The following is a 72,089-nucleotide window of genomic DNA, read 5'->3' as shown; positions in this document are numbered from 1 at the left end:
CTGTGGTTTTTAGATGATATTTTTAATAAATATTTCTTAATTGATCTGGCCTAATGTGACATTTTTAAGCCCACTATTTACTTATTAATATTCTATCTGGATGATCAATCCATTGTGTTACTGTGAAAGTTTGGCCTTTATGTTCCTTAATATTTGATTTATGTATTTAGATGCTCCTATGTTGGGTGTGTAGGTATTTATGATTGTTATATCCTGTTCTTGCATTGACCCCTTTACAATTATATAATATCCTTTGTTTTTTTTTACATTTTTTGTTCTAAAGCTTACTTTGTCTGATATGAGTATTGTTATCCCAGCTTTATTTTCGTTTCTATTTTCATGGAATATCTTTAACCATCCCTTCACTTTCAGTTTGTATGTGTGTCTCAATTTGAAATGAGTCTCTTGTAAGCAATGTATAGATTGATTATGTGTTTTAATGAATTCAGCCACCCTGTTGTTGTTTTTTTAAATTGGGGCATTGAATCCACTTATGTTTAAGGTAATTATTGATATGTCATGAACGCCACTTTTTGGCATTTTTTGGTTGTTTTTGTAGTTTCTCTGTTACATTCTTTTCTCTTAATCTCTGTCTTAGTGGTTTGCTGTTTTTCTTTAGCGTTTTGTTTGGGTCCCTTTCTCTTTACTTTTTCTCGATTTTTTGTAGGTTTTTGCTGTGTGGTTACCTTGGAGTTTATGTATTTTATTCTGTGTCTATAGTAATCTATATTAAGCTCACAGGTGTTTACATTCAAATATGTTCTAAAAGGACAACATTTTGATCTCTTCTCCATGTTTTATGTTTCAGATGTCGTATTTTAGATCTTTTTGTTTTGTATATCTTCAAACTACTTATTGTAGTTTGAGTTGAGCTTGGTACTTTTCTCTTTTGAACTTCATAGTAGCTTTAAAAATGTTTCATTCATTGTGTTTGTTAAATATTTGGTTTACCTGTGAGATATTTTTTCTTTCCCATATTTTCTTATTTCTGGTTATGGCTTTTCCTTTCTCTCTTAAATAGGACCCTCTAACATTTCTTATAAAGCTGGTTAAATGGTTATGAACTTCTTTTATTTTTACTTGTCTGGGAAAATCTTTATGACTCCTTTAATTCAAAATGATAACCTTGCAGGGTAAATTATTCTAGGTTTTAGGTCCTTTCTTTCAGTACTTTAAAGGATGTCCTGCCAACTCCCTTCTGGCCTCCAAAGTTGCTGCTGACAAATCAGCTCATATTCTTACGGAGTTTCCTTTGTATGTAATTAGTTGTTTTCCTGTTACTTCCATCAAAAATGTGTCTTTATGTTAAAATTTGCACTTTTAATTACAGTATGTCTCAGTGTGGGTCTTTTTGCTTCATCTTGTTTGGAAATCTTTGTGTTTCCTGGAACTGGATGTCTGGTTTTCTTCCCAGGCTGAGAACATTTTCAGACATTATTTCTTCAGATACCATTTTTTTAATATGTGTGTTCCTTTCTTTCTCTTCCTTCTGGGATCCTTATAATGTGAATATTTGTATGCTTGTGTCCTAGAGGTCCTGTAACCTATCATCACTTTTTAATTCTTTTTGTTCGTCTGATTGGTTAATTTCCACTCTTCCATTTTCCAGGTCACTGATTAGTTTTTCTGTATTAGCTAATCTGCTGTTGTTTATTTTTCTAGTGTATTTTTTATCTTACTTTTTGTGTTCTGTGCTTTGCTTGGTTCTTTATTATACTTATTTGTTGAAGTTTCCTTTAGTTACTCTATTCCATTCTCAAGTTTGGTTTGCACCCTTATGACCATTTTTAAAAATTTCTTTATCAGGGAAATTACTTATTTCTGTTTAATTAGTGTTTTCCCACCTCACCCCCCGGGGGGATTTTTCTTTTTCCTTTATTTGAGACATAGTCTTATGTCTTTTCATTTTTTTTTACTTTCTATTTTTGCTTATATGAATTACACAAAATAGTCATATTTCCCAGTGTTGAAAATGTGGCCTTGTGTAGAAGTGAACTCTGTGTAGGTTGCATTCACTGGGTTGTTTTGGCAGGCTGGTTGCAGGCAAGCAAGTACCTATGACATCTTGGACACTCAGCTGGAGCAGCTGGAGCAGCTACAGGTTGGGAGGCCAGGTTGTACAGTAAAGCTCTATTGATCCACTTTTTCCCTTTGTTAGGAGCCAAAATTGGCTTGGGTGAAGAGTTTGTAAATGTGTTATAACGACCTTGCTGCTAGGTCAGATCACTTGGATAAGGCTCCCGACCACCCTATCAAGGTGAAAAGGAATGTAAACAATGTAAACAAAAGGAATGTAATCAGCACCTCTGATACTAGAGAGTTCCCACAATTTCAGGAGAGATCCCACAGTTTTCTAGCCTTCTCTATAGTGTTTCTCTCTTACTTGTTGTACAGAATTTAGTCTTGTGTAGAAGTGACCTCTGTGTAGGCTGTGTGCCAGGTAGTTTTGGCAGGCCTGTTAGAGCATGGTGGGTACTTATTACATCTGGGCCATTGGCTTGCTAGGCAGGAGCAGCTCTGGGCAGGGAGGCCAGGTGTGTGTGGATATATCCTATTGATCCTGCTTTCTCCCTCTATACAGAGAAAAGTAGACTCTGGACATTGTGGCTGGAATGTGCTTTGGTGATCTTCCAGGTAAGCCAGAGCACATGGGTTGAACTCCTGCCCACTCTATCGAGGTGAAGGGTGATTTAAACAATGACTCTCACAAGCACCTCTGATCCTGGAGAATTTCTGCAATCCCCACAGAGCTTCCATGGTTTCCCAGCCTTCCTTATTCAATCACTTTCTCCTGTTTTGTTGTTCTGAAGCTCTTCAATCAGCCCCCAGTAGTCTTTCAAGGATAATTTCTTTCTATATATATGAACATTTTAGTTTGAAATAAGGAGGGTGTGAGTTCAGCGTCCACCTATGCCACTATGATCTTTAACTTCCATAAAAGCTTTTATTTTAGAGTTCTAACATTGCATGTTCTCAATAATGTAACCAGAACATTATGTTTTATCTAATTTTGAGTTCACTTCTTATGATGATGTTTGTGTCCTGTAAGTAAACCATTTGTAGAAAAAGGTTCTATCCCATAATCATAGTTATACTTTTGAAGGAGCCATATGGTTAAGATATTTGACTTAGTCTGCATAATGTTGAACTATATATTTTGTGGTTGGCAGAATTCTAACATGAGTCCTAATGACCCATGCCTTTGCATAATCTCTGGCCCTTGGGTTGTGTATGAAACCTGTTAATATGATGCACAATGTCAGTTTCCTTTTTAAATTTAATTTTTATATTTTTTTCAATTATAGTTTACATTCAATAATATTTTGTATTAGTTTTAGGTGTACACCTTAGTGGTTAGTCAATCATTTGCTTTACATGTTCTCCCTTTTATTTCAATATCTAGCTGGCACCATATATGTTTATTACAATATCATTGACTATATTCACTGTGCTGTACTTTGCATCCCCATGTCTGTTTCATATCTACTCATTTGTGCTTCTTAATCCCTTCACCTTTTTCACACCGACCCCAAACTCTTCCCCTCTGGCTACTCTCAGTCTGTTTTCTGTATCTATGAATTTGTTTCAGCTTTGTTTGTTCTGTTCTTTAGATTCCACATATAAGTGAAATCAGATCGCATTTGTCTTTCTCTGACTGACTTATTTCACTTAGCATAAAATTCTGTAGATCTATCCATGCTGTTGCAAATGATAAGATTTCATTCTTTTTATGACTGAGTAATATTTTATATATGTACCATAGCTTTTTTATCCACTTGTCCACTGATGAGCACTTGGTTGCTTCCATATCAGTTGCCTTTTAAAGAATGGATACTCTCCTAGATGTGTCTGGCATAATCAGATGAGCCCTTTACTATAAGGTAAAACATAGAGATTATCCAGCTAGTCTTGAGAGAGAAAACTGCCATATTATGGAGACATGATCAGCCTATGGAAGCTGAGAATTTCTCCCAGTTGACAGCCAGCAAGAAAGTGAAGAACTCAGTCCTACAACTATAAGAAATAGAATTCTGCCAAAAAACAGTGATCTGGAAAAAGGACCCTGAGCCTTAGATGATACTGCATCCTTGGCAAACAACTTGATTTCAGCTTCATGAAACCCTTAGCAGGAATTCATCAGCTACACTATGTCCAGAGTTCTGAACTACAGAAGCTGCAAAATAATAAATGGTTATTTTTTAAGCTCCTAAGTTTATGGTAATTTGTTATGAAATAATAGAAGACTAATAATATAGCTTTCAACCATTTTTTTCTGATTACAATCCTATAGTGTCATAAATTTTTATCACTTAGATCCATAGACCCAATGAAATTACGGTTAAAAAAAATAAGAGAGGATGGAAGGCTTTCAAAGTGATGTATCAAGAAAGCAATACTTGCTATGGACTGAAAAATTATACTTTTGCTCTTTTTTTGTCTGCATACTGGGAGAAATTTCTGCCATTTAAATTTTCAGGGCTCCAGAATATCTAGGGTATTTCTAAAAGTTTTCAAACCATTGGAAGTCTTCCAAAAGATAATTCAGTAGTTTCCTTTATATTCTATATCCATATATTGGTCTAGGGGATCAAGATTAATCAGAAGCATCTATGTACACATGATGGGGAATCATTAATTAATAGACTAGCAGTATTTTAGATTGTTTCTCTTACATACATTGTCAAAATCTAATGTCACATTTTCCAAATAAAAATTATGGCCTTTTGGCCTCAAAATTCTACAATATAGTTGGGGTGATAAAACTTGAAATACAAAGAGTTAAAGTTAAATAATCAATGTATAATGTCTACAGAGAGTGTGAATGTGAAGTGCCAGTTAAGTTGTAATAACCACAAGTTTCCACAGAAGGGAGAGATTATTTTAAACTATACTTTTCAGGCAGAGCTTTGTAGCATAGTCAGGATTTTAAATATGCGTATAATCAAATAGAAGGAGAGAAGGAGGAATGATGTTCTGGTGAAGGCAAATGACATGTAATGTGTGCTTGACATCAATGAATAAATAAACCTGCTTTCCTGGAATGGGAGGGTTTGTGTTTGTGAATGACAAGGTTGTAAAGAAAATGTGCTGCCAGATTGTGGAAGAATTCAAATGTCAACTTAAAGAGTCCAGTTTATAAACATTATGTATCCTGTCATCTTGAGGAGGACACTAATTAGAAATTTTTTCCAATATTTCTCTATCAAATTGAAGATAATCATTATACTTCTCTTCCTTTATAGCAAGAGAAATAGAAGCACTAGGCTTTATCACTAGAAAGAAAGAGTCCTGATTACAGAGTTAATAGATCTACTGCTATACCCTGAGAGGACAATGTCTATGGTATTATGTTTACTCCTTGATACTATATTTTAGAGAGGGCAGTAACAAAATGAAGCAGGTCCAGAGCAGAGCTTAATACTTTATATATCTTTTGGGCTTTTAGGGGTGCATTGGCAGATTTTGGCTTAGGGGATGATCATTGCCCATCATATTGTTGATGGGCCCTTAGAAATGAGGCCTTGAACTTAAGTTTCATTGTTGTGTGTTGACTCTGAAACCTCTACAACAATAACTGTTAAACTGCTTGCATTTTTCCTCAGGCATAAGCAAGCAGCTTGTATATATAGAAGCTGTCTAATTCATGTTGAACAACAAACTTTTCTAGGCTTGTGGCAGCAGCTGCTCTTGGTGTGTGTGTATGATTGCTTGAGCTCCCACAATCTCGGGCCTGAACGTTACACACATTATCAAAATCTAACGTCATGCTTCTTTCCACAAATAGGACAGAAGGGGCATACTTTGATTATTTCACTTGCTAGATCTATAAGAACACTGACAAAAATCTGCATTCATTTCTGTCCTAGTCTTGAGCCACATTTTGCTACATGATTGAGATTTCTTTGAAAAAATTAAAAACATGTTTTCAAATTTAAATGGGATATCACTGGAATAGAAACTTAGCAAAATGAAAGGAGTGCCAAAATGTAAGCAAGAAATCTTGATACTTGTTCTGCCTCTGCTACTTTTCTTTTTATTTTTTTCAAGTCACTTAAATTTAGTTTCCTTTATGTATATAATGGATATTAAACTTTCTGTTTCGCTTACCTTCAGGATTGTTTAAAGAAGGAAATAAGATGTTTGTTAAAATGCTTTAAAAACTATAAGCCTTATAAAAATGTTAACAGGTTATTTTACTTTGTGGTTATTATTCTAAAACTAAAATCATCATTATCTTCATTATTATGTGAATAAACTGTTCTTACCAAGCTTAAAATCAGAACACATCTGGTGTCTTTTTTATTAGGCTCATCCAATGAAAGTCCAAAACTAAGAAAGTGCAAGAAAGGAACTACAGTTTCTAGCAGGCATGGCATAGTTTCTGTAATTCAATATCTAATATATCTTAAGGGTTGTCTCCATCTTAGTTGCTTGCCACTTAATCTATTACTTTTTCCCTAGGTAAACACATCTCCAGTTTTCTCATGAAATCTGTTTGCAAAATAAGATCCACTTTACATGAATTGTCCTTATAAACAAATATCTTATTATGCAGTCTATGACATAAAGTAAGAATACCTATAGTGCACAATGCTTGAGTATATGCCTGAACACATGAACTTTTAAGTCTTTAAAATGAAGTGTTATATAACCACATGATTAATATTTAGGTTTTACCATAATGAGGTATCACTTCACACCTGTCAGAATGGCTGCCATCAACAAATCAACAAACAACATGTGCTGGCAAGGGTGTGGAGAAAGGGGAACCCTAATACACTGCTGGTGGGAATGCAGACTGGTGCAACCACTATGGAAAACAGTATGGAGGTTCCTCAAAAAATTAAAAATGGAGCTGCCTTTTGACCCAGTGATTCCACTCCTAGGAATGTATCCTAAGAATCCTGAAACATTCATTAGAAAGGATATATGTTCCCCGATGTTCATAGCAGCACAGTTTACAATAGCTAAGATCTGGAAACAGCCCAAGTGCCCATCAGTAGATGAGTGGATAAAAAAGCTGTGGGACATTTACACCATGGAATACTATGCAGCTGTAAAGAAGAAGAATCTCGTACCCTTTGGGACAGTATGGATGGACCTGGAGAATACTATGCTAAGTGAAATAAGCCAGGCAGCGAAAGACAAGTATCACATTATCTCGCTTATACGTGGATTCTAAAGAACTTAATAAACTGATGAACAGAATAGATTCAATGACATGGAAGCATAGATGAGACAGATGAATGTCAGAGGGATGGAGGAGGGCGGGTGGGTGGAGGGGGAGAGAGTAACCAAAGAATTTATATGCATATATACACAACCCAAGGACATGGACAATGGTGGGGAGAGGGACTGGGGTGGGGGAAGGAATGGGGTGGAACAGGTCATTGGGGAGAAAAAGGGACATCTGTAATATTTTAAACAATAATAAAATTTAAAAAAAGAAAATATATATATTTAGGTTTTATTCTTTCAATATAAAAATAGACAGTTCTAGCCCTGAGAAAAATTGAGAAGCAGGAAGTTTGTCTGATATATTTATCACCTCTTTAAAGGTTAACCTTTATGTGATATTCTTACCTTTGCTCTGTTTCCATAGGGCCTTCATTTGGGCAATTTGCATTGTTGGAAAGTAATATGACCAAATAGGATTCTTATAATATTCCTCCTTTTCTGGAGGTATTTATTATTCAAATAGGAATTCTTAAAAATGTGTTTTATGATCTAAAGCATCCAATGAAAATGCAGCATTTCACTTAACATTATATGATATATAGGTGTGTGGTATGATGTTTTAAGTCTCCTTTAAATAGCACCTCTGAGGAAGCTTTCTACTTCCCTCATGCATGAATGGTGACCCTTTATATTAGATTTCCAATGGTTTCAATAAATGCTTTGATTCAGAGATTCCCCACTTGTTGGTTTCACTGATGTTAACTTCTCATATGAAGGAAAACACACACAAAAGTCAAAATTCATAAAGCCTCAGAGACCTGAGGAACACAATAAAAATAACAACTTCCAGATAATGAGGTCTTCTCGAGTACACCAGTATACACATAATGAGAGACAGAGAAGGAACCAAAAGAGAAAAAACTGCATCAACTGATGAAGCCAAGAATCAAATAAGCAATTTGGAGATAAGGAGCCAGGAAATACCCAGTCAGAAGAACAAAAAGAAAAAAAAGAATGCAAAAAAAAAAAAAAAAAGAATAGGAACCTCTGGGACAACTTTAAGCGTATCAACAGTCACATCATGAGGGTGCTGGAAGGAGAAGAGAGAAAGCAAGGAATTGAAAACCTATTTGAAAAAATAATGACATAAAAATTCTCTAACTTGGTAAAGGAAATGGACATATAAGTCCAGGAAGTGCAGACAGTCCCAAACAAGAGGAACCCAAAGAAGGCCACACCAAGATACATCATAATTAAAATGCAAAAAGGTTAAAGACAAAGAAAGAATCTTAAAAGCAGCAAGAGAAAAGCAGTTAGTTACCTACAAGGGAGATCCCACAAGACTGTCAGCTGATTTCTCAACAGAAACTTTGCAGGCCAGAAGGGAGTGGCAAGAAATATTCAAAGTGATGAAAAGCAAGGTCCTACATCCAAGATTGCTCTACCCAGCAAAGCTATCATTTAGAATCAAAGGACAGTTAAAAAGTTTCTCAGACAAAAGATAAAGGAGCTCATCACCACCAAGTCTGTATTATAAGAAATGTGGAAGGGTCTACTTTAAGAAGAAAAAAGAAAAAAAAATCAATAATATGAATAATAAAATGGCAATAAATACATATCTATCAGCAATTATTTTAAATGCAAATGGATTAAACATTGCAGTCAAAATACATATGGTGGCTGAATGGATAGCAAAATAAGACACATATATGCTTTTTACAAGAAACTTACTTCAGATTGAAAGATACACACAGACTGAAAGTAAAGGGATAAAAAAAGATATTTCAGCCCGGCTGGGCGTGGCTTAGCGGTTGAGCATCGACCCAGGATCCAGGCGATCAGGGTTCGATTCCCGGTCAGGGCACATGCCCGGGTTGCAGGCTAGGCAGCTGATCAATGACTCGCTCATCGTTGATGTTTCTATCTCTCTGTCTCCCTCTCCTTTCCTCTCTTTGAAATCAATAAAGATATGTTTAAAAAAAAAAAAAGATATTTCATGAAAATCGAAATGAGTTAATTTTTGTTCATGGGGTCACACTGTAATCCAGTTTCATTCTTTTGCATGTGGCTTTCCAGTTTTTCCAGCACCATTTAATGAGGCTATCTATACTACATTGTGTGTTTCTGGCTCCTTCGTTGAAAATTATCTGCCCATGTACATCTGGTTTTATATCTGGGCTCTCTATTCTGTTCCACTGATCTATGTGTCTCTTTCTGTGCCAGTACCATGCTGTTTTGATTATGGTAGCTCTGTAGTATAACTTGAAGTCAAGTAATGTGACTCCTCCAGCTTCATTCTTTTTTCTCAAGATTGCTTTGGCCATTCAAGGTGTTTGGTGGTTGTATACAAATCTGATGAATTCTTACTCTATTTCATTAAAAAGGGGCATTGGTATTTTGATGGGGATTGCATTAAATCTGTATATTGCTTTGGTAATATGGCCATTGTAACTATGTTGATTCTTCCAATCCATGAACATGGGATATTTTTCCATTTTGTTGTGTCCTTTTCAATCTCTCTTAACCCTTTGTGGTTGTTTGTCTACTCTCAGCCACCAAAGCTTTTTTACCGTTCCGGTCGTATGTCTGCTGTCAGCCACCACAGCAAGGAACCGTATGAATCTTAACTCTATTCATTCATGTATCAGTTCATAATTTCTCTGAAAGCTCTTAATTCTGACCAGTACGACACCCATGTCCAAATTTAATACGACCGCAAAGGGTTAATAATGCTTTGTAATTTTCAGTATATATGTTTTTCACGTTCTTTTAAAGTTTATTCCTAGGTATTTTATTCTTTTGGTTGCATGTGAGACCCAAAACAATAAGTTACATAGAAGTAAACATAGGTACCAAACTTATAAACCTTGGTCATAGAGGACGTTTTATGAGCTTGACCCCAAAGGCAAGGGAAGTAAAGGCAAAAGTAAATGAATGAAACTATATCAAACTCAAAAGCTTCTGCACAATGAAATAAATGGACAACAAAACAAAGAGGCACCCAACCTCATGGGAGATGCTATTTGCAAATAGTAGCTCAGACAAATGTTTAATTTCAAAATATATAAGTAACTCATAAAACTCAACACCAAATAAACAAACAACCCAATCAAAAAGTAGGCGGAGGACCTGAACAGACACCTTTCCCAAGAATACATACGAACAGCCAATAGATATATGAAAAGATGCTCAACCTCACTAGCAGTTAGGGAAGTGCAAATCTAAACTACAATGAGGTCCCTCCTCACACCTGTTAGAGTGGCTATTATCAACAAGACAAGCAATAACAAGTGTTATTGACTTGTGAAAAGTGATGACTTTGTGTGGTGGACACAGAGCAATATATAGATGTTGTAACATAGAAACCCACACATGAGACTTATATGTTCATATTAACTATTGTTACCCCAATAAATTTAATTAAAAAAAAAAGCAAATGGAAATGAAAAAAAAAAAAAAAAGCTGGGGTAGCAATACTTATACCAGAAAAAATAGACTTTAAAACAAAGGCTATAACAGGAGACAAGAAAAGACTCAATAATTTCACTCCTGGGTGTTTATCTGAAGAAACCCAAAAACACTAAATTGAAAAGACATATGCATCCATATGTTCATTGCAGCATTATTTACAATAACCAAGATATGGAAGCAACCTAAGTGTCCATCAATAAATGAATGGATAAAGAAGTGGTGCATATATAAAATGAAAAATGACTAGCAAAAAGCCAATAAATGAAACCTTGCCTTCTGCAACAACATGGATAGACCTAGATGGTATTGTGTTGAGTGAAATAAGTTACAATGAGAAAGATGAACACCATATGATTTTACTTATATGTGTATTAAAAAATAAATAAATGAACAAGCAGACCAGAAACAGACTCATAGATACAGAGAACATTTTGATAGTTACCAGACGGAAGGGGTGTTGGAGGTGATAGGTAAAAATGGTGAAGGGATTAAAAAGTACAAATTGGTAGTTATAGAATAGTCATGGGGATGTAGAGTACAGTATAGGGAATATAGTCAATAATATTGTAATAACTATGTGTAGTGACAGAAGGGACTAGTTTTATCAGGGTGATCACTTCATATGTTATATAAATGTCTAATTACTGAGTTGTACATTGAAACTAATATAATATTGCATGTCAACTGTAATTGAAAAAAAATTTAATAAAATTTTAAAAAATTATATTTCAGGATCAAAAAGAAATAAGCCACTTGGAAGTCAAAAGGATCAAACTGTGAAAGAAATGTTTTAGACCATTTAAATTTTGACATTTTTAGTATTTTATCACTAATGCTAAAGAGAGAAATGCACTGTGCACTTGTTAAAATGACAAGGAAGTCTCTCTTTAAGACTATTTCAAAGGGAAGTAAGATTATTGCAGTAGGGAAGATAAATTGAACTCAACTCTAAATATTACAAAGATAGATGGGGATTTATAGTCAAAAGAATGGATGGAAATTTACTAATAAGTGATTGGCATTTGGCATCAAAGGAAATGGGAAGAAGCTCTTGGTTAGATATCAAGAGTGGGGGGAGTGGAATTCTTAATTAATTGGCTTACCAGGATTCTTTGCTAAAACTTGGCTTAACAGACCAAAGACAAGGATAAAGATAAAGCCTAGTTAGAAGGAAAGCTCAGTCCTGGCTGGAGTGGCTCAGTTGGTTGGGCATCACCCCATGCATGGAAAGGTTGCAGGTTCATTTATCATGAAGTCACCCTTTGTTCGTGAAAGACAAGCTGATCATCTGTTGAAACCTGGTGACAGTATAAGATACTTACTCTATGGTGCCAACAATCAGGCATTTAATGACAGGAATTTCTATGAAAATAAAAAAAGGAAGGTATTAATGTTTGAGGCAGACCCTAAACCCAGTTTGTGGGTCCCAAGGGTAGCCAGTTGTAAAGATTTGTAGTATTGTTTGAAATCAGGGAGTGTGATACCTCTGTTCATAATCTTATGAGGGTTCTCTTGTATGTAACAAGTTGTTTTCCTCTTGCTGTTTTTAAGAATTTTTCCTTGTCTTTAACTTTTGACACTTTAATTTTAATATGTCTTGATGTGGGTCTCTTTTTGTTCATTATATTTGGAACTCTCTGGGCTTTCTGGGTATGGATATCTTTATCCTTTCCCAAGTTAGATAAGTTTTCAGCCATTATTTCTTCAAAGAATTTTACTGGCCCCTTTTCTCTCTCTTCTCCTTTTGAGATCCCTATAATGAAAATGTTGATCTGGTTGATGTTGTCCCGTATGTCCCTTTTACTTTTGACTGTTTGCTACTCTGATTGGGTGGGTTCCAGTGTCCTGTCTTCAAGTTCATTGATTTTTTAAAAAAAATTTCTTCATCTAGTCTTCTCTCAAACCTTTCTACTGTATTTTTACTTCAGTTATTTTTTTTCCTCAGCCCTGTGACTTCTATTTGATATTTTCATATATTTTCTATGTATTTGTTAAACTATTTTTTCATCCATTGTTCTGAGCTCAATGAGCATCTTTATAACCAGTATTATTTTTATATTTTTATCAGGACAAACAACCATTTCCATTTTATTGAGACCTTTTCCTGGCATTGTCTTGTTTTCCCCTTTTTGAATATGTTCCTTTGTTTTTCATTTTCCTTGATACTCTGTGTTGGTTTCTATATGTGTAGGATATTAACCCTATCATTCAGCCCTGCCCTTGTTTTTGGTTGTTTCTCAATCTTTTGTGATTTTTCAAGCAACCAGTTCTGTTTTTTTAACTCCCAGTATCTGAGGATGTGCACCTGTCAGTGTCCTAAGGTAAAGATCTGTTAGCAGCTAGACTAAGGCTTATTGAACGCCAGACTCTCAGGCAACTTCTTTTAAAGTATGCAGGTATACCCCTATCAAAGGAAGACTAGAAGATGAGCATTTTTGTCTGTTCCCTCTGAGTTGAATCTTGGGGTAATAGTTAAGAACTGTTTCTTTCTTTGTTATGGTCCTGTTGAACTTGTGAATATAGCCGTTGCTTTCACCTGAGACAGGTTATCAAGGCATGGTCCTCTGAGTTGTGGACACAAAAGCTGGTGTTCCAGATGTGTACACAAGGTCCTTTCTCAGAGAGACCAAAATCTGGGGTGGTTCAGAGGGAGAGCACAAAGATGTCCAGCAGTCTCCCTGATCTCTGAAGAGGATTGTAGTTGACCCCTCGTGTGATTAATTAGAAACCTACCCACAGGCCACAGATATAAAGATAAGCTAATAGATCACTTTCATAAAAAGTCTGTGAGTATGTTATAATCTGTTGTCACTGTGCTGTGTTGTGGTCATGTGTAGCCAGTTAAGAACTGTTTCTCCATTTGTTATAGTCCTATGGGACCCACGATTCACAGACCCCACTGGCCATTAGAGCTAGATGATCAATGGTCATACCCTGGGTGACAGCCACATAAAACAGGGACACTAGACCTAAAAACCAGGGCACCAGACATGTGTGTAAGCTCCCCTCCAGGAGATATGTATGTTTTTGGGTGTGAATGGAGGAGAATGTGAAGATAGCATCTACCTTCTGAACATTCTGAAGAGACTATAGTCTGCCCTTAGATGTGTGTTTAATCAGAAGGCAGCCCCTCAAGCCACAGCTATGAAGAAAAGCTATTAGGCCTCTTTCACAAAAAGAATGGGTATCCCAGTCTGTTACCTCTCTGTTCTGTCACGGGGGCAGTCTCCAGTTAAGAACTGTTTGTTTGTTTGTTTGTTTGTTCTTCATTTTTTATAGTCCTTTGGGACCCATGAGCATGTGGGACCCATTTGCCCTGGGTGGAATCTACAAATTTTGAGGTGCTAGATGAGTGTATATGATCCTTTCTGGGAGATACCAGTGACCTAGTTTGAAGCAGAGGGAGAGTGCAGAGATGGCACTCACCAGCCTCCTTCTTTGTAGAGTGTTTCAGTAGGCCCCTGGATGTGTGTCAAATTAAATGCTTGCCCCTAAGGCCAATGCTTTAAGATAGACAAATAAGCCCCTTTTGCAGAAATTCTGGTCACTTTTCAGTTAGCTATCTGTTCTGGATCTTCGGATGGGTGAATCCATGCCAACCCTCTAAGACTATTTCTCAGTTTATTATAACATTGTGGATTTCTTGGATGCAAGCCCTATTGGCTTTCAAAGGTAGGTGTTTTGGGGGCTTGTCTCTCTCAATTGTAGGCCTTAAAAGTTGGAATGCTGATGTTGGATTTATACCCTACACTCTTCAGGGAGAAACCTGGAGTTGTGAGTTCCCTCATGATTATGGATTGCCACAGTGGGGTTGGGATTTATGTCAAGATTGTGTCTCAGCCTCTCATATCCACTTTGGGTGTATAGGACTTGCTCAGCTAGTTGTTGTTTTTTTTAAGAGAAAATTGTTGTGTGTGCCAGCTGTAGATTTAGTGTGTCCATGATAGGGGTTGAGTTCAAGATCCTCTTACATTACCATCTTGAAACAGAACTTCTGTGTTTTCTTTTTTAATGTAAACATTTCCCTTTAAGAATCATGTGTACTTCTAGTTTGCAGTGTCCTTTGTTAAGATTTAGTGTTGAGCCCGGCCGGGCATGGCTCAGCGGTTGAGCGTCGACCTAGGATCCAGGCAATCGGGGTTCAATTCCCGGTCAGGGCACATGCTCAGGTTCTGGGCTGGATCCCCAGTAGGGGGCGTGCAGGAAGGAGATCAATGACTCTCTTATCATTGGTGTTTCTATCTCTCTCTCCCTTTCCTTTCTTCTCTCTGAAATCAACAAAGATATATTAAAAAAAAAAAAAAAAAAAAAGATTTAGTGTTGAAATAAGATGATCTATAAACTACTAACATAAATAAATAATTAGGAACACAATTTACCCCATTCAGAGATCTGGAAGGCTTTTGCAGTGTTTGATTCCAAACAGCCCTCCCCAAATAGATGAGATTTGAACCTCATTCATTTTAGAAGGAAATCTATCTAGCATTATCTCACAAAAAATAAAACTACATCAAAAAACTCAATAAACTAAAAGTGAAACTTTTGATAGATACGTTATTACTCATGGTGTGATAGTTGAGCTCCCCCTTCCCATGCCCCTATTCTAGTCTGTGGCACAAATTTAAATTTAATGTTTTCAATCAATAAACAGATACTTATCAAGTACTAATTGTGTACAATGCTTGGTGCTATGGGGGGATACCATGAGGTATATAAATCACAACCCTAGTCACAATGCATATGAGCTGGTAGATAAAACATGAAGAGATGAAAATAAAACTAACTGCTTACAGCTAAAGAAGTATGTGATGAGTGTTAATTACAGTATCAGGAGCTCAGTATTGGAGACAGGCTACTCTCTGCAGAACACAGCTGGCTTACAGGGCACCTCTCCTGTGAATTATATGTTGTCCCATCTGGGCAGCAAATTGAAAAATAAAAAAGCCCTCCTTCTTAGCAGACAGCTTAGGAAACTGTGTCCTTAGACGAAAGAATGGGGACCTTTCCTCCAAAGAGAATACAACTTCACATCAGGGACCATAGCTTTAAAGGCAGAGTGCTGCTGAAATTTAGTCCCCATTTGCTGCCTAAACTGGTCACCTTTGCACAAATCCAAAACCATATGTTGTGACCTCGTGCTTCTTGTGGACTTATGGTGTGGCAAAGATACTTTAGAATTATCTACAAAATTGTTTACTTCATTTCCTATTTATTATTTATAATTTTTAGTTAAGGATTAATGGAAAAAGTGAAAAAATTAAAACAAGAAAAAAGGCCAAGTTATTACATGGTTTCTGGCCCTGACTGGTGAGACTCAGTTGGTTGGTCATCATCCTTTGCACCTAAAGTTTGCCAGTTCGATTCCTAGTCAGGGCACATGCCAGGGTTGCAGGTTTGATCCCCAGTAAGGAGCATTCAGGAGGCAGTCGATTGATGTTTCACTCTCACGTTGATGTTTCTCTCTCTCTCCCTCTCCTCTCTCCCTAAAAATCAATATATATATATTAAATATTATTATGTGGTTTCTTGTTTAGTGAAATAATAGAAACTGTGGGCTAAAATGGTATTAGAGTGCTATCTGTGCCTATGTATTAAAGTCAAGAGTAAATCACACCTGCTTGTTTTTTAGACAGAAATTAAAGACCTTTGGCATGGTATCTGAATTCAAGATACTTTTAAAAGAATGGTTTTCTTATTTTCTCTTGAAAGTGTTTAGAGGCATAGTTTTTTTGTTTTGTTTTGTTTTGTTTTTTTTAAAGTATATACTATTTTAACATTAGAATGAATTTTGGTTGTGAAAAACTATGAACTCATTTTCTGTATGGGGGTATATAAACCTTACAGAACAGAAATTGAGAATAAATTATTAGCATTAATGACATTGAAGCTCACATAATGAAATGTCTTTTCTAGATATGGTGCTTTGTTGGCTGATCAGACTGCCCTTGAGAGCCTGTCAGACTATATTGAGAACATCTTGATAGACATCTCAATTCTTCCTATTGCACTTCAGGCAAATATAGTGGGCAATTTTCTTGCAGAATTCTTGGAGTTTACAGTGACAGCTGAAATAGAAATTATTGATGTAAGTGGCTCATAGCAGAGATAATGTGTAGTGGCAATTTCATACTGCCAGCCTGAGACTAGCAAAACTCACCTCTTTTGAGACACAGTGTTATTTCATTGTAATCCACCTTCATACTGTGAGAAATTTAGTACTTATATACTGACTGGTTCTTGTGTAGCATTTTTCAAAATAGTTTGAGAATTTTTTCTGAGGAAAAAACAAACAGCAAGATGTGTGTGAAAGATGTATATCTCCTGACCTTCAATGAGGTCATAAGATCCCCCTAAGTTTATGGAACAAGTGTCTCAATAATATACAGGGTTACAGAGATCTAGTGTTTACAGATATTTAGTTTGATCTAAGACTTGATATCTGCTGATGTTTTGTTCTTATTGTTAGACTTTGAGTGGGCATGCTATCTTCATTGAAAAAGTTTTCTATTCCTTTGAGATAATCTTCTCTGTCCTTGCATGACTCCTCAGCAGTTAATACAATACTTAACAATATGGTACATGCTGAGTCCATGTATGCTGATTGGTTCATCAATACAGTAATACACACTGAAGGCAAATGTGTAGTATCTCTCCTAGTTCAGACAGGCTTGTGACTTCAGTTGATTTTAAGTTGGACAGTTCGTAGTACTACCAATAATGTCACATATATCTTGGACTTTTCTATGGGTTTTAACCTTTAATTCCTATGTAAATTTACTTTTTAGGACAAAATTACCATACAGATATCCAAGAACATAACCATTGTTTCTCAAGAGGTATGTTATTGATATTTTGGGAGAGATGTGGGTATATTAGGGCCATAATTATTACTTGTGAGGGACTGCTCCAAACAATGCAGGGTGTTTAGCATGCCTGACTTTTGCCCACTAAATATCAGTAGTGCTTTTCAGTTGTAATAACCAATGACACTCCTATAGATTTCTATACTACACCGGGGGAATTGGGAAGTGCCCCTTGTTGAGATCCACTGAGTCAGTGATGCAGTATTAATTTGCATTTGACTTTCATTTATGGGAGTACCTACTGTGTTCTGTAACTCATTTTATGAGCAAAGAAGGGTACGAAAATTCATTCATACTTCATAATTTCTATTACATTTCAGACTAGTAGAGAAACAACATATGCCAGCAAATAAGTACAACATATGGAAGCTATATGTGAAAAGAGTGAGAGAAACACAAAATAAACTGAGATTAACATGTATTTGGGGAAGACAGGATTTTAAGTGAATGGAGATTTGAAAGACTTAGGGTATGAGGCATAGCATATCAAAGGCAGAGACATGAGAAAATATAGGTTGTTTGCAGGAATGTGAATGGTTTGGTTTATTTGAATGGAGGGTTTCTGTATGAGAGTAATTCAAAATGGAGCCAGGTTATGAAATACCTTGAGATCCAATTAATTTTAGGTGTTACTTTGTAGAGTGGAGAGCCATTTAAGGCTTTCAATCAAGGGAGGGGGGCAGTGAGTCAGAACACTGAAGCACTTCATTTAATTTTTTTATCATTGTGCCCTGGTGGGGTAGCTCAGTTGATTAGAGTGTCATCCCAATACTCCAAGGTTGTGGGTTCAATTCTCAGTCAGGACACATACAAGAATAAACCAATGAATACATAATTAAGTGGAACAATAAATTGATGTCTTTCTTCCCCCTTTCTGCTTTCTCTAAAAATTAATTAATTAATTAAATTTAATTTATTTTCATTAAATTTATTGCAGTCACATTGGCTAATGAAATTACATAGGTTTTGAGTGTCCAATTCTATGATACGTCATTTGTATACTGCATTGTGTGCCTACCACCCACAGTCAAATAATTTGTCACCATATATTTGACCCCCTTTACCCTTTACTAAACCACTGCACACCTTACCTCTGGTAACCACCATACTCTTGTCTGTTTCTATGAGTTTTTGTTTGTGTTTCCTGTTTTGCTTTTTTATTTGTTGCTTTCAGTTTTATATCCCACATATGAGTGAAATCATATGGTTCTTAACTTTTCTATCTGACTTATTTTGTTTAGCATGATATTCACAAGACCCATCCATGTTGTCACAAAAGGCAGTATTTCATCTTTTCTTATAGCTGAGTAGTATTCCATTGTATATATGTACCACATCTTCTTTATCCAGTCATCTATTGAAGGACACTTGAGTTGTTTCCGTGTCTTGGCCACTGTGAATAATGCTGCATTGAGCATAGGGGTGCATATATCTTTGAGAATAAATGTTTTAAATTTGTGGGGTAGGTACCCAGAAGAGGGGTTGCTGAGTCATATGGTAACTTTATTCTTAATTTAAAAAAAAAAAAATCTTTATTGATCTCAGAGGGGAAGGGAGAGGGAGAGAGAGACAGAAACATCAATGATGAAAGAGTCATTGATTGGTCGCCTCCCACATGCCCCACACTGGGGATAGAGCTTTATTCTTAATTTTTGAGAAATCTCCATAGTGGCTGTACCAATTTGCATTCCCACCAGCAGTGAATGAGCATTCCTTTTTCTCCACAACCTCTACACTTGTTATTACCTGTCTTGTTGGTAATATTCATTCTAACAAGACTGAGGTGGTATATCATTGCAGTTTTGATTTGTATTTCCCTAATAACTAGCAATTCTTAGTGAAATAGTATTATTATAAGCTAAATATATGGATAAAGACAGTAAATTTATATTTATGTGGTGCAATCATAAAGACAGAGTGAAATGAAATTCTTTTCTGCTTAGGCAGCTGACAAGCCAACTAGATTAGTCTGCAAAAGTAAGGAAAATATATTTTCTTTAGGGAAAGTATAGCAGATAGTTTTAACATGTTAGTGTCCATTGATTGGTTAATGCCTACTGTCTATCTAAAACAGTATGTCAAAAAGGATTCTATGGTTGAATCCTAGTTTAAGAAGAGTGTGGTGATCAATTAATTATATCTGACATGGGAACAGAGTCAAGTAGAATGACAAATGCCATGTATTTGCCATCTCTACTACAGAGCAAAGGTTTTAGACCAAATAGGAGTCTAGAAGGCAGCTATAAGAGAACAGTGAGAGGCACTTCAGATGACTGCTAAAGTTACCAGACAGTGTTATACAGACTTCTTTCATGCTCAGTATGAAAAGACATGTTGACCCTACAATTTTTTCTGTAATACCTGCATATATGGGTTATTATTCATTATCAAGTGGTATTTCTCAGAGGAAAAGAGTATAGCTTATATAGAAAGTATAAAATTATTAGGAATTTCAGACCTGATAAAAGAAAGATATGAGTTTGTAAACATTAGTGGCTACATTGCTGATTTATTAAACTGCTTGGTAATGGTAAAACCTGGTTCAAGTTAATTTGCTCTACTTAAAGATTTATTTCTGTCATTGATTTGAGATCTATTTTATTTATATTTTGTTTTCCGGTTTGTTGAGTGAATTTCTGATGGCAACGGATTCTAAAGTGCTGTTTAATCATATAGTCTAAAAGCTGAAACTTTATATACCTCCCTCAAATGGAAAGTAAAAATTCAAAGTTAAAATCCATGTAACCATTTCTAACTCCTCATGTTTATGCCATGTTTTATGGGTTGGTAAGGGGTTAAATGAGTGGAGGATAGGGTAGATGTTTTGTTTTACTTTTTTTCTGGAATGGGACAGGAACAGGGAACGCAGATCAGGAAAATTTATGTAGGGCATTATCTGTGGATACTTTGAATACGATATTTTCCTTACCTTCATGTTTTCCAATCCACCAGCATCAGTGTCGTCTAACTTTTCAGCCAGACTTCACTGAAAGAAATCTGGGAAGCACTAAGAATTAAAGTGAGGATTCAGTAAAGTAGATTATATTCCAGTCTTATTTTTAAGGGATCTTCTGAAGCTATATTCATGGATTAATTTAGATTGGGTATATCTCCTTGCCACCCATCTTATCATCAACAATCATGGCACTACCAGTTCATTGACTGTTTATTATGTATTATGCACTGTGCTGAGACCACTTTATTATCTTATTTAATACTAAAAACAACTATGGGCACAGTGCTATCATTAATTTTAACTATTACAAAGTTAGGGTTTAAAAAAATGAAGTGATTTTCCTAAAATTTTCTAACTAGTAAATGTCAGAGATTGGATTTGAACTATGGCAGCTTGGTTTAAGTGTTCTAATTTGTAGTTATTGCATATGCCACTTGTATTATGTGTTATTTAGATTATGTATATAAACATGGATTATGCATATAAACATATATGCATAATAATATACATACACATATGTATGGATTATGTTATGATGTACAGCTTTTGTATGTTTCCTTTCATAAGTTTAAAATCTCATTTTCAATTTTTAAATTACTTGCAGCTTATTTGGTATACTTTAAAAATAAAACCCACAGATAATCCATTGAATATTTCAAACAATATAGTACAAGATATATCTGACTGCTGTCCTAGTCTGTAGCAGTTTCCCATGTGTATTCAGGAAGCACAATTTTATTTCAGGTAAGTTGTAGTATTTGAAAAACTGAGTTTTGAGACAATGATATAAATATTTTAACTCTGGACACAATTTTAAATTTACCATTAGGATGTTTCTGGCTTTGTTTTGCATTTTGTTTTTTTGCTGCAGTAATTAAAAAGTTAGAACTGATCTTTTATTTTTTACTTTTTATTATTATTTTTTTAATATTTTTATTTCAGAGCGAGGAAGGGAGAGAGAGATAGAAACATTAATGATGAGAGGGAGTCATTGATCAGCTGCCCCCTGCATTCCCCCTGCTGGGGATTGAGCCAGCATCCTGGGCATGTGCCCTGACCAGGAATTGAACCTCAATCTCCTGGATCATAGGTTGATGCTCAACTACTGAGCCACTGTGGCTGGGGTCATTTTATTATTTTTTAAAACTTTATTGATATGACAGTGGTTAATAATATTATATAGGTTTCAGGTATACAATTCTACAATATATCATCTGTATATTGTATTGTGCATTTACCATCCCAAGTAAAGTCTCCCTCTATCACCATTTATTTCCCCTTTACCCTCTTCTACCTCCCTCCAAGCCCCCTTCCCTCTGGCAATCACCATACTATTGTCTGTGTCCATGAAACTTTCTTTTTTTTTTCGTTGCTTAATCCTTTCACCCTTCTTATCCAGCTTCCAGCCCCCTCCTCTCTGACAGCTGCCAGTCTGTTCTCTGTATCCATGAGTCTTTCTCCACTTTGTTAGCTTATATTGTTCATTAGATTCCACATATAAGTGAAATCATATGGCACTTGTCTTTCTCTGACTTGCTTATTTCCCTTAGCATAATACTCTCCAGGTCCATCCATGTAGTCCCAAAGGGTAAGATATCCTTCTTCTTTACAGCTGCATAGTATTCCATTGTGTAAACATGCCATAGGTTTTTTATTCACTCATCTGCTGATTGGCACTGGGCTGCTTCCAAATCTTGGCTATTGTAAATCATAGGGGTTCATATATCTTTAGAATTAGTGTTTCAAGTTTCTTCAGATATATTCCCAAAAGTGGAATTACTGGGTCATAGGCAGTTCCATTTTAAAATTTTTGAGGAAACTCCATACTGCTTTCCATAGTGGCTGTGTCATATAAATCAACTTGGAAGTCACAAATGTTCAGGTTGATAGCTAAGTATTAAATCATAAAATTCATTACTGGCAGTAATTTGAACATCTTCACTACGTGTGTTAGAAAGGATATCAAAATACAGATGGTTTTAAAATCTGGAAGTTTGTGTTGTTGATATTGAGAATGAGCTGTCTGCCTTTAATCAATGGTCTCACTTTGAAGGGACATGCTGATTTACTGTGGAGCTTTAATTAATTCTTAGACTTGCTAAATGTCTTCTTGGATATTTGCCATGGATTTTATGCATCATTGCATTTAGCCTCCTCAGCCTTTATGTTTCTTTAAAAGAAATTACCATGTCTCTGATTAGCAAAGTTTTCATGCGTATAACCTGATATATATTAATCAGGCCAACATGTTAATTATGTCATTAATGACTCAAAAGCTCACATGTATAAATGAAGGCCAAAGTGAGGTGAATGGACTTTCTCCAAAATCCAGTGATCCAAGGATGCAGTCTATTTGTTGGTGAAGCCAGGGAACGCGTTACAGGCCCTTACCCATTATCTGGTCCATATTCTTTCTGAGGAAGTTTTTTAAAATTTATCTTTATTGTTGAAAGTATTACAGATGTCCCCTCTCTTTTCCCATTGACCCCTTCCACCCCACCCCCACCCCTGCCCAGACCTTCATGACACTGTTGTCTGTCTACATGGGTTATGCATGCATTCATATAAGTTTTTTGGTTAATTACTTCCCACCCACTCCCCAACCCTTGCCTTCCCTCTGAGATTCCTCAGTTCATTCCATGCTTCTATGTCTCTGGATCTATTTTCTTCATCAGTTTATTTTGTTCATTAGATTCTACATATGAGTGAGATCATGCAGTACTCTTCTTTCTCTGACTGGCTTATTTGGCATAGTGTAATACTCTCCAGTTCCATCCATGCTGTCCCAAAGCTTAAGAGATCCTTCTTCTTTACAGCTGCATAGTATTCCATAGTGTAAATGTACCACAATTTTTTTATCCACTCATCTACTGATGGGCACTTGGGCTGTTTCCAGATCTTGGCTATTGTAAATAGTGCTGCTATAAACATAGGGGTACATATATTCTTTCTGATTGGTGTTTTGGAATTCTTAGGATATATTCTTAGAAGTGGGATCACTGGGTCAAATGGCAGTTCAATTTTTAATTTTTTGAGGAAACTCCTTACTGTTTTCCATAGTGATCACACCAGTCTGTATTACCCACCAGCAGTGTACTGCAAAGGACATCTAAGGACATTTTAATAAAAGGGTTTGTAAAAGCAAAGGAAAAGTAACCTAGCAGAGATAACTAGCATTTGTTATATCAGATACTCAGTCATGTGTAGAGCCAGATTGTTTTATTACATGTGTATACATTACAATTCCTTAATTTATTCCTACAATCTTGTTGACAGTATATTACATTCTAGTGCAAGTATCTGCTTCAGTTCGTAAAACAGAATGTGAAACCTGGGATGTGTGAAATATTCAAGGCTTTATAATTCACTCTCCATACATACTTGAAGAGTAAGGGAAAGCTTAAAATCCCCACTGATAAATCATTCAATCAAGTATAGTTACTGAGTTAAGTTTTAAGTACCTATGAGCATCATCCATAAGAATATATATTTCATTCTATTGGACATAAATATATATATATAATTTTCCCCTAGCCAAATGATAACATGAAAACTGACCTATACAAATTTAAGTTTATATTTTTATCATATTTAATCACTATAGTTAAGTAGGTACTGTAAGGTCTTCTGAAAATTTTGCTTTCAAATTTCTTTTGACATAATTGCACCAGACCTCTTGATATTTCTGATTTACATTTAGCCATTCATATACCTAGTAGTCTTCTAAATCAAATAGTTGTATCCCACCAATGAAAGTAAATAATAAACCTGAAAAATAAACTGAGAGAAAGGAAGACACCAAAGTTTAGGTAGGTGCTTTGCAACTTTATGAATAATATTGCTCATTGTTTTCCAGCATGGAGCAGAGTTTTCTCTACTAAAGCTCCAAAGCAGGTGGGGATGGGAAATCTCAAAAAATATATGCACTGATAGAAGGATTATTCTAGGTGGCTTTAATAAATAGATATGAATACAAACATGATTTAATTAGCATATCAGTACAATGAAACATATACTTTTAAATTACTTGACAAGTTTTAAAAAGCAGTTTAAATATTCTTCATGCAATCTTATTTATATTATCTAATCAGTTATCAAATTATCTAAAGATATTGTAAAGGTAAGCATTCTCCTGACTTAATTATTTTTTGAAAGCAAAGTAGTGGACTATGTATCAATCAGTTCATATCATTAATTCCCAGAATATTAACCACACTCACTTTCACAGGGAATTTCAGCATCACATTTCTAACATAAGTTAAGCTGTTCCTATTTCCATATTGTTAATATCAGTAACAAAAGATGAATGATAATTTCATAATTTATTTAGCCTCCTGATGTCTTCAATTATTAATAACTCAGCAACCTTTTATGTCAGGTTATATTGATTTGTTTCTCCATCATACAATACACTGTATTATGTTATTTATTTATTTCTCTCAAAATAGATCTGCAGGTATGGCATAAGCAATTCATTAAAACATACCTGAGAAATTTTGGATTTTTTTTTGTTTTGATTATAGTTATGAAACTGTTGACTTGGTAGATTTTACCTTCCCAAAATAGTTCACACATATTAACTATAGAGATTCTTATTTGATAAAATTCCAAACATAAAGCAGTCAAAAATAAAAAATCACATTTTATCTGTTCAAAAGTCCATCTTAGATATTATTATAACATATTATGAATATGCTCTTAGTTATAATCTCTGACTGTACCTGCATGTTTAAGAGTCACTTTTGTTAATTAAATTTTATGTGTAAGAATTTCTGTAAGAACCTACAAAAATTTGTTCCTCCTAAGCCTTTTTAACTAAAGATTATGAATTTAAGGTGGGCTGTTAGAATTAAAAGTGTGAACAACTCATTAATAATGACAAAAGAGCTACAAGCAATTCTATCCCAGTAGAACTGTATAGTTATCTTTACAAGGAGGTGTATAGTGTTTATTTTCCTTGACATTTACTCTATTTATTTTATGCTTTTTTCAGAGTTGGATTATAGTTTTCTGGTATATGGAGAAAACTTTGAAAGAGCAGAAATCAATGGGGAGAAGCTACTTAACATTACCCAGCAAAAACTTAAGGAACTTGGCGTAATCCAGACTGAACACCAGGATATCATATTAAAAGCAGTAGCAAATATTAATATAAAGGTGAGCATAACACTGTTCTGTATTGCCTGTATTTCTAGTTAACTAAAATGAGTTAAAAGCAAGAAGTGTGCTTTTGTCTGCTATATGGTCTACAGTAAATTGCAATATTTCACCTTTCCAGTTCAAAAGTAATTATGACTGATATGGTCTCTAATTATTCTGCCTTAGAATTCTATGGATGCCTCTCATTTTTATATTTGAATGCTGGCACTCTCTGAAATGGTTGCTAAGTATTGCTCTCCCTTGAGCATATGTGTCCCACTATTCTTAGAAAAAGTTAAGGATATTCTGCCTAAAGTTACTTCCTCTCAGAAATGGAGGTTCTAGGGAATTAACTCACAAATTCTTACAAGATCAAAGGATTGAGAGGACTGCTATATCTACTGAGGCTCAAAATCAATCAAGGGATTAAGAAGTACAAATTGTTTGTTACAGAATAGTTATGGGGATGTAAAGTACAGCATAGGGAACATAGTCAATAATATTCTAATAACTGTGTATAGTGTCAGATGAGTGTGAGATTTATCCCAATGATCACTTACTAAGTTATGTAATGTATAATCACTGGGGTGTACACCTCAAACTAATATAATAATGTATGACAACTGTAATTAAAAAATAAAGATGATTTATAAATGGAAAAAAGCGTAATTGAAATGATAGCAGGAATTTTATGAGAAAGCATATTTTGCTCAATTTAAGAAATAAAATTCTAATAGTAATATGTTCCCTTGGGAAATAGTAAGTTTATTGTCCCTAAAATCAGATGGAGTTGTTGGAGATAGCTTTGCATGAATTTGTGCAGTTGGTGAGATGTTGGACTTACGTAAGCATTAAGGAACCTTCCATTACTGGAATTTTTTTTAAGTTTTGATTCCACAGAAAGTGTTAAAAGAATTTCTGTAGTTTCCTCAGTAGTGTTCTAATTCTGAAGTAAGGAACATAATCAGGCTACTTAATACTATCTATTGACCATGGGTATTTAATGTATGTAGGTATACCTATACCTATATCTATTTGCCCATTCCTCTATGTTTCCTTTAAATAGCTTAAAGCAAATCATCACCCACACATCCACAAAACACCACATTACTCCACAGCCAAAGTAAAAGAAAAAAAAATGCATGAAAGTAGGTGTGCAATTTTTCTATTCTAATAGACAAATGTAATAGAGAAGACAACTAAATCTACATTATGATATATTGATTATTGATTTTAATATAAATGAAATATGCCAAATTCAGAGCTGGTTTGGACTACAAACTAGATTAATATACTATGCTGTGAGTTATTTTTTTCCTAATTACATGGTGAAATTATTAAAAGTGATAGTTTGACTCAAAAATGACATTACAGTCATACACCACATAATGGCACTTCAATCAACGATGGGCCACATATATGACACTGGTCCCATAAGATTATGATGCTGCTGAAATATTCCTATTGCCTAATGATGCCATAGCCATCCTAAGGTCATAAAGCAATGCATTACTCACATGTTTGTGGTGCTGTGGTGTAGACAACTCACTGAGCTGCCAGTCGTAAAAAAGTATAGCACATATAATTATGTACAGTATAAAATACTTGATAATGATAATAAATGACTATGTTACTGATCATGTAAAAAGTAAAGCAATCAATAAATCAATCAAAAATGATGGTTATCAAGGCCAGACACGATATCCAAGACAGATATCTTTGAAACTAGAAATAATGTTGCCATTTCTATAATAGTAAAGTCTACCCAAAACTCAGTAACAAGTACAAAAGGCTAACCTAGAACTATTTAACCAAGATAAAGAAAGCTTGGAGGTTTTTATTATGTCAGGTTTGTGATCGTACTAAAACCCATTCAAAAAATATTTATTGAGGACCATTAATTACTTGAGTAATTCAAATAATGTCATGTCTAATTTTGTCTTATGAATTTCATTTCCCACATTTTCATTTGACAAGCTTAAAAACACTTTATTTTTAAAATTTTTTATTTATTGAGTTTAGAGAGAGGAAGGGAGAGAGAGAAACATCAATTTGTTGTTTCACCCATTTATGCATTAATTGGTTGATTCTTGTATGTGCCCTGACTGAGGATCAAACCCACAACCTTGGATTATTATGATGATGTTCTAACCAACAGAGTGACCCAACCAGGGCCAAAATCACTTTTTCTAGTAGGTTTTAAAATATTCCTATATGTCATATCTCTTGGATGAATTTTGTCCTTCTACTTTGTTTATATGAACACTGCATACTACTTTTTCTTTTTTTGTATAATTTTTTTTATTGTTGAGAGTGTTACAGATATAAAGTCTCTGTGTATCTTCTTCTTCATATTCTAGTTAGTCTTTACAAGAGTAAGACAGTATGTATATTCCATAACACTTTGTGTCCCATTAAGAGAGATAATCCACTGAGACTATTAACTAGCAAACACCATATTTGTTCAGGTAGTATGCAAGGATTGTCATGGTGTTTGCTAGTTATTGAATATAAGATTGTACTCTTGAGGTGTGCCATTATTTCATTTACCACTATGAAAGGAAAGAATCCTACAATTTAAGCTAGTCCAATAGTTTCTTCCCACATGGATAAGCAATTACATTCTGAATTTAGAGATTTTAAAATACAAAAATATCCCCCTCCTCCAATCAATGAAGTATGGCATTATGTAAGTCTATATGGACCCTAAGGCATGAGTTGTAATAATATTTTGGCAAATTAAACTAAAATGTTGCACATGTTCCTAGAGGTCATAAAGAGGTGAGTTTTTAATTTTATTTATTTATTATTAAATTTATTGGGCAGACATTGGGAGAGATGAGTTTTTATAAAACTAGTTGAGCAGTTACTTTTGGTAAGGCTATTTCTGAATCAAATTCTAAAATTTAGTCAAGTATAATATCATATATCATATCTTACCTGGACATTTGGGGCTTCCAAGATAGAACAATAATAACTTCATTAGAAGAAAAATGCTCAAGAGAATTTGAGCAGAAAATAATCAAACAGAAAAAGTGGTCAGGGGACAGGCTCTGAATAACAAATAATTTCTTAGGGAAAAAGTTACTTTATGACCACTACTTGTATTACTGACTATACAAGAAAATTAACTTGTCATCCTTATATCCAAAGTTTCCCAAAAAGAATTAACACATTATTTCAAGTGTATTTGTTAAATACCACAGTGTTATATATATCATTAAAAGACTATTCATTAAATAAAAGCAAATAAAAGCTATCTATGGAGCTCAAAAAAAGAGAGTATATTTGTTTTACTTTTGTTTTTTCATGGAGGGATGAGACTTGAAAAATGAGAGGCGGCATAAACAATCATGGAATATAATTATTGTCCTTGGAATATATTTAATATAAATTCATCATAATTTCTTTATTGTCAACTGGAACGTGGATACATGGACAACATGCATACAGATTTTTAATATACCATAAAAGAAGATACAATTAAAAATGTAGATAAGGGTTATTTCCTCCTGTTGGATTGATCCCTTTAGATGGTCTTTATTTTGAAGTCTATTTTGTCAGAAATAACTATCACTACTCCAGCTTTATTTGTTTGTTTGTTTGTTTCCATTTGCATAGAATATTTTTTTCCATCCCTTCACTTTCAGCCTGTGTAAATCTTTTGCTCTCAGGTGGGTCTCTGTAGACAGCATATATTTGGGTCATGTTTTCTTATCCATTCAGCTACCCTGGGTGTTTTGATTGGAGCATTTATTCTGTTTACATTTAAGGTTACTATTGATATAACTTATTTAAAACCAGTTTTCCCCTTTATGCCAATGTACCTTTCTCTCAATATTCCTTCTTCTTCTTAAAGCAGTCCTTTTAGCATTTTTTGCAATGCTGGTTTGGTGGTTCTTTTGTCTGGGAAGCTCTTTATTTCACCTTCAATTTTAAATGATAGCCTTGCTGAATAAAGCAGTCTTGGTTATAGTTTCTTGCTTTTCGTTACTTTGAGAACTTCATGCCACTCCCTTCTGGCCTGAAGTGTTTCTGTTGAGACATCTTCTGTCAGACTTATGGGGGTTCCCTTGTAGGTCATTGCCTGTTTCTGTCTTCAGCCCTTAATATTCTCTCTTTGTTCTTAACATTTGCCATTTTATTTATGATGTGTCTCAGAGTGGATCTCATGGTTCCTCTTGCTTGGAACCCTCTGTGCTTCCTGAACTTGTGTGGCTTTCTCCGTTACCCAGTGTAGGGAAGTTTTCTTTGATTGTTTCCTCCACCAAATTCTCTATCCCTTGCTGACTTTCCTCCCCCTCTAACACACATACGATGCAAATGTTCTTTCGCTTCATATTGTCCCAAAGCTCCCTTAGTCTGCCCTCATGCTTTTTAAGTGTTTTTTCTTTTTATTTTTCTGATTGAGTGTTTTTTTCTACCTTATCTTCTAGGTCACTTATTCTACCCTCTGCTTCATTGAGCCTGCTTTTAATTTCTTCCAACATTTTCTTGATGTAAGATATAGTATTCTTCATTTCTACCTGCTTCTTATGATATCTAGCACTTTTTTCATGTTTTCACTAAGTTCCTAGACCTTTCCATTATGTGTGTTTTTGTTCTCATTAATTTTCTTGAGCATTTTTATAACCATTACTCTGCACTCTATTTCTGATAACTTGCTTTAACTCCATTTCATCAAGGTCTTTTTCTGGCAATTTTTCCTTTTCTTTAGTTTGGTGGTTGTTTCTTTGTCTCCCCATTTTAGTGGCTCTTAGTGTTTGTATCTGTATAATAGATATATTTACTGTCTCCCAGTCTTGTGGGGTGAAATAAGAAGAAATAATGGTACAAAATAATCATTCTTTTCAGCACATGCTGTATCACAATTTTATAGATTGCAAATATGATTTATGTGTGATAGAAGGTGGGACATCAGGTTGAGATACATCATTTTGAAGACTAACACCATAATGGAAACCTTCACATGTGTTGTTGGAGAATATCAGAAAGTTCAAGTTATAGCTTTTGAAATAATAATAATACCACTTGATTTTATGTAGCAAGGAATAATTTATGAAATACTATCTCATATTCTTGTCTGATTTTAACAACTTGGAGAGATAAGAAAACAACATCAGACATTCTAAAATACACTCATATATACAAATTAAAAAATGATGCAGTAAAAATAAGAAAAGAATATCAGGGATAGATGATACGATGCTCATTTTATAAATGAAGGAACAGAATGTTATAGAGTTTAATTGTGTTAATCCATGATTGCTTGATTAATAAATAATGGCAATGGGTCTAGAATGCAGGTCTTCTGGCTCAGTATTTTCACCACCCAATCAAAGCAGGAAACATAGAAAGGATAAAGATGGGTGAGGACAGAATGAATGAGAAAGATCTAGAGGCTATAAGAAGAGCCAAGAAATCACTACTAGTTAGGGAAGATATGGGCACTGTGGGCAAGGTAAAATGTTTTATATAATTAAAGTTTAAGTTATGTGAAAATAATTACTGACAAGTATGATAAGGTAATATCATTAGAAGTAGAAATTTAGCTCTCAGAGGAGTATGGAAGTTTCTTTTTCTAGAATGAAATAATTTAAATTAATTAAACTACAACTCTCCAATATGTTCTCTTTGTATCACAGAGCTCCATAACTACTGTCAGTGCCATTTAGAGAGTTTGGAGAGTCTTTTCAAGGATTTATAATTGATCATTTATATAAATAGTAGTTGGGAAATAATCAGTTGAATATAATTTTTGCAAAAATAGAAAAAAGGAAGAAGAGTGACAGTCATATTTTCAAAAAGCCCATATTGTAATCTAAAGAAGTTTTTCCATATATTGTATGGAAAATTAATGTATGTCTGTCTTATTTTCTAAGTTTGTCCTCAAAACTAGCTCATGGGTAAATCTGGGGCAGAAGCCATCATTCTATAATAAGAAACTTAAATTGTGTCTTCCTGTCTCCAACTTTTCAGTACAGAAAATGCCATCAAGTGGGGGGTTAGTATTTTATTTTATGGATTATTTTCTTTATGAAAAATTCAGAAAATGATAAAAGAAAACACTTTATTGCTTTCCTCATGCCACTATCACTCAGTTTTGTGCAAAATCCCATATCTTTTAAAGTCTGGAATAGAACACTAGACATTGTGGAAGTTCATTTTCCTGTGACTCCTCTTGAAATATTGAGTAAAATTATATTAAAATGTCTATCTTTATTTTCATGGTGGGATTAATTTTTAAAGTACACTAAAAAATTGCAGTGGAATCAGACTGACAAGCAATGTTTTCAGATACTGAAGCTATTGTTCCCTCCTTCAACTCTGAAATACAGAGATTACTGTGAAGCTCTTTTAAAAATATATCCAGTTGCCCCTTAGTCCCACGTTGCTATAACAAATGGTTATAAGTTGTAACCACTTTAGAAGAACGGAATGTGATTTAAATGGTGGCAAAGCAGATGGTTTGCTGTTCAGTAGTTGGAAGGAAAGATCGTAACTGATTTCTTGGCTTCAAAACTTAACTCATTCAAGTTAATTTTTTTTCAATGAACTTTGGAGATTAAGAACAAAATTTTAAAATCTTCATCTCCCATTCAAGAAACACAAAACTTTCTCAAATGTGCAGACTTTTCATTAAAATGCCCTTTATTCCATCTTCTTTCTTAGTACAATAAAGTTAAGTTTCAATAGCTCTAAACTGGTTGAAGAGAAAAAAATCCCTCAGTGGATTTATTTACTAAGAACATAATAGCAATGTATTAATGGATGGCAAATTTGAGAAACTTGCATTATAATGAAAGATCTTTAAGTGTATTGGAAAAGAGAAATAGCTAGATATCTAAATAAATGTGTCACAGCATAATAATAGGAAAGACAAGTTTTATAATTAGGGACTGCTTATGAATTTAAATTGGACATAGTCTTGTTCTGGCTTCTGTAAAACCATAGTTATGGATAACTAATTGTATGTTCTAAAACATTATCATTTTTTATCTTAATTTCATTCTTTATGTTATAATTATATTGAAGTTGATCTAAACTCAGTGTTCAAATACTTAAACCTTTTTATCCAGAGCTTAATGTGTGCCTCTGTATTGTGAAGGGAACCTATGCAACCCATTTTCATGTGTTAACTTTTACAATTCTTGTTGTGCCTTACTGTCGGAATCTGTTTGCAAATAAATCATCTTCCTGTCTTATTCAGCATTCCATGAGAAAAAAACCTTAAATAATTATAAAACCATGCAATCCAAATAACACTATCTTTTTGGTGATTCTTCTACAGTCTCATTTTTGTAGTCTTATTAATAGAAATTAAAGTTAAATATAAGAACTAAAGATGTGTGTAATACAAATATTAATGTCTGGCCAACTGTTTGACTAGATATCTGATTCAACAGTGGAAGATTGCATGGTAAGCCAGAATTTAAGAAAATTATGTTGCTATCTCACTAGGTAATTTATTACTTACATAGCCTGCAGACCAGGAAGTTCCTCAAGTTCATTCACAGTTATTAAAATTCCAGAATTGGTAGCTGGTTGATTTTTATATTGACACTGAAGTAATTTACAGTTGTGATGGGGGACTTGAACTATTTGGACAGCTGCTGGAAATGTCATTCTATTAATAGCAAGACATGTGTCTGACTATGCCTACCATTCCCTTCCTTCTTTACTACTTACTAACTATAAGATGACATGGTCACTCTTTCCCAAGCCTTCTATGACTTCTTTTTTAGTCAAGATTTGGACCAGAAAAACTGTTCTTATCATGTTTTTTTTTCCTGAGATATGAAATTGCCAAGAGTGCAAGTCTCCAGACTCAGGTGAATTTTATCTCAGGGTATGGGAGTGGAAGTTAAAATATATATATACATACATACATATATATATGTATGTATGTATATATTTCAGAAGGAGGATTAGTAATTTTGAATGAGGAGATGCCAGAAGCTTAAGAGGTACTTTTTTTTTTTTTTACCTTAAAGAGCTGCTTTCCAAACTTTCTCCAAGCATAAATATTTTATAAAATGTAGAAATGTTGGTTAGAGGTCATCAATTTGTAGATGATTAAATAACTGCACTAAAATAATATGATTTACTGCATTTAAACCTAATTGCCACGAAAATGTAATTGAAACTGTGCAAAATTTACCCACCTATTTCATCCTATCTTTGCTTTTATAACAGCTTAACTTCTTGTTTAAAATCCAATTTCCTCTTTATTGACTATTGTTTCTTCATAACTTATTTTGATTTTTTCCCCTTAGGCCAAAGTTGAGGAGCAAGCTATGCATGAAGATCAGGTGAGAAAAAAATACTAACAACAAAAAATATATATCAAAGATAATTAAGTAAAAAGTATTTTGATATAACGCTAAGGACCTAAGTATGATGAGACTGATATATTCAGCTTATTTAATTTTATGGTTCAAAATATAATTACTAAATTGCTTTGGAATTGCTACTATTAAAAGCTGCCTATAATATGGGGGGTGGGGAAGTGAGTCAAATAGGATCTTTTCTCTTCAGTAAAGCAAATATCCAGCTAGAAATATATGGATGACTAATTGGTTCACTTTGCATGGGTACTATTTAATTCTGTTTCAGTAAAAGTTATAGCACCTGATTTGTTTGACTCTGAGCTTTTCAATGTCATGGTAGTTGGATAACTTGTCATCTCCCTTCTTTTCTCTAGTGTTTCAACTGTGTGTGTGGTGTGAAGTGTGGTATAGTGTGTGTGTGTTTGTGTGTAAGATATAGTGTATAATTTTGTCCAAATTATTGCTGGACAATTATAAGTTAGTGTTTTTGATAGTGTGTAAGAGTTTCTAAATAGTGGGAATTCCATGTCTTTGTAGGGGATACATCTGTTTACCAGTGAACTTCTCATAATTAATTTACTATTATACCAAAGAAGTGCAGGTGAGAAGAGTTTGCAAGTGAATACACAGAGGGACTATTAAAGCATGGATATATTTCATCAAAGAGATTATGATTTATCCATTTTAGTCACATAAGTTAACAGAAAAAAATATTGTATATATGATTAAGGCACTGCAGGTATGGAAAGGACACTTAGAGATTCATTGGTAAATTTTCTTGTAGGCGGTCAACTTAGTACAGACTGTTTATGTATAGTTCATAATTTATGGATTTAAAAAAACATGTCATTATCATCCTTGGTGGGATTAAATTGGACATGTAAATGATTAATTAGAAAATCTGATGATCCTTTGTATGAGTGAATAAGATCAATATCTTGAACCTAGCCTAGATTGTTTGTAAAGAGTATCTCTGTTTAATTACTTTTGAGGATCGATAGTTCTGAGTTATGTCCTTAGTTCTGAGATTCTTGAGGATTCCCTTATTTTCTGGTTTTAATCACCTTCAACCTAATGTTACAGCATAATTTTTAGTGTGTATAATAGTCCCCAATAGGAAAAGACAAATACATTTGCAATTGTAAACTGTCATCAAATTTAGAGTTCTTAAGTGAAATTCTGTCAAAATGCTGTTTGAATTAATCTTACCTTGGGCCATCACGTGAATTCATCCACACATACCTCTGGTGGTTGTAGATTGTTTCTTTATTTGTTTTTAATTCAAGGCTATTAGAAATATATTCCCATAGTTGGGTATATTGACAGCCTCAAAGAAATCACGTGTCTAAATTATTCAACAGAGTGGTTTAGAATTTAAGCTCTAGAGTCAGATTCCTTGGGTTTAAATTCCAGATAAAACATACTAATTGTGACCTTGCTCACATTACTTAATGGCTCGGAGTTTTGGTTGTTTTATCTGCAAAATGGAAAAAATAACAATGCTAAATTTTTTTGGTAAATATTACCTGAGATAATCACCTTTATTTTTTATATATAGTGCTTAATAAGTATTAGCTGCAGCTGCTCTTCCCCTCCTTCTCTTCCTTCTACTCCTTTGCTGCTCATCTTTGCTATTATTATTATCATAATTAATTATTCAAGAGCTCTAGCCTATGGCCTTCTGGCTTACTGTCCAATCCATGCTACATAGTTCAGCCAGAACAATTTTTCCTCAGTATTATCCTCAAACACTCCCTTGTGCAAAAACCTAACTGATTAAAATCAGACAGCCATTAAAGGCCTTTCTTGAATTTAATGACTATCTATAATGTTAGCTCTGCAATTAATTTTTCAGCATTCCTAACTTCCCTAGTTTATTTCAGGCAATTAAATCCTCTTTCTGTTACTCGTAAAAAACAACAGGTGGTAAGAATAAAAAGGAAAAGAGGCCAGCCATCTTGAAAAATTATGACAGTAACACCAAAAGCAATAATATTAACAGCTTGCATTTTTAAGTTTTACCATCTATAGAACATTCATATATAAATAAATATAACTACAGCCCTGGCCGGTGTGGCTCGGTTGGTTGGGTGTAGTCCCACGCACCAAAATGTTGCGGGTTTGATTCCTGCTCAGGGCACATGCCCAGGCTGCGGGCTTGATCCCTGGTATGAGGTATGCAGGAGGCAGCCCATTGATGTTTCATTCTCACATTGATGTTTCTCTCTCTCCCTCCCCTTTCCTCCCTCTCTGAAAATCAATTTAAAAATCTTTAAAAAAATAAATAAATATAACTACATATAATTATATATATGTACACATACAATTTCAAGCTTACAAAATGCTTTTGTATTCTTTCCTAAATGATATTCTTCCTTACTCAGACAAGGGGCAAGGATGTCTCTGGTGAGGCCAATATACATAAATAATACATACATTTTGGGGTATTGGAACAGACAACAAAGAGTCTTATTTAAAAAAAAAGAAAAGACTAACTTTAGCCTTCTTAGAACAGACATTAGTGGGTTCATAACTGATGGTCAAGGCCCTAGGGGTCTTCTGGATATAAGACTCTTCAACTAGGAGTTTCTAAAGAAGGAACATCCCAAGTTATAAAAAAAGAGTTTGAGCAAAGAAACAGATTGGAAAGCACAGCATGTGTCTATGAGATAATGAAAGACCATAGTCTTTCCTATAGAGGTGTGAAAGAAGATTCTGCTTTGGATTTCTATGAGTTAAAGGTGTTGAGAAGTCAAATTCTAATATGCGGTCCTAACCCCTTGACTCATAAGGCCCAAAGAGAATACTGTTGGCTTTGTGTACAGTCATTTTATAGATTCCTTTTCCCACATTTTTTGTTATCACCATACTTCATACATCACATCTCAAAACACTCAGGATTCTTATTACCCTTCGATGTTATGTCTTTTTTAGATGGTATGAACTTTGTATTTACTCTTCTGCTTCTATATATTAAAGACTAACATTTTTAGGCACAATGAATAAAAATTAATTAAAAAAATGAAAAGCACTAGTGAAAATTAATGATAAAATGAAATGATAAAGCTGGTAGATGTAACAACTGGCTGTCTTGAAAAAAAAGGGCATGATATATAAATATACATATGATAGAAAACATGCATAATATAGAAATTTTACTGATATTAAAGATATGTAACACACAATTTACAAATAATAATATACAAACTATTCTTTATTGTAAATTCCACATGGCCAGTTGATTTTCAGGGAATGCTTTCATTAATTTTTGATAAATCCTTTTATTGTAGCCAACTGTGTTTGCAATTAACAAATGAATATAATTTTACCATGAATATTAGGTGATATTTTTGTTATTACATAAACAAAAGTGAAACAATGAAGATGTTTATTGAAAGTTCACACTTTCATTAATAACATGAGTTACTTCCTTGTTCAAATTATAATTGTTAAAACTCAAAAATATTTACTCAACTTTTCATGAAATCCACAATACAACAGCTATAGACATGAAAGTCACACTTTTAAATTTAATCTGTATTATATATTTATCCATCACTTTCATAAATTTATTTTTAATAATGGCTGTATTTAATAACTAGCTTGCAAAATTCCTGACAATTTACCAATTGCCTCTAGCAAACTAACCTAGAGCCAACTTTAGTATACCACTGGAAACAGTATCATTAATTTATTAAAAGTCTGTAAGTGCTTCTGGGTATTACCAAGAATAATTTTAAATTGAGTGTTATCCCTTTTTTAAATTTTATTTTTCAATTACAGTTTACATTAATTATTATTTTGTATTAGTTTAAGGTATACATCATATTATTTTGTATTAGTTTAAGGTATACAGCATAGTGGTTAGACAACCATATTTTTCACAAAGTGATTCCACCCAATATTTCAAGTATCTACCTGGCACCATTGACATATTACATTGTGTAAGTTTAAAGTGTACAATATACTAATTTGATACATTTATATATTGCAATATGATCACCACTTTAGCAGTAGCTAACACCTCCATCAATCACACAATTATTTTTGTGTGTGTGTGTGAGAGAGAACATTTAATATTTAGTCTCTTTGGAACCTTGAAATATATAATGCAGTATTAGTGACTGCAATCACAATGCTGTGCATTAGATCTACAGAACTTATTCATCTTCTAACTGCAGGCTTGTAAACTTTGACTAAGATATCTCTAATTTTCCCACCCATGCCCCCATCCCTGGCCCCTGGTAACCAGCATTCTACTCTGTTTCTATGAGTTTGCCTTTTCTTAAATGCAAATCAAAACCACAATAAGGTATCACTTGTTAGAATGGTTTATCATTAAGAAAAGAGATAACTCATGTTGCTGAAGATGTGGAGTAAAGAGAAACCTTATGCATTGCTGGTAGGAATGTATAATGGTACAGCCACTACAGAAAAAATTAAAAATAGAACTACCATTTCATCCAACAATTTCACTTCTGGGTATATAGCCAAAGGAAATAAAAACATTACACACACACACACACACATACATATATTCCATGAGAAAGAGTGAAATCCTGCTATTTGCAACACGGATGGGCCCTGAGGGCCTTATGCTAAGTGAGATAAGTCAGACTGAGAAAGACAAATACTCTGTGGTATCACTTATATGTGGAATCTAAAAAAGCCAAACTCACCTCAAGCCTGTTAACTCACTAAACATTAATTACAGAGAGGAACTCACTGTAACAAAGTAGCAGTTATTAAAATGATTACTACATATAAATTCTGCTTAAATGTAAAGGTCTGCATGTTGAATGATATCTTTGGTATTATTTGTGGTATTTTTATAGCATCTTTCTTTGGGACTTTGAATACATTTGCAAACAATAAAACACCACCAAGTATTATAGGAATAGAAAACCTTAAGAAGGGAAAACGAAGAAAAATGGGGAGTCTGAGGTGGAGGAGATTGAGGCATGGAGATGGTAGCAGGAGGCATCCGTCTCAATAGTAACCCTGAAATAGATAATTCCAGGTGTATTAGTGTTCTATTGCTGTCATAATAAATTTCCACAAACTTAGAGGTTTACAACAATGCTAACTTATTATTTTATAGTTATGTGGATCAAAAGTCTAGTATGAGTTTCTGTAGAATAAAATCAAGTTGTCGGCAGACCTGCTTTCATTTCTTGATGTACTAATGGAGAATCCATTTCTTGTTCATTGAGGTTGTTGGGAGAATTTATGTTCCTTACAGTAAGTAAGGACTGAGGCCTCTTTTTCTTTTCTGGATGTCACTGAGAGCAATTTCCAGCTCCTAGAGGCTGCCTACAGTTTTTGCCTCATAGCCTCCATTCTTCATCTTTAAAGCCAGCAATAGCTGATTGAATCTCATGATTTGAATCTCTTTTACCTCTTCTTTTTCTTTAACTTTATTTTTATTGTTGATACTATTAGAGATGTCCCCACTTTACCCTCCATTGCTCACCTCCACTCAGCGTGATCCCCCGGACCTACTGGCCATACAATTGTCTGTGTCTATGGGTTATGCATATATATTCTTTGGCTAATCCCTTCACCTTTTTTCATCCAGTCCCCACCTCACACCTTCCCTCTGACAGCTGTCAGTCTGTTCCATGTATCCATGCCTCTGTTTCTATTTTGTTCATCAGTTTATTAATTTTTAAAATTTATCTTTATTTTTGAAAGCATTACAGATGTCCCCTTTTTCCTCACATTGATCCCCGCCACCCCACATCCACTCCACCCCAGCCTTCCCCATACCGATGTCTGTGTCCATAGGTTGCGCATATAAGCATGTAAGTTCTTTGATTAATCCCTCCCCACTCACTCCCCCACCCTCGCATTCCCTCTGAGATCCCTCAGTCTGTTCATGCTTCTAAGTCTCTGGATCTATTTTGTTAGTTTATTTTGTTCATTAGATTCCACATGTAAGTGAGATCATATGGTATTTGCCTTTGTCTGACTGGCTTATTTCACTTAGCATAATGATCTCCAGGTCCATTCATGCTGTTGCAAAAGGTAAGATTTCTTTCTTTTTTACTATAGTGTAGTATTCCATTGTGTAAATGTACCATAACTTTATTTGCTTCGGCTGTTACCAGATCTTAGCTATTGTAAATTGCACTGCTATGAACATAGCGGTGCATATATTCTTTCTGATTGGTGTTTTGGGATTCTTAGGATATATTCCTATAAGTGAGATTACTGGGTCAAATGGCAGTTCCATTTTTAATTTTTTGAGGAAACTCCATACTGTTTTCCACAGTGGCTGCCCCAGTCTGCATTCCCACCAGCATTGTATGGGTTCCCTTTTCTCCACATCCTCACCAGCACTTGTTGTTTGTTGATTTGTCAATGGTAGCCATTTTGGCAGTTGTGAGGTGATACCTCATTGTAGTTTTAATTTGTATCTCTCTGATGATTAGTGACTTTGAGCATTTTTTCATGTCTATTGGCCATCTGTATGTACTACCCCTTATTTTATTGTGACCTCTTTGTGATTTCCTTTTCTGTCTTACTCTTCTACTTTTAAGGGCCTATGTTATTGCACTAGACCCATATTAATAATCCAAGTTAATCTCCTTTTTAAGGCCAGCTATTAAGCGACCTTAATTCTATCAGCAACCTTAATTTCCTTTTGTCACATAACATATTCACAGGTTCCAAAGATTATGACTTGGGTATCGGTTGTGTATGTGCATTATTCTATTTACTACAACATAGCTTTTCTGTTTGCGAAATTTTAAGTCACTTTCATTTATGCTTTGGTCCCTTTGGATATTAAGGAATGATGTTATACTACCCTTTTCTTCCCATTTATCACTGATAAATGTTTGTTCTTAGACATTTAATTGGCCCATAAGTATAAATGATTAAAGGCAGAGAAGCTACATTTTGTTTAGACAACATCCTCTCCATCTTTTACCTTAAGAAGCTGATTTTTTTAATCCTATCACTAATGTTCGACCTATGGCCAGTTATATAAGTTTTCAGATCTTCGGTTTATTCATCTACTGAATAGGGATCAAACAGATCCCTTATAGTATTGTTGTGAAGGTAAGAAATAGTATAAAAATCCTGAGTCTAGTGCCTAACATACAGTAAGGGTTCAATAGATAATACTTATTATTATAAGATATTATTTCATTTTCTATCTTCCATTTGAAGTAATTTTTTGTTGAATTTATTGAGGTGACATTGGTTAGTAAAATTATACAGGTTTCAGGTATAAAATTCTACAATACATCATCTGTGTATTGTATGTGTACCACACCAAGTAAAGTCTTCTTCTGTCACTATCTATCCCCGCTTTACCTTCCTCTATCTCCCCTTACCCACCCTTCCCTCTGACAATTACCATATTGTTTGAAGTAATTTCCATTTAGCCCTGAGTCATTAACATGCACCATGATTACAATGCATATTTACATTCAAATCATTACATTTCACAGTAAAATAATCACAAAATATTAGTTTTGAGTATTAATGGATCTAATTTACACAATTAACATACCTAATCTAGAATGAAATTTAAAGAATAAATTAATATATCCTTACAACTTCTAATAAAAACTTTTCATTGGTTATTAGTAACAGATAATAAGAGTTTTCTTTGAATAAAGACACTATTTACATTGTTATATTTGGCTACTCAGCTGTGTAAAACTGTAAGCTATCTTTGAGTTTAAAAAATTCTACTTGATTACTCCATATACAATTAGTTACCAAGCCCTGCTGATTTTTCCTTTGTTGTTTCTTTGAATCCATCTCTTCTTTTCTATTCTTACTGATGAGGTAAAATGTTTGGTTGTGCTAGCTAATAACTCATGAAGAATAGAGATGGGAGTTATGCAAATTAGGTGGGCTGAAGAATTATAAAATAGTGATCATCAATGGTGTTTTTTTAAGCATAGTAGTTGTTGGAAAGATTGTGAATCCTGTGCCAATGAACAGACATTTTTGTGTTTGAAATTTCTTTGGCAGGATCTAGAAAAAAGGAAAAGCCTCTCCCCATCCTCTCTTTCTATTCTTTCAGGCTATTTCCAAGCCTTAGATCTTTAGGAAATGAGATTAGTTATAAGAAAAGTAAATATATAGGATATGAGACTCTATCTTTGCTTAGCTCTTCTAAAGATTTGTGAAAACACCCTTTGCTTTATTAAAAGTAATCTTTTTCCCTTTATTGATACTGATATTTGAAAATCTACAGAAGATTGAGCCACTACTAGGCAGCCCATCCCCAGAAACCTAAACACTTTAGGTCATTCTACCTCTCACATGCTATCTTTTGGCAACTCTTAATGAAAAAATACTTCTGGAGCATAACTGATCTTTTATAAATAATATATTTTTCTAGAGTACAGCGTAATGGTTAAGTGTATGGCCTCCAGAATCAGACTAGGTGAGGTTTAATACTTCTAATAATTTATTTTTGTGACATTGGAAAATAATAATTAGTTTAACCTAACAAACAACAAAAAAAGACTACTTTTTATGGGTCAGGTACTGTCCTAAATAACTTACATGAATTATTTTATTTCATTCTCTTTGCTTTTTGCCTCAGTTTCCTCATTGTAAAATGTAATTAATAATCATTTGGATAGCATCAAGTTGAAATAAGGATTAAATATGTTAATGTAGTAAGAGTGAAGATTGCCTGACTCAAAAATAGCACAAAGTTAGCTGTTATTATTATGATGATTATAATTAGCCCATTCTAGTCTTCTGTCCTTTTAAAAAAAATGCTAGGAGCTAAAAAATCTTTTTTGAATGTTCTGGCACCTTAAAAATTCAGCAGGTGCCGAGCACATGTTGTTAACTGATCCTGGTGAACAGAGTAAAGCATGTGACTTTTTATAAATAAGGTTGCAGACTCTCTCTTGTCCCATGGTCTGTCTAAGTTTGTAGGAACTATGTTTTATATTGCTCCACTTTCAGATTGTTTTAAAACCCTAGCAGCTCCACCAAAGGCTTTGAATTTTTTCCATATGAAGTAAAATGTAAGGATGTTATCTATGAAAGTTACTTCATTTTGAAAATTGGATCACATTAGGTTCATACATTTCTTATTCAACCTCTGTGTTTCCAGACTCATAAATTATTTTATTATCTTCATTACCTAATTAAAAATTGCAAGATTTTCCCTGCCATGGCAACTGACATTTTATGAATTATAACTGATACAAGTCCCTCTTAAGTAAGCTTTTACTATATTTTAGACTTTTTAAACATGACATTAAACATTTTCAAAACTTGCATTTTGATGTAATTGTAGTTCTATTTTCACCATTCAAAGAAAATAACCTATTTCATATCAAAAGCTCCTTTGGGTGCTCCTTTTTATCCAGTATTCTTTGACTTTTTCCTATTAATTCCAAATCCATCCAACTATTTGTGATTTTTACACCACATTTTCTTTTTCCCTCCTCTTTCACCTATATACTACACACTCCTTCCCAATGCTTCTAGCTTTGATAGTGAATAGTGGCAGCTATTTGAAAAATATAACCTTTCTAGCTGAAGCTTCTCCATGCTTTTTCCATGAGTTTCCTGTAAGGAAAGCAGATATTAGGGTAGATAAATTGATTCATCATGCTTCTAACATCACTTATCCATCTATTAGATCCCAAGAGAAAGACAGCAGGCAGTAAACAGTCCATGGTCCTTAGCCCTTAGCACATGATACCAAACCCAACATTTGAGCATTTATCACTTAGTAGTCTAAGTAATTTTTAATCATAAATTCCTTGCTATCAAAGGATTCATGCTATAATACCATGATTGTGTCACTGAGCTGTTACCAGAATCCAACTTGTGCTCATATTAAAGCTTCTATCCCAAAATTTCTTCCAACACACTCTACCGTTTGTAGACTTCAAAAATAACCAGGCTCAACTTTTACACTCACCATCTGAAGTTTGTTGTCTTACCTTCGTTTAGTTGGTTGTGGCTCAAATTCTTCAGTACAGTTATAACTTTACTTGCTGTTCTTTATATGCATGTTGTGATAAAACTGTGGAAATATGTGAGGTCTTATCATCATCAGTCATTGCTTGATGTAACTTATTATCTATGTGGATAAGAAACTTTATTTTACTTCCCACATGTCTATAATGAAATGAAAGAACTTTGTTCAGTATGACTTCTCAATGACACTATATTGCTGTTAAATTAATAAGTAGCTTTCTTATTTTTATTTTCTATGGAAATAGAAGTGCATCATTGCATCAAAAACTATCTAGTATCTGGCAGATCAAGCTCACCATTCTTTTTTTTTTTTTAATGTATCTTTATTGATTTCAGAGAGAGGAAGGGAGAGGGAGAGAGAGATAGAAACATCAATGATGAGAGAGAGTCATTGATTGGTTGCCTCATGCACATCCCCCACCAGAGATCGAACCCACAACCTGGGCATGTGTCCTGACCAGGAATCGAACCTCAATCTCCTGGATCCTAAGTTGATGCTCAACTGCTGAGCCATTCCAGCTGGATGCACCATTCTAAGTTTAGTCATGACATTTGTGAAGGCTGTGTTGCCCGTAGATCAGATATGTTGAGTGCCTTCTAATCTTCTATTTCTATAAAGTTCATGGAGTATATTTGGAGGTACAATTAATATAGACATTTTATAATTAGTTTTATTACTTTCTATGAATGATGTGGAATCTTAATATGACATATGAAAAATACAGGAAGGGAGGGAGGGAGGGAGGAGAAAAAAAGAAAGAAAAAGAAAAAAAGAACATATTTTCCAATATACAAGAGTAAATTTCTAAAATATTTAAAGAAATTATACAGCTCAATAGCAGGAAGAAAAACAACCCAATTAAAAAATGGGCAAAGGACCTTAATAGACATTTCTCCAAAGAGAATATACAAACATAGGAAAAAATGCTCAATGTCACTAACCATCAGAGAAATGCAAATTAAAACAATGAGATATCACCTCCCATCTGTCAGAATGGCTATCAATAAATTAACAAACAACAAGTGTTGGTGAGGATATGGAGAAAAGGGAACCCTCGTGCACTGTTGGTGGGAATGTCGACTGGGGCAGACACTGTGGAAAACAATATGGAGTTTCCTCAAAAATTTTAAAATGGAACTACCTTTTAACCCATGATTCCACTTCTGGGAGTATATCCTCAGAATCCCAAAACACTAATTCAGAAGAACATATGCACCTTATGTTCAATAGCCAACATCTGGAAACAGCCCAAGTGCCCATCAGTTGATGAGTGGCTGTAAAAGCTGTGGTACATTTATACAATGAAATACCACTTGGCCATAAAAATTTTAAAAAAATGGAAATCTTACCTTTTGCAACAGCATGGAGATTGTTATGCTAAGTGAAATAAACCAGTCAGAGAAAGACAAATACGATATGATCTCACTTATATGTGGTATCTAATGAACAAAATAAACTGACAAAATAGAAACAAGAATGGATACATGGAACAGATTGACAGCTGTCAGAAGGGAGGGAGGAGGGGGCACTAGATGAAAGAAGGTGAAGGGATTAAGTAAAAAAAAACCAGTAGGGATGGTTTCAGGTGCAGCCTATCAACTATATATAACACATAGACTCAGACAACAGTATGGTAATAGCCACAAGGAAAGAAGGGTGTAAGGTAGGTGAAGGTGGGCAAAAGCATGGAAATGGGGATGAAAAGAGACCTTGCTTGGTGTGATGGGTGCACAATGCAGTGTGCAGATGATGGTTTATTGAGTTGTACAGTTGAAACTAGTGTCCAAATAAATTCAATTTAAAAACAAATTAAAATGTGCATAGAACCTGATATAAATTTTCCAAAGAAGATATACAAATAGCCAACATTTTCATGAGATAGTGGTCAACATCAGTAATCAAAAGCAAAATGTTAATCAAAATCACAATGACATATCACTTCACACATGTTAAAATGGCTATTATTAAATAGGGAAGAGATAACTGTTGGTGAGGATATGGAGAAAAGTGTACCTTGTACAGTAAAAATAGGACTGCCATATGATTCAGTAATTCTACTTCAGGATATACATGCAAAGAAAATTAATTACTGTCTCAAAGAGATATCTGTACCTAGATACTTGTCTCATTGTGGCATTATTCACACTAGTCAAGACATGTAAACAAGAAAGCTAAGTGTCCATTGGCAGATGAATGCATAAAGAAAATGTGATACATATAGTGATATGTGTGTGTATGTGTGTGTATATATATATATATATATATATATATACACATATATATGTGTGTGTATATATATATATATATATGATTGATATATATATAATTACACATATATACACACAATGGAATGTTATAAGGAAAGGAAGAAATCCTGTCATTTACAACATGTATGGACCTTGAGGGCATTATGCTATGTGAAATAAGTCAGACATAGAAAGACAAACACTGTATGATCTACTTATATGTAGAATCTGAAAAAAAGCCAAACTCATAGAGGAGATTGACGGTTGCCAGGGGCTTGATTGGAAGTGGAAAGGGGTAGGTGTTGATCAAATGTTATAACATTGAATGAGTTCTGGAAATTTAACACATAACGTGGTGACTATATTTAACAATACTATATTTATACTTGAAAGTTACTAAGATAGTAGATATTAAAGTTCACACCACGTGAAAAAATATAACTATATGAGGTGATGAATGTGTTAAGTAACTGTAGGGTATTAACCCTTTTGCAGTATATACATGCATGAAATCATCACATCGTACACCATAAACTTACACAATGTTATATGTCAGTTATTTCTCAATAAATCTGGGTAAAATGAGAGTACTGATTGTATTATAAGAATGTTTGTTCAACATAAAGAACATAGCCTTAGAGTGATATTCAAGAAATATGAATTAACTGTATATAAAAATATTTGCAATTGTACATAGAAATGCCCTTTTTAGAAGTAAACTGTTAGGATAATAATGCTATTGAATTGAATAAATTATATCAGTAAGTAGAAGCTCTGCATTTAAATTTTTCTTTGTAGTTGTTAAATTTCTTATTCTGTTGAGTGCTTATTATTATTTTCTTACTATTTGTACTGTTGAATTTTAGTATTTGGGAAGATAACTAAATTTAAAAGTTTCTGTAGTCCAGCCAGCATGGCTCAGCAGTTGAGCGTCCACCCATAAACCAGAAGATCGAGGTTCGATTCCCAGTCATGGCTGTGTCAGGGCACATGGTTGGGTTTTGGGCTTGACCCCCAGTAGGGGTCATGCAGGAAGCAGCCAATCAATGACTCTCATCATTGATGTTTCTATCTCTATCTTCCTCTCTCTGAAATCAACAAAAACCTATTAAAAAAAGTTTTTGTCAAGGAGTTATTTTTCATTGAGATATAATTGACATATAATATTATATTAATTTATGAGTACAAAAGAAAATTAAAAATAAAATGAACATGGAGAGGAAAGAGGTAGAAACCTAAGTTAAAAAGCTGGTTTTTGCAGTCAAAGAACTGATGTCTCTGAGAGTCTAACATTTCGAGAGCTAATGTCCTTTCACTGTAAAAAGCTGACATTGACTTCTGAGAAGCTAAAGTTATTGTTAAGGAATAACTTAAGATTTTTTTAAATTTTTTTGTTGTTGTTGTTGTTCTGTGTTAAAAGTAAAGAAGAAAATTTTCAAGGATGAATTACAGAGATTCGATTTTGCATAGATAACACAGGGAGCTAGAAGTATTTTTGGTAATATGAGAGGGAGTTCAGAATATGTGCATTTATTATAATTTAGTTAGAGTAAGTCTGAATAACAGGAAAATTGTTAATGATCATCCTAGAACTTATATGCATATATGCATAATCCATGGACACAGACAATAGTGCCATGAACGCCTGGGACAGGGTGGCAAGAGCAGAGTGGAGGATGTCAAGGGGGAAAAAAGGGGACGTCTATAACACTTTCTACAATAAAGATAAATTTAAAATTAAAAAAAGAGTGACTTATTTTAAAAGACATTTCAACATACCTAAACTCTTGACAGAATTTTTGGTTTATGGACTGTAAAGTAAATTATGAGTTTCACAAAAGAGTTTATAATCCTACAAAAATGCTAAAGTTTTCAAGTTCACTTGTTTCATGCTATAGCATGTTTTAAAATATTTGCTCATGATTGACTGGTGACTGCTATTGGAAATAGGTGTGAATAAGTACTTGTACTTGAGTAACTCCAGGACTTTTGCAGTTGGTAAGTTTTCCAAAGTGTTAAAATAGTCGTATCTGTTGCAAGAAATGTGAGAACTAGCTAGCATTAGATAGAGAACAACAGATTATAGGCATACTCAGGGGGAAAATAGGATTTAACTTAATCTTCAACATAAATTGGAGTGATGGAGTTAATTTTCCTTTGCTTCATGATGTCTATACAATTAATCTTTTAATATATTCATAGAAACAACAGGTTAAAGATAATAGTACAAGCATTTTAATAATTAATGCACATTTAATTTTCCTATAAATGCAGTTAGTGGAGATTAGTAGACTAAAATCTATTAACAAAACCAAATGTAAGTTTGTGCCTATGCATATATACACATATGTGTGTGTGGATATATATATATATACACACACTTATGCATATGCATGCATGTATACATACATATAATACATACATAAATATATGTGATATATAAAATATTTTGTAATTTCATACACAAACTACGGTGTGAGTGAAATTAAGATATAAAATTGATGTTCTGTGAAAATATGTCAAAATTATTTTACATTTGATGAAACATTTTGAAATGCTTATGATACAATAATACATAGCTATACTGACATTATGCTAAATATTAGAATAAAAAGGGGGAAAAATGTCACCCATCTAGATGTTCAATATCATGTACATGTCTGACTAATTTTCTTTATTTTTAATCTGAAACTTTGAGTATTATGTAGATTTTAATCCCTCTGTGCCCCAGAAGATGGTATATCTTAGAAAATTAATCAGTAATGGTTTCTGAAACCCAAAGGTCTATTGTCTCTAAGTCAATATGTTATATGAATATCTAAACAATATGTTTATTATATGTCTGTTTAGCTTTCTACTTAAAAGGCAAAGTGTTTAAACAAGGGACTCTATTTTAACTAAACCCTTGAGCATATTAACTGTGTACCTTGAGTATGAGTTACCAAAATATAAAAGAAAACATATCTGCTGAGTAAGATACATTTTTATGAACATTATATATATATAATATATATAATTTGTATATATATATAATTTATTTATATAATTTATATATAAAAATATATTTTATATATATATAAAATTTATTGAGGTAGCATTGGTTAATAACATTATACAAATTTCAAGTGTACAAGTTTATAATACATCCATATACTCTATTGAATGTTCACCACTAAAAACCTAGTGTCCTTTCTTCACCATATATTTGATCCCCTCTTACCCTATTTGTCCTCCTTCTACCACCCTTCCCCTCAGGTAACCAACATTCTGTTGTTTGCATCTATGATTTTTTTGTTTATTTTGTTTATTTATTTGTTGCTTTATATTTATATCCAACATGTAACTGAAATCATATGGTTCTTTTCCTTTTTCATCTGACTTATTTAACATTGCATAATACTCTCAGGATCCATCCATGTTGTTGAAAATGGCAACATTTTATCTTTTTTTTTTTTTTTACTGAGTACTACCCCATATATATATGCACCACAGATTTTTTTTTATCCAATCATCTGTCAAAGGATAGTTAGGTTGTTTCCATCTCTCAGCTATTGTGACTAATGTTGCAATGTACATAGGGGTATATATATCTTTACAAATATTACATTAAAAATTTGCAGGTAGATACCCAGAACAGGGATTGCTGGGACATATGGTAGTTCCATTCATAATTTTTCGAGAAACTTCCATACAATGTTCCATAGTAACTTCACCAATTTACATTCCCACCAGCAGTATGCAAGGGTTCCCTTTCTCCACATCCTCTCCAACACTTACTGGTTCTTGTCTTATTAATAATAGCCATTTAACAGATATGAGGTGGTATCTCATTGTTTTGTTGTTGTTGTTAATCCTCACCTGATGATATTCTTCCATTGATTTTTAGAGAGAGTGGGAGTGGGGGGAGAGACAGAGCAGAAAGGAGGGGAGAGAAAGAGGGGCGGGGAGAGAGAGAAACATCAATGTGAAAGAGACACATAGATTGGTTGCCTCCAGCACGTGCCTAGACCAGGGCCAGGGATCGAACCTGCAACCCAGATACATGCAATTGACCTGAAATTGAATCCATGACCCTTCCGTGCACAAGCCTAGGCTCTAATCACTGAGTCACACAGGCCAGTACCTCATTGTGGTTTTGATGTGCATTTCATTTATAAGTAGTGATGTTGAGCATCTTTTTATATATCTGTTGGATAACTGTATATTTCCCATGGAAAAGTGTCTATTCAGGTCCTCTGCTAATTTTTAATTGGATTGTTTTGTTGTTGAGTTATATGAGTTATCTATATATTTTGGATATTAGCCCCTTTATTGGAGGTATCATTTGCAAATATCTTCTCTCATTTTGTTGGTTGTCTTATTTTTTTGATGGTTTCTTGTGTTCAAAAGCTTTTTAGTTCTAAGCAATTCCATTCATTTATTTCTTATGTAATTTCCTTTGCCTTTGGGGTCAAGTTCACAAAAACTCCTCTGGGACAAAGGTCCATATTTATTGTCTATGTTTCCTTCTATGTATTTTATTGCTTTATGTCTTATAGTCAAGTCTCTATTTTACTATTTTTTCAATTACAGTTTATATTCAACATTATTTTGTATTAATTTCAAGTGCACAACATAGTGGTTAGACAATCATATACTTTACAATGTGTTCTGAAAATTTAAGTACCCACCTGGAACCATTCATAGTTATTGCAATATTATTGACTATATCACCTATGCTGTACTTTATATCACTGCACTTATTTTGTGACTATCAATTTGTAGTTCTTTGTGTGTGTGAATGTAAATTTACTTATATGTATAAAAAAATCTAATATATATTTTATCATAGATACAATTTCCTTTTTTCCTCCTTTTTTCCCTTTTATTGAAAATATTACAGATATTCCCTTTTCCCCCCATTGATCCCCTCCACCCAACATCTACCCCCCCCCCAGGTCTTTTCCACACTATTGTCTATGTCTGTAGGTCACATATATATGTATCTAAGTTCTTTGATTAATCTCTCCCCACCCCACTTCCCACCCCCAGCTTCCCTCTGAAATTTGTCTGACCCCTCCATGGTTCTATATCTCTGTATCTTTCTAGTTCATCAGTTAATTTTGTTCATTACATTTCACATAGGAGTGAGATTGTGTGGTACTTGTCTTCCTCTGACTGGCATATTTCACTTAGCATAATCCTCTCCAGGTCCATCCATGCTGTCCCAAAGGGTAAGAGATCCTTCTTTTTTACAGCTGCATAGTATTCCACGGGGTAAATGCCCCACAACTTTTTTATCCACTCATCTACTGATGGGCACTTGGGTTGTTTCTAGATCTTGACTAGTTCTTAATCCCATTACCTCTTTTACAACCAGCCCCATAACCCCAATCCCCCCTGACAACCATCAGTCTGATATCTGTATCTATGAGTCTGTTTCTACTTTGTGTGCTCATTTATTTTGTTCTTTAAATTCTACATAAAGTAAAATTATATGCTATTTCACTTTCTCTGTTCAAGTATTAATCCATTTTGAGTTAATTTTTGTGTGTGGTGCTAGATAGTGGACTAGTTTCATTCTGTTATATGTAGATGTCCAGTTTTTCCAACAACATTAACTGAAGATACTTTTTTCTCCATTGTATGTTTTTAGCTTCTTTGCAAAAAAAAATAGTTGCCCATATAAGTGTGGGTTTATTTTTGGGCTCTCAATTTTGTTCTATCGCTCTGTTTTTTGGCCAATACCATACTGTTGTGTGTGTTTTTTTATTTATTTTATCTTCATTGTTGAAAGTATTGCAAATATCCTCTTTTTTCCCCATTGACCCTTTCTGCCCTGCACCTGCCCCTACCTCCCAGGCCTTCGCTACACTGTTGTCTGTGCCCATGGGTTATGTATATATGCATTTAAGTTCCTTGCAGCTTTGTAGTATGGTTTGAAGTTAGAGAGTGTGATACCTCTGGCTTTGTTCCTATTTTTTTTCTCAGGATTACATTAGCTATGGAAGATCTTTGTGGTTCCATACACATTTGAGGATTTTTTTGTTCTATTTCTGTGGAAAAATGCCATTGGGATTTTGATAAGGGTTGCATTATATCTGTATACTCCTTTAGGTAATGTGCCATTATAACAATGCTAATTCTTAGTTCTTTCAATTTATGAACACAGAATATCTTTCCATTTCTTTGTGTCTTCTGCAATTTCTTTCAACAATGCCTTAATAGTTTTTAGTGTACAGGTAATTCACTTTCTTTACTAAATTTATTCTTAGGTATTTTATCCTTTTTGTTGCAATTGTAAATGAGATTCTTTTCTTCATTTTTTTCTGATATTTCATTGGTAGAATATAGGAACACAATGGATTTTTGTATACTGATTTTGTATCCTGCAACTTACTGCATTTGTTTATTGTTTCTAATAGTCTTTGGTGGAGTCCTCAGGGTTTTCTATATATAGAATGATGTCATCTGCAAATAGTGCCAATTTTACTACATCATTCCCAATTTGGATGCCTTTATTTATTTTTCTTACCTGATTGCTTTGAATAAGGCTTACAGTACTATGTTGAATAAAACTGGTGAGAGTGGGCATCCATGTCTTGTTCATAGAGGAAAAGCTTTCAGGTTTTCAACACTGAGTATGATATTAGCTGAGGATTTGTTATATATGACCTCTATATGAGCTACTTTCCTTCTGTACACATTTCATTGAGTGTTTTAATCATAAAAGGATGTTGTATTTTGTCCAATATTTTTTCTGCATTTATTTATATGATTATATGATTTTTATCTTTTATTTTGTTAATAAGGTGTACCATATTGATTGATTTGTGGGCATAGAAGCATTCTTGCATCCCTGGACTGAACCTCACTTGATTGTGATGTATTATCTTTTTAATTTATTGTCTTATTGGATTTACTAGTATTTTGTTTAGGATTTTTACATTTATGTTCATCAGAGCTATTGTCCTGTAATTTTTATATTTTATATTTTTATATACTGCATGGTTTATATTCCAAAGAGAACTACTTATAGCTAGATGCATTTTAAAAATTATTTTAGCCCAGCTGGTATGGCTTTAGTGGTTAAGCATTGACCTTTGATCCAGAAAATCCTGGTTTGATTCTCTGTCAGGGCACATGCCTGGGTTTTGGGCTCAATCCCAGTTTCTATCTCTCCTCTCTCCCTCTCCCTTCCTATCTCTGAAATTAATAGAGATGTATTTTTTAAAAATTATTTTACATGATGACAAATGTTTTATACATTTTAATATGTAATTTTCATTTTTGTGTGTGTTTTCATTGCCTTTTTTTTTTTTTTTTTTGGTATCAGGATAATGTTGGCCTCATAAAATTAGTTAGCAAACATTTCATTTTCTTGAATTTTTTGGATGAGTTTTAGGAAGATATTAAGTCTTCTTTGAATGTTTGATAGAATTCACCAGTGAAGCAATCCGGTTCTGGACTTTTGTTTGGTGGGTGGCTTTTGATTACTGTTGTAATTTTCTTATTAGTGATTGTTCTGTTTAGTTTTTCCAACTATTAATGGTTCAATATAGGAAGATAATATGATGCTAACAATTTTCATTTTTTTTTTCTGGATTGTCCAATTTGGTGACACATTGATTTTCATGGTATTCCTTTGTATTTCTGTATTGTACACTGTAATTTCTTCTATTTCTGATTTTATTTATTTGAGTCTTTTCTCTTTAGTTCTTAGGGAGTCTAGATGAAGGTATGTCAATTTTATTTATCTTTTCAAACAACCACCTCTTTGTTTCATAATTTTTTCTATTACTTTTTAAAATTCTCTGGTTCATTTGTTTCCACTCTAATTTTCATTATTTTGTTACTTCTATTCACTTTGGGCTGTTTTATTGTTTTTGTAGTTCTTTAAATTGTAATGTTAGATTTTTTAATTGATATTTTTCTTGTTTCTTGAGGTAGTCTATAATGGTATAAACTTCCCTCTTACTACCAATTCGGTATATCCAAAAATTTTTGAAATGTCATTTTTTCATTTTTTATTTGTATCTTTTAATCTCGTCTTTTATTTTTTTTCACCCAATAGTTGTTTATTAGCATGCCACTTAATGTCCACATATTTGCTCATTTTCCAACTTTCTTTTTGTAGTTAATTCCCAGTTTCATACGAGAAAATATGCTTGGTATAATTTCAATCTTCTTAAATTTAGTGAGGCTAGTTTTGTGCCCAAACATATGGTCTATCATTGAGAATGTTCTGTGTGCCCTTGAGAAGATTTTATATTCTGTCATCTTGGGATGGAAAGTTCTGTAAATATCAATTATGTCTATAGAGTCTAATGTGTCATTTAGGGTCCATGTATCCTTGTTGAATTCCTGTTTGGATGATATATCCATTGCTCTGAATGGAGTATTTAGGTCCCCTACGATAATTGTATTTTTGTGAGTTTTTCCATTTAGGTCTGTTAGTAATTGCTTTAGATATTTTGGTGCTCCCAGGTTGTGTGTGTGTGTCTATACATGTATATATACACATATGTATAAATGTGTCACATCTTCTTGATGAATTATCTCCTTTATCATTATAAAATGTACTTTTGTCCGTTACCATTTTTATTTCAAAAACTACTTTGTCTGATATGAATATGGCTACACCTTCTTTTCCCTGGCTGTCATTTGCTCAGAATATCATCTTCCACCTTTTTACATTGTTTTTAAATAATATTAAATTTATTAAAGACATAAATTTAAAATTTATCTTTTTGAACTTAATAAGTAGATGGATTCAATTAAAATTTACAGAGCATTTCACCCCAAAACTGTAGAATATACAGTCCTCTCAAGTGCACATAGAACAGTCTCAAAGATAGACCACATGTTAGAACACAAGACAAGTCAAAGTTCAAATTGTACAACACTGTTCAAAACTGAAAAACATTAGATGTTACTGTGATATTGCAGAGAAAGTATTCTTCTCTCACTTCAGCACAATTATCCTATATGCTTAATCCTTAATGGTCATTTTTGTTTCACTTTATTATTTTCAGTTTCTTTGGATTATAGTGTCTTTGTTACTGGTATCTAAGCTTATTTATGACTAAATATGTTAACCATTTCTCATGCATTGCCAATTAAATACCATGTTTCTTGTTATTATTTACTGTGCTGTTTTACTTTTTGGTTGCACCGTAGTTATGTATTAAATATAATCATGCTTGCCCAACCGGGTGTGGCTCAGTGGTTGAACATTGACCTGGGATCCAGGAGATAGGGGTTCAATCCTGGTCAGGGCACATGCCCGTGTTATGGGCTCAATCAATGACTCTCTCATCATTGATGTTTCTATCTCTCTCTCTCCCTCTCCTTCCCTCTCTCTGAAATCAATGAAGATATATTTAAAAATAATAATAATTAAAAAATAATAATAATCATGCTCTGTTTTTTAAAAAAAGAAGAGAAAATTGAAATCAGATCAAGCATATAATATGATGAAATTAGAAATCAATTAAAAGAAAAAAATGAAAAATACACAAACACATGGAGACTAAATAACATGTTACTAAACAATGAATGGGTCAAAAATGAGATAAAAAAGAAATCAAAAGTTACCTTTAGACAAATGAAAATAAACATGAAACAGTCAAAATCTATGGGAAACAACAAAAGCAGTCCTAAAAAGGAAATTTATAGCACTATAGGCCTATACAAGAAACAAGAAAAAAATCTCAAAAAACAATCTAAACTTACACATAAAAGAACGAGAAAAAGAACAACAAACAAAGCCCAAAGTTAGAAGATGGAAAGAAATAATAAATAAATGACATAGTGTGGAAATAAATGACATAGAGATTTAAATAACATTACAAAATAACATCTTATGAACAGATGCAGAAAAATCATTTGATAATGCGAGCATGCATTTATGATAAACATTCTCAGCAAACTGAGAATAAAGGAGGCATACCTCAAAATGATAGTCAAGAAGCAAGAAAAATGTCAAATAAGCAATCTAACCTACACCTAAAAGAACTATAAAAAGAACAACAAAGCCCAGAGTAAGTTCAAGGAAAGAAATAATAAAGATCAGAGCCAAAATAAACGACATAGTGCCCTGGGTAGTGTGGCTCAGTTGGCTGGAGCATCATCCCCTACATCAAAAGGTGGTGGGTTCCATTCCCAGTCAAGGCACATACCCAAGTTGAGGATTCAATCCCTGTTTGGGGCATGTGTGAGAGCCAACCGATCAATGTTTCTCTCTCACATCATTCTCTCTCTCTCTTTTCCCCTCTCTCTCCCTTCTGCTTTCTAGAATAAAACAAAAAAAAAAAAAATTAAAAAAAGAAATAAATGACTTAGAGACTAAAAAACTATACAAAAGATCAGTGAAACCAAGAGCTGATTTTTTGAAACATACAATCTTCCAAAACTGAATCAGGAAGAATGAGAAGATCTATATAGACCAATTACAACTAATGAAATTAAAACAATAGTCCAAAAACTCCCAGCAAAGAAATGACCTAGACCAGTTGGCTTCACAGGTGAATTTTACCAAACATTCAAAGAACAAACAACTATCCTTCTCAAACTATGCCAAAGAATTCAAGAGGAGGGAAGACTCCCAAGCTGATTTTACAAGGCCAGCATTATCCTAATTCCAAAACGAGATAAAGACACTGCAAAGAAAGAAAATTACAGGCCATTATCCCTGATAAACATAGATGCTAACATCCTCGACAAAATAATAGCAAACCGAACCCAGCAATACATGAAAAAGATCATACCATACGCCATGATTAAATGAGATTAATTCTGGGGATGCAAGGTTGGTACAATATTCCCAAATCAATAAACTTGATATACCACATAAACAAAATGAAGGATAAAAATCATATGATCATATCAATAGATGCAGAAAAAGCATTTGATAAGTCCAGCACCCATTTAAGATAAAAAGTCTCAGAAAAGTGGGAGTAGTGAGATCATAGCTCAATATAATAAAGGCCATATATGGCACACAGCCAACATCATACTCAATGGGCAAAAACTAAAAGCATTTATCTTTAAGATCAGGAACAAGACAAGGGTGTCCACTTGCCACCACCCTTATTCAACATGATGCTGGAAGTCCTAGCCCCAGCAGTATGACAAGAGGAAGAAATTAAAGGCATCCAAATAGGAAAGGAGAAAGTAAAACTGTAATTATTTCCAGTTGACATGATATTGTATATAGAGAACCCTAAAGACTCCAGCAAAAAAACTACCAGATCTAATAAATGAATTTGACAGGGTAGCAGGATACAAAATTAATATTCAGAGCTCAGTGGCATTCTTATACATCTATAATGAACTACATATCAGAGAAAGAAAGTAAGAAAATTGTCCCATTTATTATTGCAACAAAATAAAGATGATGCTTAGGAATCAATTTAACTAAGTAAAAGACCTGTACTCAGAAAATTATACAATACTTAAAGAAATTACCCTGGCTGGTGTGGCTCAGTTGGTTGGGCATTGTCCTGTAATAAACCCATACCTGTATATGGAAAGGTTGCCAGTTTGATTCCCAGTTGCGGCATGTGCCTGGATTGAGGCTCGATCCCCAGCGGGGGGCATGCAAAAGGTAGCAGATTGATGTTTCACTGTTGCATTGATGTTTCTCTCTCTCTCCCTCTCCCTTCCTCTCTCTCAAAGAAGTAAATAAAAATATATCTAAAAAGAAAGAGAAATAATTAATTAAGGAAGATACAAATAATTGGAAGCATGTACCATGTTTTTGGTTTGGAAAAATTAACATCATTAAAGTGTCCATAATATCCAAAGCAATCTATAGATTCAGTGCAATTCTTATTAAAATACCAATGGCATATTTCACAGATCTAGAACAAATATTCCAAAAATTTATGTGGAATGAAAACAGACCCTATATTGCCTCAGCAATCTTAAAAAAGAATAACAAAGTTAGAAGTATCACATAGTACCTGATATCAAACTATACTTCAAAGCCATTTTAATTAATACAGCCTAGAACTGGCATAAGAAGAGGCATATAGATAAGTGGAACAAGATAGAGAGCCCAGAAATAAACCCATGCCTTTATGGTCAGTTAATATTTGACAAAGGTGCAAGACCGTACAATGGAGTAAACAGTTTCTTCAATGAATGGTGCTAGGAAAATTGGACAGGTACATGCAAAAAAATGAAACTAGACCACCAACTCACACCATACACAAGAATAAACTCAAAATGGGTAAAATACTTGAATGTAAGCCACAAAACCATGAAAATTCTAAAAGAAAACATGGACAGTAAAACCTCAGATATCTCTCATATCAATATTTTTGCCTACATATCTCCTTGAACAAGGGAAACAAAGGGAAAAATAAATAGGACTACATTCAAACTAAAAAGCTTTTGTATAGCAAAAGAAATCATCAACAAAATGCAGAGACAACCCACTGAATAGGAGAATATATTGGCCAATGATACATCTGATAAAGGGTTAATTTAAAAATACATATATAAAGAACTCAAACAATTCAACTAAAAAAACAAAACAAAACAAAAACAATCCAATTTAAAAATGGGCAAAGGACCTGAATAGATACTTCTCTAAAGAGGACATACAGATGGCCAATAGACATATGGAAAGATACTCAGTGTCACTAATCATCAGAGAAATGCAATTTACAACCACAGTGTTATATCTCCTCACACCTGTCAGAATGGCTATATCATTAATAAATGCACAACTGACAAGAGCTGGCGAGTTTGTGGAGAAAAAAGGAACCATCATGCACTCTTAGTGGGAATAGATATTGGTGCAGCTACTGTGGAAAGAGTATAGATTTTCCTCAAACAGTTAAAAATGGAACTACCTTATCACACAGCTATTCCACTTCTGGTAATATATCTGATGAAAGCTGAAACACTAATTCCAAAGAATATGTGCGCTATTATGTTCTTTGCAGCACTATTTTCAATAGCCAAGATTTGTATGCAGCCCAGGTGCCCATCAGTAGATGAACAGATATAATAGTGTTGGTACATTTACACAATGGAATACAATTTGGCTATAACAAAGAATGAAATCTTGCCTTCTGTGACAGCATGGGTGGATGGACCTAAATGGTGTTATGCTAAGTGAATTAAGCCATCCAGAGAAAGACAAATAACATATGATTTCACTTATATGTGGAATCTAATGTACAAAATAAACAAAATTGAAATAGACTCATAGATACAGAAAGCAGACTGACAGCTGTCCAGAGGGTGGGGACTGTTGCGAGGCTGGGTTTAATAGATGAAGAATTTAAGCAAAAAGAGCCCGCAAACAACCCTGATAGACATGGACGTAACTGTGATGATTATCATAGCCAAAGGGGGTGGGAGGAAGTAGAAGAAGGCTAAGGGAGGATAAATGGTAATGGAAGGAGACTAGACTATGTATGGTGAACATACAACACAAGATACAGATGATGTATTATAAAATTATATGCCTAGAACCTACTTAATCAACCAATATGACCCCAGTAAATATATTAAAAATAAATATAAATATTAAAAAATGTCTTCAGACCTAAAATAAATAAATAAATGATAAATAAATAAAATGGTTCTCCATATTTTTACAAGGCTGTGATATTCAAATGAAGAAAATTATTTGTTGTAATATTTAGATTATTTTTAGTAATACAAATTCCGTTTTCAGAAACCATTGAGAAAATTTCCAGGCTGTTAGGTAGAAAGTATCACTTGGGCTTATATGTATGGGTCAATATTTTATAAAGGATCTTTTTTTATTCTCAAATCCTGACTCTGTATTCTCCAATAACCTTATTCATCTGTTATCCTACCCCACATACATTGGGAATTATAATGTTAGAACATGCATCACATATAATCAACCCACTTGAAATATCAAGAATATTTGGAGAAAGCTGGTACATAAATAACAGACTTCTTGCCAGCTTTGATGGTATAAAATGTTTCTGAGAGCCAAAGGAAGTACACGTGACATTTTTTTCTACTATTGTTTTTGTCATCAGTTCTTGAAAGTTCTGTATTCTCTAAAACTAATGCAGATAATAAACTAAAGAGTAATTAACAGTCAACTGGAAAAAATAATTGGTTAATTTCATTTAATGACCCACACTGGAATCTGAAAAGTCTGTAATCAAACTTTAATGGAAACATAAGGGATTGTCTTTCTTGGTTCTCAGCATACTTATATAATCATAAAAAGGTTGAAATAAGTAAATATCTTTTGGCACACTATGACCTTCGTGGCTTCAGAGGAAATTTGATATAAGGCAAGCGAACACTTAAGAAACATTTGTTTTTGACACCTTCATGAATTTATTGATATGTGTAATTAATAATGGGAATTTCACATCAGTATGCTAATATGTGTTTTCTTAAAAAACTTTACTAAGACCCTCTCTTTTACAATTTAAATGATATTATTTGCTGTTAGCTATCCATGCTAAAATAGTCACAATTACAGCACTCCTGTGCTCTCATTTCTCAATTCTAACTATTCTGATAGTATGTTATTTGACCTAGTTGTTTTGGATTTGCTGAAAAATAAAGTTTTGTCTCTGCAAAATGATTTTAAATAAAAAAGTCAAGACATATATCTGATTTTCACTCTTTAAAGAAGGCTAGTGAGGTGTCAAACAAAAAAATGATAATATTTATCAATTGTTTAATCTTAAAGGAATTTTCAGAAACTACATTAGAAAAATCAATCAAATTTACTTAGAATATCAGAGGGACTGTTTAATATCTTTACTATTTCCTTAGGACTGAAAAGAGGTTGCCCACTATTTATTTTGAGTCTGCTTGTTAAGAATTCCTGAAATATTGTGATTTTTTTGGCATCTACAAATTGTATATAAATAATAATAGCTCTTATTTGTATAATATTTGATATATTTAGTAATCTTATTCAAGGAGAGATGAAGCATATGCTAGATCCACATTTTAGAAAAACAAACAAACTAAGGCTCTGAGACATTGAAGTAATTTGTACAATCTCAGATCTCACATCAAACCTAGATGTTTTCCTATTTCAACACACAGACAATAGTGTGGCATACGTCAAAAAATTTCCATCTTTCCCTAACTATGTAAGCCTAATGCATTTAATGATGTAGTAGAAAGAGCACTGTGTATTAGGAGGCTTCTGTGTTTAGGATAAGATCTACTAATTGTTCTGTGACCTTGGGAAACCATTTATGTCAGTCGGCAACTACAAAGCAGTCTTACAATTATAAAGTCAGAAAATATGTTTCCCATTAACTCCTTAAAATTACTGGAAGATGAATTCTAGCTGACAAAAGGATGAATAAAATAAAGAATTCAAGAACAGATACAGGTAGTATAAAAAAAACAGCAATGAGCAATGAAACTAGTAAAACATAGTTTGTCAAAATAATTTCATTAATGTGTGGTTATATACTTAATACAAATTTTTGAAAAATTCTTTAAACATGAAGTATATACCCCAATAATGTTAATCTTTTATTATATTGATGATAATAATGTATCTAAAATCCCAGATTATAACAATAAAAGCTGAAGAATTTTGGGAAGTGAATGATGGAAGTGGAAACATGCTAATATTTGTATCTTAAATGTTGGCACTGATAATTTAATTCTGACATCCATATATAAGAAAAGTAAAAACCATCATTTTATATTACTTTCTTTTTATATTATAAAACTCATTTAAAGAAGGAAAAAAAATCCCACATACAGATCTTACTTTGTCAATCAGCAAATATAAAGCAGGCTTATTTGTAGGAGGTAGATGCTACCAAAACATAACTATTCATCAGAAATCTGGAAGATGATTTATGTTTAGATTGATTTGTGAAATTTAAAGTGAAAATCTAAGCATGAACATTGGAATGTATCACATAATAGATTTTATAGTAGAAAGAAGTAATTACTGAAGAGATGTGCAATTGGTCCTTTTATTTCATAGAAGTCATATTAATATGATCTTTTCATATAATATCTTCATGGACCCAAATATTCATAAAAATTTTTCTTACATAATTAAATAAAATTTCCCTGGACCTCAGAATTTCATACTTAAAAGGAAGGTCCTTTTTAACAAGACCCCTTCCTACTTTGTAAATCACAGATTATTCCCTGACCAATATACCATGAAACTAGATTAACTTCTGAAGAGGAGGCTACATGGGGCTATTATTGCAATGCTGTGATTATTTCTTATGGCCATTTGATGAGGCCCTGGACAAAGTGTGACTAATGGGAGGGTGTGTACACATATTCATGCTAAGAGAAAATATGTAAATTAAACAAGTGCCTAATCATTTGAAGTGGTACATTTAAATGCCAGTACCCATTTAATAATCTTACAGCTCCCTTATATTTAAATTACCAGCCCACAGAAAGGACTGTACATGATTTCTAGGGCTCTGAGATACCTGAAAAGTAAGGAGTCTCTTTCATATCTCCTAGATTTATACCCAATCCTCTCCAGTATTCAAAGTAGTATGGTTCCTCCTCTCACTAGATTATACTCTAAAAAGGAAATGATTACAGTGGCTTTGTAGTATAACTTGATATCTGGTATTGTGATCCAACCAACTTTGTTCTTCCTTCTCAAGATTGCCATGGCTATTTGGGGTATTTTTTGGTTCCATATAAATTTTTGAAGCGTTTGTTCTAGATCTGTAAAATATGCTGTTGGCATTTTATTTATATTTATTTATTTAATTAATTAATTAATTTATTAATTTATTTATTTATCTTTATTGATTTCAAAGAGAGGAAGGGAGAGGAAGAGAGAGAGATAGAAACATCAATGATAAGAGAGTCGTCATTGATCGGCTACCTCCTGCACGCCCCCGAGCCTGCAACCCCGGGCATGTGCCCTGACCAGGAATCTAACCACTATCTCCTGGATCCTAGGTCGATGCTCAACCACTGAGCCATGCTTGGCCAGACTTCTGTTGGTATTTTATTAGGGATTGTATTGAATTTATATATTGCTTTGGGTGGTACAAACATTTTAATGATGTTGATTCTTCCAATCCACAAACATGATGTATTCTTCGACTTGTTTATATCTTCCTCTATCTCTTTTTGCAATGTCCTATAGTTTTCCAAGTACAGGTATTTTACCTCCTTGGTTAAGTTTATTCCTAAGTATCTTAATTTTTTGTTGCAATGGTAAAAGTGATTTTTTTGTTTTAGTTTTTCTTTCTGAGAGTACATTATTGGCGTATAAAAATGTCATCGGTTTCTGGGTATTAATTTTGTATCCTTGCCAAATCACTTCACACTTGTCAGAATGGCTACCATCAACAAATCAACATACAACAAGTGCTGGCAAGGATGTGGAGAAAAGGGAACCCTAGTGCACTGCTGGTGAGAATGCAGACTGATGCAGTCACTGTGGAAAACAATATGCAGTTTCCTCAAAAAATTAATAGAACTGCCATTTGACCCAGTGATCCCACTTCTAGGAATATATCCTAAGAAACTCAGAACACCGATCAGAAAGAACTTATACACCCCTATGTTCATAGCAGTGCAATTTACAGTAGCTAAGATCTGGAAGCAGCCCAAGTGCCCATCAGTAGATGAGTGGATAAAAAAACTGTGGTACATTTACATCATGGAATACTATGCAGTTGTCAAAAAGAATGATCTCTTACCCTTTGGGAAAGCATGGATGGAACTGGAGAGTATTATGCTGTGCAAAATAAGCCAGTCAGATAAAGACAAGTACCACATGATCTCACTCATGTGAAATCTAATGAACAAAATAAACTGTTGAAGAAAATAGAACCAGAGACATAGAAGCATAGAACAGACTGAGGGATCTCAGAGGGAAGGCAGGGATGGGGGATTTGCTGGGGAGGGATTTATGAAAGAACTTATATGCATAACCGATGGACACAGACATTGGTATGGGGAAGGCCTGGGGATGGATTGAGGGTGGGGTGGAAGAGATCAGTGGGGGGGAAAAGGGAATATTTGTAATACTTTCAATAATAAAGATAATTTTTTTAAAAAAAGGAAGTGAGGTAGGTGTACTAATAAGGCAGTACCAGATTAACATGTCCTAACTGTAGGAAGTAAGTTTTTGCCACATTCTAAAATTATATACCTCAAATTTTTCATTGCATTACCTTATTCCTTTCAGGCCTTTTATGTAACTACTACCATGAGTGATATAAATATTATCAGAAACAATATGTAAAGAATGAAAAGTAGTTGGTGAGAATTTTGCCTCTCTCTTATATTACTTTGGGTAAATGGTGTTGCTATTGAACCAATTTCATTGAACCAAATATCTTGTTTGTTAGATAAGTGCTACCTCATTTCTTCTGCCAAACTCCCATTTTAATTTCAGAATGACAGAAAGATGCCTACCAGATTCAGAAAACAAAGTGAACATCTTGAGCATGCTATTGATCGAGTTCTTGACGTGATATCGGAAAGAAGAAGGGCACGCATTCTACATGGCACTAATGAGCATCCACCTCATGACATTCTTACAGCTGCTCTTGAACTGATTAATGTGGTCAGGATGATACTAAACATTCTGGAAAGGTAATTATTAATATCTTATCTATAAAGCCTTAAGATCATTGCATTTTTCCCTCTTTCTCCCTCTTCAGATAACTTACATATGGATTCGATTTTATTTTCTCAGTATATTTTAAAGACAAATATTTTTATTGATGCTCTGAATATCTCCCTAGGGTGAACAACATAATTATATAACTCCCTTTAAGTGAACCAATATTTGGTCATCTAACTTTTTACAGAAAATAATCATTTTACAGAAATCGTATATATTTTGCAAAGGATTCACTTTGTGCTCCCTGAATAAATCAAACTCTGCTGCTACATTAGAAATAACACTTGTTTTGTACAGTGTTTCAGGAATGCACAAAAGTTACACCAGCGTTCTAAATTACCACTGGCAATTCTTTCAAGCAAGAAAATAGTTGTTTTCTTTATACATTAATTACATTAGGTATCTTTAGTTAAAAAGTTAGTCTTGTTTTAAAAACTCTGTGTTACCAATAGAAGGCTACAGAAGTCAAAGTTTCTAATAATCTTTAGGTAACATATTGATTTTGTTTTGATAATAGCCTTTAGGTTACATTAATATTTCAATTTTGTAATTGTTTTCATCAAAAATATAGTTAACTCTATATGCTGCACACAAATGAAACATTGTATGGATATTTATTCCTTATAACCCAATGATAAGTTATATAGTGAGAGAGGGAAGCATGCTTTAATTTACTTTTTTAAAAACATGCTTTTATGATCAAGGAGAGAAGTGTAAAAGGGAGAAGTCATCATACTTTTACCTCTTTGTTACCCGTTCTCTTACTAATTTTTTGTCATCTCTTTTCATTGCAATTGATACTCAATTTTCTTCACATTAAAAAAAAGATGAAGTTACTGACCCACTAGTTCAAAAAATTTCTAATTGAATGTTAAAGGAAATTTAGGAAATGTATCAGTTCCATACTTTCTCTCTTCTGAGCTCCTTACAAACACCTATCTGGTAGGCAAAAAGCTGAAACAAAGTAAGTAATTAGGATACTTGGAATGAACCCAATTTAAATGTAATAGAAAAAGGGATAATGGACAGACAGCAAAGATAACCACATTACTGAGTAGTGGCAAGAAAGAGGACCCTCTCCTCCCTCAAATGAAATATAATCCACTTCACTGATAGTTGATAACTCACAGTATTAGATTTTCTTATTTTATGAAAGTACTTTCATTACAATATTCACATCATGGTGTCAGTACTGAGAAGCACTCTTTGACACAGTTTTACTACATCACCGATTTGAGGGCTCCCTTGCTTTCAGTCAGTGGAACCAAGTATGGCAAAGGGGGAATTATATTGCTCCTGCAGTATTTTGTAGTGTTTTGTCCTTAAAACAGATTCCTCTTTCAGAAATGGTATAATCTGTACAAAAAGACCTCATTTAACAATGTTGGAATATGAAAATTTATGAATCATCTTAGCATCTTCTTATCTAATAGCTTGAAATTTTTAAATTTTATTTTAAAACATTACAGATCATCATAGTCTTTGCTTGAAGACTGGTGATTACTAAATAAGAGGTATTCATAATAAATAACCTTTTTACCACACTGGAGATTTATTAAGCATTCTAAATTTGATCTTTGAAAACATAAAAGTATTATGAATTAAACATATAAAATCACAATGGTATGTCTTACACTGGACATGGTTGCTATAAAAACACCTCAGTACTTTTAACTTTCTTAGGTTTAATTGTTTCTGATTTCCCAAAGACCTCCTGCCTCAGGAAAGTCGATATGTTTTGAAAATTGTGTCAGGGACTCACCTGCTATATTCTAATCAGAGAGTAACATGGATTTTTAAGAATGATTGAGGCTCAACATAATTGGATTTTCTATAGAATAATTAAATTTCCCTTATCAAATACCTGGTTAGAGTTTCAGTTGGAGAAATTTCTTCTTCTTTTCTCTCTGAAATTGAATAATTGTGTTACTGGGCAAAATTATTTCTATGGTTTATCCTAAAATTGTCCTCATCTCTGCATTTCTAAGACAGAACATGTAAAAGATGATATCAAAATATAAATTTTCCATTTAGTTTGAGTATTATTTTTTTCTCAAATTGTGGTTCAAGCTATTACTTGACTTGGTTTAATAAAATATATTATTTTAGGCCTAAAACTTATTTAAGTTATATTTTTAAAGGATATAAATCTAGTGAGTCATCTTAGTAATAGAGATTAAGTATTTTTGAGAATTGAAGTTAATTCAGGAGTTTAGTTCAAGATATCATCATGAAAAAGGATAAAGGTGATTATGTGACCTCTTCCAAGGAAATCATCTCTTCCTTTTTTTATACTTGCCAAAAATGCTTAGCCTTTTTAGTGGGTTACTTGAACTTTTTTGAACTGAAGAGCAGTGTATAAAAGTTTGATTTTATAAGCACTATAATCTTAGATTGCATGATAGAGTTTAATTTAAGGACTGTTTTATTAGTAATAGAAAACATTTTAAAATTTACTGTAAAAGTTATTGGTTATAAAAAGTTCTTAATTATAGTATTAAATGGAAATCTTAGTCTGTTGACAAGGATTTATCTCATTGTTTTATTTCCATTAGTCATAATAATTTTAAGTGGTTTACTGATTTGAGGTAGACAGAATTTATGACAAGATTCATTGAGGAAGGTAATATATTAACTCTAAATCACATCCAAGATAACTATCAAGATTCTACTTATAAGGACACATAAATTGATTTTGTTTTATGTTGAGAATTAAGGGATAAGGTGGGATGAAGTTCTGCGTTAACCCAATGTTTTCTTGCCTACTTGCTTTTTTTAAGGGGAAGGGGTGTCTAGAAATAGATGAGAACAGAAACACTGCTGCCTAGGGAATTTTGCTCCTGTTTCATACCATTGGCATAGTTACAGGAAATTGTCCTATGTATCTTGCCACATAAGTTTATATACTTAATTATAAAAAGTAATTTGGATCACTGACCATATTCTTATGTGCTTTAGAAATAGACCTCCAGAAAATAGCACTTTCATGTAAACACCAGGGATTGTAATCTCCTAGGAATTGCACGGGTGGGGGGAGGTATTAAAATTTTTTCCTTGTTAATTTCTGAAAATTAAACTTAACATCCCTTGTGTGATTAAATAATTTCAGTACTGTAATGCTTGTTAATTTATTTTACAAGTGACATTCTGAAAATTGTTTTTCATTTTTGGAATATAATAGGATAGATGAATTGGGTGATTATTTTTCAACAAAGCTATTTAGATTTTATCACCTCATTCAAATTACTACTTATGATTATAGGCCCCCCTAGCTGCAGAAGCCTGAGAGTTATGCTATATTAAAAAATAAAGACAAAACTTTCAATTGGTTATAGTGTCGTAAGTAAAATACATGTTTTTCAGTTGTGGCAAATAAAATAAATTACCAAATATAGCCAATCTTTATTTTTCCTCCTTTTGTTATTATGTAATTATTTGTACAGTAAAACAGCCAACATAAAGGGAATAAAAAAGTTACCTACACTGCCTTCCACCTTTTTACGGTAATTTGGAAAGAGGAATAACTACTGTTAATTGTGTATCTACCATCCTACCAATTTATTGAGGCCATATGTATATTATATTGATCAGCTTTCATATAAGCTGTCTGTTATTTTCTGATAGAACATTGTAATGTCTAAAAATTAGGTACCCTTGATACTTTTTCAAAATGATAGAAAGAGCTATATATTGTCAATTTCCTAAGGTATAAAGCTGTGATTTTCAATGAATCTGAGAGTGATAGAATCTCTTGTCATTTTTCCCTGGCAGGCCTCCACTTGACTGCATGTCAGAATTTTCCAGTCTGAAAAACCACCTCATTAAACATATTACATTACTGAAACATTTGTCTGAACAGGTAAGACATGGTTTTGTTGTGCTCTTCTCCATACATCCTCATATGCATTTACCCATCAATTCTGTAAATTTCTCTTCAATAATGCCTAAACTACCTGTATCTTCTTTATCATTTTCAGTGCCAATACTAAATTCAGGCACATATTTTGTCATATATTAATACAGTATTTGTGTAGCTACCTGACAAATTTGTCAACGCAAATCTATAATTTATTCAATCAAAATTTGCCACTGTTGCTGCATTATTCTAAAATAAATGTTAACCAAAACTGAAACCTTCAAATGCTCACCATTATCCAGTAAGCATAGTCCAAACTTGTTAAACTATCACTCAAATCGCTCCTTAGTTTATAATCATCTATTATATTATTCTTCTGTTTAGTATTATCCCTGTACTAGTTCAAAGGTTTTATTCATTCTTTCATATTTTATTTTATTTTTGTTTAAAATATTACAGATGTCCCTTTTTCTCCCCAACAAGCCATTCCACCCCATTTCATCCCCCTCCCCAGTCCCTCTCCCTACCATTGTCTGTGTCCTTGGGTTCTGCATATATGCATATAAATTCTTTGGTTACTCTCTCCCACTCTACCCACCTGCCCTCCTCCATCCCTCTGACATTCCTCAGTCTGGTCTATGCTTGCATGTTACTGAATCTATGGTGTTCATCAGTTTATTAAGTTCTTTAGATTCCACATATAAGTGAGATCATGTGATGTTTGTCATTCTCTGCCTGGCTTATTTCACTTAGCATAATATTCTCCAGGTCCATTCATACTGTCCCAGAGGGTACAAGATCCTTCTTCTTTACAGCTGCATGGTATTCCATGGAGTAAATGTCCCACAACTTTTTTATCCACTCATCTACTGATGGTCACTTGGGCTGTTTCCAGATCTTAGCTATTATGAACTGTGCTGCTATGAACATAGGGGTGCATGTATTTTCTCTGATTAGTGTTTCAGGATTCTTAGGATCTATTCCTAGAAGTGGGATCACTGGGTCAAAAGGCAGTTCCATTTCTAATTTTTTGAGGAACCTCCATACTGTTTTCCATAGTGGCTGCACCAGTCTGCATTCCCACCAGCAGTGTACTAGGGTTCCCCTTTCTCCACATCCTTGCCCTCACAGGTTGTTTGTTGATTTGTTGATGGCAGCCATTCTGACAGATGTGAAGTGATACCTCATTGTGGTTTTAATTTGCACCTCTCTGATGATTACCAACGTTGAGAATTTTCTCATGTGTCTCTTAGCCATCTGTATGTCCTCTTTGGAGAAGTGTCTATTTAGGTCCTTTTCCCATTTCTTAATTGGTTTGTCTTCCTCTTGCTGAGTGCTTTGAGTTCTTTGTACACTTTGGAAATTAGTCCCTTATCAGATTCATCCTTGGCAAATATGTTTTCCCAGACCGTGGGGTTCCTTTGTATTTTGAGGCTGTTTTCTTTTGCTGTGCAGAAGCTTTTTAGTTTGATGTAGTGCAACATGTTTAGTTTTTCTTTTGTTTCTCTTGCTCTAGGAGATGTATCAGTGAAAATTCCACTACATGGGATGTCTGTGACTTTACTGCCTATGTTTTCTTCCAGAATTTTTATGGATTCGTGGCTTACATTTAAGTCTTTCATCCACTTTATTTCTGTGTATGGTGAAAGTTGGTGGTCTAGTTTCATCTTTTTGTATGTATCTGTCCAATTTTCCCAGCACCACTTATTGAAGAGACCGTCTTTGTTCCACACACACCACCACAGCACCCCTCAGGGCTGGTCCAAAATCCCAGAGTCTCTGCACCAGGAACTCAGGGTGGGAGGGCTCCTCCACTTTCCTGAGCCACGCAGATCAACTGCTTCCTGGGGCTCAGCACAGTGCCTTACTAGGAGGCAGAGGGTCCCTGCGTGCAGCTGCTCATGGCAGACCTCTGGTCCCTTACTACCTGGGTGCCTCAGGCTTTGGGACAGCCTTTCCTATGGTCAGCACCCTGAGCGTTAGAAGCCAGTTGCATCTGCCATTTATTAGAATAATTAGACATTTAAACAAGGAATACTTAAATTTTTAAAAATACATTTTATTGATTTCAGAGAGAAGAAAGGAGGAAGAGAGAGAGAGAGAGATACCAATGATGAGAGAGAATCATTGCTCAGCTACCTCCTGCACACTCCCTACTGGGGATCGAGCCTACAACCCGGGCATGTGTCCCAAACCCTGATATCCTGGTTTATGGGTTGATGCTCAACCACTGAGCCATGCTGGCTGGGCAAGGAACACTTAATTTTAACATATATATCATGCCTTAACAACTAGATTTTAAGTCTCTTGAGATCAGGAATTATCTTACATATTAAGATTTCTCAACATAACCTTTTGCACATATGTGTCTAATAAATATTTTATAATGATTAAACATATAAAGAAATCCTAAAACAGTATTCATTATAATAAGTATGATGTCCATATGAACTGTATTTGTTTTATAAGAAATTAGTTCAAAATCTGGTTATGTGGGAATATGCAATAATAATAGCTAACACATATATAGCAGTTACTACTTATCAGTCACTGTTCTAAGTGCCAGATATAATGCTTTTATTCTTCAAATCTCCATTTCAAAATTGTTGACTGGCTGAAATTTCTTCAGGTCACAGTAAATATAATGAGAAGACCAGAAAGAACACAGGTCACTGTGGTACAATAATTATCTGCATTAATCTGCAGATAGGATTTTGGTTCAAGGGGCCTCTTCTCAAATATGTCCTTACTGTTTCTTACTTTACTATAGCAGAAAGAATAATGAGAATTTTTTTATTTTATGAAAAGCTTCAAAATTAGACTGCTGATTTTAACAAAGTCACTGCAGATTCGTATATAATAACTATCCCACTGAGAAAAAATTGGGAAGTATAGATAAAATAAAATAAACTCTTCTGTTAGGTCATCAAAGAGATTAACGTAAAGTGAACACATAAATACAAGGTTACAGGAGAATTAAAAGCAAAGATATAGAAAAAGATATATCATACAAATAGAAAAATAAAAACACCTGGTCTATATATGTAATAAATATATATATATCAGTATATATATATATCAGTATATATATATTTTAAATTTTAAGGCAAGAAGAATTATAAACTAACACTGTATTATATAATTAAAATTTGCTAAGCTACGAGGGTAGTTTCTTGGTGTGTTTTTTTTTTATGCTACCTCTACCTATTCTTCCTTTCTTTTCTGAAATTCTCCTTCAAAAAAACTATTAACACTTCCATACATGTTTCCTCAATCTTTCAAAGTCTTCTCTCTGGCTTACCCTAGAATTTGTTGTCACTATCTCTCTGCCATTTCTTATTTTTAATTTTCTTTTTTTTTTTTTTTTGCATTTAAAAAAATTTTATTATTATTTTTTAATATTTCTTTATCTTTATTGTTGAGAATATTACAGATGTCCCCTTTTTATCTCCACTGATTGCCTCCACCACACATCCATCCC

The 72,089-nt window shown here is 33.8% G+C and overlaps 1 long non-coding RNA gene across 1 annotated transcript; it reads left to right on the top strand.

Annotated features, from left to right (window-relative positions):
* Window positions 1-33,338: 33,338 nt before the first annotated feature.
* On the top strand, window positions 33,339-64,663 carry LOC308550777. Its single transcript, XR_013997963.1, has 3 exons — window positions 33,339-33,440; window positions 33,885-33,920; window positions 64,522-64,663. It is a non-coding gene; the product is annotated as an uncharacterized lncRNA (long non-coding RNA).
* Window positions 64,664-72,089: the final 7,426 nt, after the last annotated feature.

This window comes from Miniopterus schreibersii (assembly GCF_964146895.1).
Source record: "Miniopterus schreibersii genome assembly, chromosome: X".
Taxonomy (NCBI): Eukaryota; Metazoa; Chordata; class Mammalia; order Chiroptera; family Miniopteridae; genus Miniopterus; species Miniopterus schreibersii.
The sequence above is the reverse complement of the archived record's forward strand: the minus strand, read 5'-3'. Positions and strand labels throughout refer to the sequence as shown.